Here is a 72,089-nt window from a genome sequence, read left to right on the forward strand (position 1 = left end):
TTCAGGCCCCACGACTGGACCCCCCCCCCCAAAAGAGCTAAGAATACAAACAACAGGCTGGGAAGGTGGCTCAGCGGTAGAGTGCTTGCCTTGCATGCATGAGGCCCTGAGTTCAATTCCTCAGTACCACATAAGCAGAAAAAGTTGGAAGTGGAGTTGTGGCTAAAGTGGTAGAGTGCTAGCATTGAGCTGAAGAGCTGAGGGACAGTGCCCAGGCCCAGAGCTCAGGCCCCACAACCAACAAAAAAGAAAAGAAAAAAGAAAAAAAAGAATATAAATAACAACAAATTCCATCAAGGATGTAGGGAAAAAGGAAACTATTTTTTTTGCTGTTGTTGGTCATGGGGCTTGAACTCTGGGCCTGGCCGCTGTCCCTCAGCTCTTTAGCTCAAGGCGAGCGCTCTACCACTTGAGCTACAGCGCCACTCCCGGTTTTCTGGTGGTTTATTGGAGATAGGAGTCTCACGGTCTCTCCTGCCCGGGCTGGCTTTGAACTGCGATCCTCAGATCTCAGCCTCCTGAGTAGCTAGGATTACAGGTGTGAGCCACCAGCACCCAGCTGAAAAAGGAAACTATTACACCATTGATGTGAATGTATACTAGTGAAACCACCATGGAAATTAGTATGGAGAACCTTCCCCCCCAAACTAGAGTTATATATAACATGGATATATATATATATATACATATACATATATATATATATATATATATATGTATATATAATGTCCAATGATCCCATTCTTGGGCATTATATGAAAGACTGAATGTCTGGATACAATAAAGTCACCTGCATATCCATTGAAGCACAATAACCAAGTTATAGAAACAGTTCAAAAGCCCACAATGGATGAAGAGATCAAAAAATGTGATACACACACATACACACAAACACACACACACAGGTGGAATTTTGTGCAGCCACCAGGAAGAATGAAATCATGTCATTTGTAGGTGAATAGATGTATCTGGGAAATCTCACACTGAGAGAAAGCAAGCCAGGCTCAGAAAGAAAAGGATGAATGCTTTCTCTCATATGCAGAACTGAGACCTAAAATACAACTTCCTATATAATTTACACAGGGGCATGTGCTTATATACATGATTTAGTTGACTGACATGTCGTATGTACCGGAGTGAATCTCCATGAAGTCTACCTTTTGAACAACTAACCCACAGTTTAACAAAATGAGTATTAGGAAGCTGAAACAAGATTGTAAGGTGTGGGCTAATGAGGGGAGTAGATTCATGACAAAAGGAAGAGGGAACGATACAGCAAGAATACTCAATGTGCACAGGGGATGGAGTGGGAACTTTGAAATGGGTCTGAGAGAAGGATGGAGGGGTGACTCTTAACAGAGAGCACTGGACACTTAGGTGGACACATGATAACTCCTTACTACCACCTTTTGAGGTTCAGAAAAAATAAAATATCAATAAGACCATAACATGACAAAGGAGGTCATCTGCCTCTTGTGAGTAGAATATGAGAAAGAGTGTCATTGTCATGCCAATTTGTAGAAACATGAAATGAAACAGCCTTTGGGAATGGCAATGTAACATTGGAACAATATTTATGAGCTCTTTAATATTGTGTCCATGTGGCTATCATCTAGTAAATGCCAAGCCTTTTTTCCCCCCCCAGTGCTGGGTTTGAGCTCAGAGTCTTGACCTTGCTAGATAGACATTCTACACCTTTCTTCTTTAATTATTTTTCTGTACTGGCCTGAACTAGAATCCTCCTATTTCAACTTCCTGCGTAGCTGAGATGACAGTCACACCACCATACCCAGTTATTAGTTGAGATAGGATCTCTAGAACTTTTCCCCAGGCTGACCACCTCTAACTGAGTCCCCTGATCTCTGCTTCCCAAGTAACTAGGATTAGAAGTATGATTCACTGCACCTGGATCCATACACATTTTGCTAAACAAATAAGGCTGTTTTGAAAAATGAAATACATATACTTGTTGACTCAAAAATTCCACTCTGAGGAACCAGTAATCTTGTAAATGCTGGGGCTACAGAAGAGAACACTAGCTAACCAACTTCATGAAGCTTACTTTCTTCTTGCCCTCTTTAGTGGTACAAATGGGAAGTATATTTCCTTTTATCCCAAAAGTCCAGGCAAGTTCCTTACCTCTGACATACTTACTAAGTATTTATCTAACAACAGTGTACTTTTCACGTTCTGTCCAGTTGCTGGATGGTTTTGGATATGTCTGACCTTTCCTTTTGGCTATCAACTCTTTGAGGGGCAGAGGTTATCTTAAACACTGTAGGAACAACAGGCGTTTGTTAGCTGACAGGTGTGATGCACGCGTTAACACAGACAATGGGATTGGAATGGAGGTGAAGCTGAGTGGACAGTTGTGCATGTGTCTGTGAAGGAATCCATGGTGGATCTAGCTGGTGATTCTCAGAAGCCAGAGGCAAATGAGAAGAGCATGGGTTCAGAAGGAAACCACGAGATTGAATGCAAGGAAACATAAAAGCCAAGTGGGTTTTGTAGAACAGTGAAGAGGTGTAGAAATTTTATGAGGACATTCCTAAAATGTCTGGACGGAACTATCCAGAAGTTAAGGTTATCAAAACACCTGCAAAGGTCATGGTAACTCCTAGGTAGGGCATCTGAGAACTTCCTGTTGAGGTGATGACATTGGGTCAATGAGTCCCTGGGAAGAAGACAGTGAAACCCCTAGGATTGGAGTTGGAGGCCAGTGGCATTCCAACAGATTTGATGACTGAGTTAGACAACTGAAGGGACTTTGGGTCCTCACATTCTTGAAGAGCCGATAATACCCTGCCTCCTCTCCTCTGTCCCTGCCCCATCAGCATAACATCATGCATGTGGAAGCAGTATGTAAATCAGCAAATGCCATGCAAATAAAGGCTTATGAAGAATAGAGATGCCTGAAGTTTGGACATAGGGTTATGGCCTGGTATCTTTAGCTCATCCACACATGTCTACTTGTCCCTCAGATCTCAGCCCAGCAGTCCTGCTGACCTCTCCATGGCCTAAAGCCTTCTGCAATGCCTTTGGTAGGGAGGGCCATAGTTGCAAGTTAACAGTTGCTTGATTTGATTCCCATCTGTCTCTCTGCTCTCAGGTGTGCACCAAAGGAGTGGGCTCCATGTCTCCTCTGTGGCCTTTCGGGAACTCAGTGCTAGCACACTGCAATCAGCTCAGCAGGATTCATGAAAAGAATTAGGGAGAAAAAAGCTAGTAAGCACAGGCTACATAGAGTGGAGTCAGCCAAGAGGAAGGAAACAAAACCATAGCTGTAGACAAAGCTGTAGAAAACTTCTCTAAAAAGGTCACCAACATTGATGTTTTAAGAAGTGAAAGTGCATATAGAATCTGAAGACACCCCAGATTAACTAGACTTAGATCTAAGGGCACCGCCTAAATCAATGGTTTAAATGAGGCAAAGCTTTTGGGTGCCAGTAGTCTCTGGGTCTTTTTATGAATTGAAATTGAAATCTATCCTCTTTCCCAGATCCATCCTATCAGGGCATTGAACACCTACGTAACCTTGTTCCATGAAGCAAGAAGAAAACAGTCTATGGATTTAGTAGAGAAAATGGACCAGAGCTTTAAAACTCCAGCATGGAAAGCCAGGGGTGTGTACACTCATTGCTAGACAGGTTTCTAATTCCTAGGTGTTTGTTCACAGACCAGGCACTACAATGCATCTCAATTCAATTTGGTTTGCCTCTAGAAAAAAAAAGTCCATGTCAACTGAGGATCTAGATCTTTTGTGCCAACATTCAATAATTCAATAACTTCCACACACTATTTCATGGCTGTTTTCTAAATTCAACCTCCATTTTGCTAGAGGAAACAATTGGAAGATATTTTTGTTCCTGCTTGATCCGATTGACTGGTGCTTATTTCCATAAGAATTCTAGAGAATTCTAGAACTGATAAGAATATTGTGAACTTTCTATATAATCTGTGGGAAAAAAGTAATATCTTTGTTCCATGGTGGCTTCATCTTCTTTCTTCAGTGTATGGTAGAAACTTCAATGATTAAAAACTACTGGAGCTGTGTACACAGTAATGTAAAAATGTACCATTTGCACATTCTGGTTTTCTGTTTTTGTTGGGGTTTGAACTCAGGGCTTCCTGTTCTTGCTTCAGATCTTAGCCTCTTGAGTAGCGAGGATTACAAGCATGAACCATCAGTGCCTGGTTCACTAGAACATTTTTAAGAGTAGTGGTTTGTATCAGTTATATGGCTGTCCACCAATATTCCTATTTGTTTTTTTTCAAAAGCAGAACTCTAGATCTGTTAATCAACAGTTGCTATTTCCTTTTCCTCCCAGCCCCTCACACCCACATCAGTGGCTACCTGTTTTTTGGACAGGGTGTCAAAGCTCCACCTGGGTTGGTCACCTTCACATATTTCTGGGAGGAAAGAATAAGGGGTCACTAAGTCACTATGGCCATGAGGGTGGCCCTGTGGCTAACCCACAGGATCAGTGATTTGATACCATTTTAAGTGAAAAGGAAAGAAAATTTTATAAATCTCAAGAGAGGGGCAGAGTGTAGGTAAAGACATGAGTTAATTTTCTGCGGAAAGGAGTAAACAGTTCAAAAAGCTACAGGAAAGGTCAAGTAATCATTATTTTTGAAATATGTTGAATACACCTGATCCTATCCTCGTTAGGATTTCACACTCAAGGAAAATAAATCAGGATTCCTGGCTGCCAGGTTCTTGTTCTTAAGTAGTGGTAAATGGAGCAAGTAATGATTATGTGTTTATCCATTGCCATACCAGTCTCCTGCATGCCTATGAAGATCTTTTTTCTTCAAATAAACTGACTTTGGATGACAAAGATAAAGATGGCTGTCTGATGCTTCATTTTTTAACACCCGGTTCTTTTATAGCATTAATACTAACTTGCTCACTATGGAAATGAATTTGGCTTATGTGTGCTACATGTTTAAGAAGCACCTTTAGTCTAGCATCATGTCTATTTGCAAATGCCTCAGTGGAGAACACTATTATCATCTGCATCTTGTAGATAAGGAAATAAAAGCTTAGAACAGCTGAGGGATCTTCCATTCACAAAGATAGAGGCAGAGTCAGAATGAGACTCAAATACTCTGGGCAAATTTGGCAATGTCTTTAACTTCCTTGTATGTTAATCACAGCTGGAAAATTGCCTATTGGGCTGGGTGTTGGTGGCTTATGTTTGTAAGCCATTAAGTAGGGTGAGATTCAGACTGTGATGGTTTGAAGCTGTCTGGGTCAGAAAAGTCTGCGAGACTCTATTTCCAAAATAACCAGCTAAAATGTCAGCCCAGAGGCATGGTTCAAGTGGTAAAACAAGCAGACCAATCTAGTACAAGGCACTGAGTTCAACCCAACTGGCAAACACACACACACACACACACACACACACACAAAGACAAAAAAAAGTAAGGAATAGGGCACTGGTGGCTCACACCTGTATTCCTAGCTACTTAGGAGGCTGAGATCTGAGGATCATGGTTTGAAGCCAGCCCAGGCAGGAAGTCCATGAAACTCTTATCACCAGTTAACCACTAGAAACGAAACAACAGTGGCTCTGTAGATAGAGTAGTAGAGCACTAGCCTTGAGCAAAAGAAGTCAAAGACAGCACCAAGGCCCCAAGTTCTAGCCCCACGATTGACAAAAAAGAAAGAAAGAAAGAAACGAAGAAAGAAAGAGAAAAAGAGAAGTAAGAAAGTTGCCAATCAGTCATTAATATACACATGTATTCGGTACTTACTATACAAGGCATTTGGGGTGCTATTGTGAGACCCAAAAGAATTGGTCCTTAAATGCTGGAATGAGTAACAATGACCACAACTAAACAAACAACTACAAATTTTCTATGTATTACAAAGAGATGTTTTAGGAGATTAAAACATAGGAACCTCACCTAGGTTGACATTCGAGTTGGGAGGGTTGGGTGTTGGTATTCACATTCAAGTTTGTATTGTTCAGTGTGAAAGTACAGTTACTGTTCAGGTGGGTTCAATTAAATAGTGGGTGGGCAGTCTTCTCCCCACCCAGACGAGCTAGAACTAGCTTTGGTATTTGCACAGGTCCGAGAAATAGACTGTACACAGGTTTTGTTTAAATACACGATATTTGAAACAAAAGTTTGCTTCAACACCTGGATGAGGTAATACACTCTCATGTAGGCTAGTGATAGCACTTAAACAAAGGGGAAGATAACAGGAAGGAACTTGGTTCTATTAAAAGAAACAAAGGAAACATGTTTCTTCAGTTATGTGTGGTTATGATATGCCTGGTTCTTTAGTGTTAATATAGAATTACATGTACATTAACTATTGTCATTGGATACTGTCACACCCAGAATCTACCACATGCTCAGTGGATGAGTAGCCTGGCCACATAGTATGAAAGTATAATAACAAAGATTTCTTGCTGCTTCTCTGTAGATTATAGATTTAGACTACAAGAATTGTGTTTTCTGGGCTTTTCTGGCCAAAACAACTCTTTGGATACATGGGGTCATCTTGCCTCAGTCATTTTATCTTCTTCTAATATAATTTGCATATTATATATGCATAATATGAATGAGAATATAATGCTTATAGCCATCACAATTGCAAAAGACATTTAATGAAGCCAGAGATGTAAGAATCAGCATTATACCAAAAGAATATTGGTTATTATTAGGTTAACTTAACTTGCTTGCTTTACTCATGGGGAGATTACACCATCATTTTTCTCTCTCTCTCTTTGTCTCTCTCTCTCTCTCTAATTTCCCAGATCAGATAAACAACTAACTTATTTTTGATGCGATGGAGAACATGAATGACTCATTTTTGGTTTGGTCTCTTAGATCCTAGCACAAGAGCTCAGTCCAGGTCAAATGCTTTCCATAGATGTCACTTACCATCTATCTGTGTTGATTTTGCAAATGTAGACAAATTATAGCCCCCAAGGAAAACCCACTTTTGCTGTTTTGAAACCAGTTGTTCTCATGTATTCATGTTCCTTAGATGACTGCTTTTGAACTGCCCTGGCAGAGATGAATAGTTGTGACAGACTATTGGTTCACAAAGCCAAGGATATTTATTATTTGCACTTTTAAAACTCAGCTTGCTCTTAAATATCCTTCTGCTTCTTCCTCTGTTGGGTGAGATCTTGCCCTAAATTTGAATATTTTCTGCTTATACCTTACAGTCTCTATGTCTCTGTGCTCTCACCTTGTTGATATCTATATCTACTGGACAGTGTTAGAAATCTCTGTAGCCTGGGAGCACTTTGGCAGGCTTGTCTCTAGAACATGTCTTCACCTGTGGCTGAGGTGCTTAAGGCTCTGATCTGGGAGTATTAGTGCCATAAATCAAAGCTTTGTTTGGACAGAAGTTGCTTAGACTAGACTCAAGACTTGATTGACATGCTCCTAAAAACACTTGGCCTCTATCTGGTTCCAATGACCCTTCTACCAACTATGGACATCTCACAGTCTGGGCCTAGATATTTAAACTGGTTTTTTGTTGGTACTAGGGATTGAATTTAGTGCCTCACACTTGCTATGCAGGTACTCTACCACTTAAACCATGTCCATAGCCACTTTCTGCTTTGGATATTTTTGAGGATCTTGCTTTCTCCCTGGGCCAGCCTGGCTGCAATCCTCCTACTTATGTTCTCCCCTTCCCTTGCCCCCATGCTTGGATAACAGGCATGGAGCACTGTGCCCAGCCATTGAGAGTCTTGAAAACGTTCTTCCCTGGCAGGCCTCAAATCACGATCCCCTTTTATTTGTCAGCTTCCCAGGTAGCTAGGATTGCAGGCTTGCTCCTCTATGGTTGCTTTTGTTTATTTATTTTAATCAAACATTCAGGATGCACTTTCCATACCCGTGCTTGAATACTGACTCAGAAAGTGTCAGTGACTGAGTGTGATGGTACATGTCTGTAAATCCTACCACTTGGGAGGCTGAAGCAGGAGGATTATAAGCTTGAGGTTGTATTGGGCTACAATAAAGAGACCATGTAACCAAAAACGAAAGGGAGAAAAGGAGAAAGGGGGAGGGAAGAAACGGGGGGGGGGGGAGGGAGCTCTCAGCTCTGAGCATAATTACCTGAGGGACATAGAAAAAAAAAAAGACAAAGAGTTGGATGTGTGGCTCAAATGGTAGAGTGGCAGCCAATAAGTGAAAGCAAGCATCAGGTAGCAAGTTCAAGTTCTGGTCTCCTACAAAAAGAAAAAGAAAAGAAAAGAAAGAAAGAAAGAAAGAAGGAAGGAAGGAAGGAAGGAAGGAAAGAAGGAAAAAAAGAAAGAAAGAGAAAGAAAGAAAGACAGACAGACCTCTTATTTAACCTTTCTCCTTTGCAAGCTTGTCATGTAATTAAGTTGGTCTGGGGAAGTAAGCACTGAAAACAACAAAATAGTCTTATATTTCCTGCTGGTTGTCAGGGCTGCAGAGTGCTTTACTATGAATTGGGGTTTGTGATAGAGTAAGAAAGGCTTCAGTGAGAAAGCTTTGTCTCAGTTAGACTTTCAAAGAATATGTTGAACTTGGATAAGAATATTTTGGACTAAGTAATTAATTATGTGTATGCAATCAAAGTCCAGAAGTCTTCCTCTTTCCATCTGCCTCTCCCACTTCCTCTCTTGTCAGTTCCTACTTATACTAGAGACACCACTAGCACTAGAATAAAACCAGTACCCATAACAAAAAGAATGGTAAGAAACCTAAGCTAACCCACTGCTATATCCTGCCAAGTGAGGCCCTGTAGCCCATTGTGATGCAGCAAGAGGTTAATGTTGACATCACCTGGATATTGGCCTCCCAACTTCACAACCATGTACAAACAAACCTGTTTTTGATAAACCACTCAGCTTGTGGTATGCAGTCATAGCAATGGAACATGGATGAAGATGATTTTTTTTTTTTGAGTGTATAGGTCTTAGAGCTTGAACTTGGTCTGGTCTTTTTGTCCCTGAGCTTTTGTGTCCAAGGCTAGTGCTCTGCCACTTGAGCCACAGCTTTACTTCTGGCTTTTTGATAGTTAATTGGACATAAGAGTCTCATGGATTTTCCTGACTGATATGGCTTTGAACTATGATCCTCAGATCTCAGCCTCCTAAGTGGCAGCTAAGATTACAGGCGTGAGCCACCAGTAACCATCATGCCTGGCTTCTTTTTTAAAGCTGTTTATCCTTTCTTTTTTTTTCATTATTTAGAGAATACTTTATTAGTTTCTGTAATCAAACCCACGTAGATAAGACCTTACATATTCAATACAGTTCGTTTACCCTGGTACAAATGGAAAAAAATTAAGTTTAACATTTCTAGACCACAGGGCTGGGAAGGTGGCTCAGTGGTAGAGTGCTTGCCTTGCATGCATGAGGCCCTGGGTTCGATTCCTCAGCATCACATAAGCAAAAAGAAAAAAAGCCAGAAGTGGCACTGTGACTCAAGTGGTAGAGAGCTAGCCTTGAGCTGAAGAGCTGAGGGACAGCACCCAGGCCCAGAGTTCAGGCCCCACAACTGGACCCCCCCCCCAAAAAAAACAAAAAAAAAACATTTCTATACCAATATGGCTATTAATTTCTGTACAATGCCAACTCAACACGGTAAACTGGGATACTTTTTCCAAAGTGTTTATCCTTTCTGTTACATTATTTTTAGTAAAATTGTTCATCTTGAGATACTTGTAGACTTATATACTATGATAAGAAATACCAAGAGATTCTAGGTGTTCTTTCCCTGAAGAGTATAATTTTAACTTCAGATCCTTTATATAAAATCTGCTGGTATGGATCTGAAAAAGCACTCCTCAAAATTGAAAATGAAGTTGTAAGGGACAGGGCAGGGTATGGAGAAACAAAAGTTTCAGTTTCCCCTTTCTGGGAAATGAAAACTTAAGTGCTCAGGTGGCCATGGGAGGGGCCAAGTTGGGGACTGTGGTGACAGGTGCTCCTCCCCCTAGTGTATCCCCTGCTCACGTGCTGAGGCATCCAGGCTGGGGGAGACCACAGGGGGAGGATCATTCTCTGCTGAGGTTCAACTGGCAGCCTCCATTTATGTCCAGTCTCCATGTCAGAATGTTGCAAGAGTGCTGCTCTGCCCATTTCAACTTCTGCCTTCCTGGTTTCCGTTCTCACAGGAGCAAACAAATGTGGGCAGCAATGGGGCCAGCCTCTCTCAGGTTTCTAGTGACCTTAGAATTGCCACCTAATTTCTCAAGAGCACAGAGCTTTGTGAAGCATTTCACAGATCCACATCTAACAAGATGACTATAGACTTTCCCACCTATTCGTGTGTGTGCATGTGCGTATGTCTGCGCATGCGTGTGCGTGCGCACAGGCGCCAGTACTAGGGCTTGAATTCAAGGGCCTGGGCACTGTCCCTGAGCTTCTTTTGCTCAAGGCTAGTCACACTTGAGCCACAGCACTGCTTCTGACTTTTTCTGAGTAGTTTGTTGGGGATGAGAGTCTCGTGGTCTTTCCCGCCTGGACTGGCTTTGAACCACAATCCTCAGATCTTGACTTCCTGAGTAGTTAGGGTTAAACGTGTGAACCACAAGCACCCAACCCACTTATGACTTTTAACTGCACTGCCAAGAAGGAACACCTAGTCAAAAACAGGTGGCAGGAAAGGGGTTTATCCTTCTCCAATTCATTTTATTTTCTAGTATTTACCTATGAGCTGCACAGCAGGTGTCCTGCTGAGTGAAAATGCAAAGCAGCAGGCTTAAGAGTCTGTGAGAAGGTTAATGGGGTATATGTTCCTTTGCTACGGATAATTTTGACTTCCTCTTCGGTTGGAATGCTAATGTCATTCCTATTGCTACGTTATGACTTGGTGTTTTGGTGCTGCTGGTATACTTGTTATCTTGGTGGGATAGTAGGATCCAACATGTTGGGCTTCATTGTGTACGTGACTTAAGACACTGAAGACATTCAGCAGGAAAGAAACATTATACTCCAACCACTAATAACACCCAATTCCAGGGCTCTGTAATTATAGGAAATAGAAAACCATGCATACATGTGAGATCCAGGCACATGGTTTTCTACATTGATACTAACCACCACTCGTTAATATACTCCGAACAGAATGTTAATGTTTTACAACAACAATCTTGTCTAATCCTTCCATGTTTTTCTTTTATCTAATCCTTCCCAAAGGTGAAGTTACTGCCAAAGTCCACATGGCTGGCAGGCGAAGCAAGGTGTAGAGCAAAATCTGTCTGGCTTTGCAGACGCTCTAATTGTGTGTGTTATGTATAGTTGATGAAGCCTTTCGACTCCTTAAATAATGTTTGAGTTTTTCTCTCCCCGCCTCCCACCACACCCTTTCTGTGATACTGGGGATCCTTTGCACATGCAAAACATGTGTTCTATCACTGAACTACATCCCAGCTGCAGAATGTTTTTTTTTAAAATATTTTATTTTATTGTAAAGATGCTGTACAGAGGGGTCAGAATGTTTTTTGTTATTGTTGTTTGTGCCAAAACAGGAGCTTGAGCTAAGGGGCTGAGCACTGCCCTTAGCTTTTTTGTTCAAGGATGGTGTTCTATCACTTAAGCCACAGCCCCACTTAGGGCTTTTCTGGTGGTAAATTAATTAAGATAAAAACCGGAGAGTAGAGAAAAAGAGAGAGAATGGGAAACAGTTGCACCTAGATAGCAGCTGTGGTGGGCCGTTTTGAAGACATCCCCAGGATTTTGTCATCCTTTGGCATTGCCTGGCTTGCTTAATTTGAAAAGTAAACTCAAGTGAAACTTAAGCTACTTCTTATAAATGCCTACATTGAAGTAAAACAAAACTTAAAATTGGTCACGCAGAAACCATTAGTGACCCTTTAGTTGCATAACTAGGGGAATTGTTAGTAGACTAAGTAAAGCACTGCACATCTATCACTAGTTGAACATTTCTTTTGATTCTCTTTCATGTTAGCTCTATAAAAGCCTTCCCTTTCATTTTCTTTTTTTCTTTCTTTTTTGTCGGTCGTGGGGCTTGAACTCTGGGGCTGGGCACTGTCCCTCAGCTCTTCAGCTCAAGGCTAGCGCTCTACCACTTGAGCCACGGCTCCACTTCCAGTTTTCTGAGTGGTTTATTGGAGATAAGAGTCTCACGGACTTTTCTGCCGGAGCTGCCTTTGAACTGTGATCTTCAGATCTCAGCCTTCTGAGTAGCTGGGATTATAGGCGTGAGCCACTTACATCCAGCTTCTCTTTCATTTTCTCTGGGAGCCCTTTGGTAATTCTTGATTATTGAATTGCTCTGTGGTCAAATAGACTCTTTAAATTTTTATTGGCCTCAGTTTGCCTTTTTTGGTGCTGATCCTGGGGCTTGAAGTAAGGTCTTGGGCACTGTCCCTGAAGTTTTGTGCTCAAGGCTAGCACTACCTCATGAGCCATAGCTCCATTTCTGGTTTTTCAGTGGTTAATTGGAAATAAGAGTTTCACAGACTATCTTGCCCAGGCTGGCTTCAAACTGTGATTCTCAAATCTCAGCTTCCTGAGTAGCTAGAATTACAGGTGTGAGCCACTGACACCCAGTTCAGTGTAACACTGGTGAAAATTCCTACTTTGCTGACTATTGAGTAATCTGACAATGGTCATTGAAGTAGATGATGGAAGCCCAGTCAAATCCCCTGCCCCAAGGTACAGGTGGTGTCTGTGATGGCAGCTGGCTGGTCTCTGTGCTCACCCTTGGTGTGGGATCCTGAGGGATGCCAGGCTAGGCTAGGGAAGGCTGGGCCTTGCCCAGCACATATCAGAGCAAGTATATTTTCTGATCCAACAAGGACAGCAGTCTACCTTTAGAATAATGACCAAAAAGCCAGAACTGGAGTGGTGGCTCAAGTGGTAAGAGTACTAGCCTTAAGACTAGTGGGTATCCGAGAGGGAAATTTGGTAGGGACCAATAAGTGGTACTCCATCAAACACTGAACAATTGTATTGGAGAAGGCAAAAAAATGCAAAAAATAAAAAATAAAAATAAGGCCTGTAGAAGGAAGTCCATGTCAGAGCATCTGACTCAAGCCCAGGATAGGTTGACCAGTGTGTCCCTTAAGTGTGTGTGGTTGCCCGAAGACCAATGGAATAGAATAGAAGAACCAGAAATAAATCCACAGGCCTATAGTCAGCTGATATTTGACAGAGGAGCCAAAGACATACAATGGAAGAAGCACAGCCTCTTCAACCACTGATGCTGGGAAAACTGGGCGGCCACATGCAGAAGACTAAAAGTGGACCCCAGCCTATGACCATGCACCAACATCAACTCAAAATGGATTAAAGACCTTAACATTAAACCTGAATCTCTGAAACTACTGCAGGACAGAGTAGGAGAGACACTTGAACTTATAGGCACAGGAAGGAACTTCCTGAATAGAGTCCCAGAGAGAGACTCGACAAATGGGACTATCTTAAAATAAAAAGCTTCTGCACAGCTAAAGCTATAGCAACCAAGCTAGAAAGACAACCAACTAATTGGGAAAAAATATTTACCAGCAATATATCAGACAAGGGGTTAATATCCAGCATATACAGGGAACTCAAAAAACTAATCCCTCCCAAACCTAACAAACCAATTACTAAATGGGCAAGGGAACTAAAGAGAGACTTCTCAGATGAAGAGATAAAAATGGCAAAGAAACACATGAGGAAATGTTCACCGTCCCTGGTAGTGAAGGAAATGCAAATAAAGACAACCCTGAGATATCACCTTACCCCAGTCAGAATGGCCCACATCCTCAAGTCAGCCAACCACAAATGCTGGAGGGGATGCAGAGAAAGAGGAACCCTATTACACTACTGGTGGGAATGTACACTTATACAACCACTTTAGAAAGCAGTCTGGAGGGTCCTCAGAAAGCTAAATATTGACCTCCCTTATGACCCAGTCATACCACTTCTAGGCATCTATCCTGAACAACAGGAACCAGTATACAAGGACACGTGCACCTCCATGTTTATTGCAGCACTGTTCACAATAGCCAGGATATGGAAACAACCCAGATATCCCACCACAGATGAATGGATCCAAAAATTGTGGTATCTATACACAATGGAATATTATGCAGCCATTAGAAATGACAAAATAATGGCATTTGCAGGGAAATGGATGGAGCTGGAAGAAATCATGTTGAGCGAGGTAAGCCAAGAGCAAAGATACAAACGGTACACGGTCTCCCTGATAAGTGGATGTTAAATCCAAAATATTAGGTGATACGACAAAATTAACAGGACTTAAAAACAAAGAACTTCCACTCATCTGGTCGAATCACTACTAAATAACCCCATGCTGCTGATCACATGTATGGTATATGTGTGTACACCGGAGGGAAACCAGGAGGACGACACAGAACTTAAGGGAATCAGGGAAAAACATACAACAGCGTCACCCATCAGCTGCACTGGACATTGACCAAAGTGAACTAAGCAACACAATGGCAGTGATGGGAGGGAGGGAACAAGTGGGAAAGAGGGAACAGCTGATGCTTTGCAAAAAAAAAAAAAAAAAAGAAATGTACATATCACCACATGGGGAAGAAATAACTGTATCGCAAAGCTCATAGAACTCATAAATGTTATAGACCGTGATAGACAATTTGCTCTAGGAAAGTTAGAATGTGTTTGTGACTTTAACTGAGCAGCCATATCCCACAATACTGTGAAATTTGGGAAATTATGTAACCACTTAATCACAATAAAAAATTTGAAAAAAAAGTGTGTGGTTGCAACAGAATTGTGGTAACTTGCATGAGCTCAAGGTGATTCAAATCTTTAGATCAGGCATATGGACAAATGCTGTCAAGCCATTTCCTGAATGTTCCACCAACATACTCTGAGAACAGAGGAGGGGGAAGCCCCTGAGGGGAAAGCTGGGGGGAAAAAGGTATCAAATTCATCTATTTCGAACTCCCACATTCAAAATTTCTGTGTCACATGCTTAGTTTTTAAAATGTGTGGATCACTGGGCACCAGTGTCTCACACTGTAAACCTTGCTCCTGAGGAGGCTGAGATCTGAAGCCAGCCCAGAGAGGAAAGTCTCTGAAACTCTTATCTCCAATTCACCACCCCTCCACCAAAAAAAGAAGGAAACAAACAACTGGAAGTGGAGTGCAGTGCTAGTCTTGACCATGAAAGCCAGCACCTAAGCCCCGAGTTCAAGTCCTAGGACTGGCACAAAAAGAAAGGAAAAAGGTGTGGATTTTCCATTTTACTCCACTAATATATCCACACTTTTCTCAGCATTAAAGTGTGTGATGTTAGCACTATCATGGAGAGTCATTCCTGTTTGATCTGGCCTGTTTGGTATACTTAGTCTACTTCAGTCTCTCATTGCCTATCTCTGGGGATATATTTACTGCAACTTGAGAAGCAGGAATTTGTATAAAAAGTACATTATGATTTATGTATAGAAATGATGTTGTATAGAAACTCTCAATACAGCATGTTTTTTCTCTTCATAAAGAAAATTAAAGAACTTCTCTAGGATCTGATGTCCATCCATCTTATTCAGTTTAGACTGTTATAAAGAAAAAGTACTTAGATTGGGTGACTTCAAAATCTTTACCAATGAGCTACATCCCTAACTCCCAATAATTTTATGATGACCTAGAAAGACAAGTTCAAGTTTAAATTTCTTATACTTCATGGGATTCTAAATAAATTCTGGAGAGAGAGCTGGTTCTTTGGCTACCCATCCCTGGTCTATGTGGGCAGTTGCCTTTCTTTCTACCAGTGTCTCATTTCATTCTACAAAGGGCCTGGGTGCACATGTGTGGATTCTCTGAGCGGCTTAATCTCAGCTCTAGCTATTCCTCTCTCTCAAACACATGTCCTCTGGGTGTCTCTGAGGAGTAGGGATGTATTCTTTAGCTGAGAGTGTACTCTTGAAAGGACAAGGAAGAGCTTCATGAGCCCTATAAATGGGCTCAGGACTGCTTAGGCATGCATCTGTAGTTACAGTCACTCAGCGTGGTATAAATGACAGCTGTGTGGAACCCATGAAGGTGTGTCTCCTTGCCCTGTGTGTAGGAGTGTGGTAAAAGGACTGGTGAGTGAGCCTCGTAACCACAGAGACTAGAATTTGCTTAGGTCTAAATAGTATGGTGGGAAAAGAAAAATGCATGCTCTTCCCACCGCCACCAAATAGATCCTCCAACTTCTAAGAAAATTCTACAAACTTTGAAACACTTGAGTTACTACTTCTATGTCCCTAGAAACTGGAGAAAGGCTGAACTGTGAGTTCCTGTTGATGCAGAATGAATAGGAACAGAATATTGGGACACAAGGTTCAGTCCAAATCAGAGCCTGAGCATTCTGAAAGACACAAGCTGTTGGGCAGTGCCTCCTGGGCCCTTCACACGTGAGATCACAGGGTACCTCTGCTATTGCTAACTAATTCCATGCATCTCAAGCACCATATCAATGAAAAAGTATTACTTTTTCTTTATTGAGATTAAATGGTTACATAAATTTCACAGTATTGTGGGATACTGATACTTAAAGTCACAAATACATTTTAACCTTCACTAGCCACATCATTATCATACTCTATAAAGTTACGGACTCTACAAACTTTGACACTACAGCTATTTTTTCCAAATCAGGTGATATGTACATTTCTTTCTTTTTGATTTGTGTAAGCTGTTCCTTCTTTCTCTCTCATTCCCTTCCTCCCATTGCTGCCCTTGAGTTGTTTAGTTCACTTTTATCAAGGTCCAGGGCAGCTGATGGGCCCCTCTGCTGTATTTTTTCTCTGATTCTGTACCCTACTCCTAGCTGTGCACAAGTATATACCATATGTGTGGGCAAGACCATGGAGTATCCTAAAAATGATGTGACAAATTAAGAAGAGGTCCTTTGTTTCTTGAGTCCTGTTTACTTTTTCATATCTCCTTGCATTTTGAATTTAATATCTCCATATAGGGAGATCACGTGCCATTTGTCTCTCTGATCTTGGCTTGCCTCACTCAATATGGTTTGTTCTAGTTCCATCCATTTCCCTGCAAGTGCCATTATTTTGTCCTTTCTAATGGCTGCATAATATTCCATTGTTTAGGTACCACAATTTTTGGATCTATTCATCTGTAATGGGGCATCTGGCTTGTTTCCATATCTTGGCTATTGTGAACAGTGCAGTAATGAATGGAGGTGCATGTGTCCTTGTATCCTGTTTCACAGGAACCAGGGTAGATGCCTAGGGTAGCTCAGGGTAGATGCCTAGGAATGGTATGGCTGGGTTGTAGGGAAGTTCTATATTTAGTTTTTTGAGAAATCTCCAGACTGTTTTCCAGAGTGCTTATATTAGTGTACATTCCCACCAGCAGCGCAATAGAGTTCCTCTTTCTCCACATCTCAGCCAGCATTTGTCATTGGCTGTATTTAGGATATGGGCCATTCTGACTGGGGTAAGGTGGTATCTCAGGATTGTTTTTATTTGCATTTCCTTTATGGCCAGGGTGATGAACATTTCCTAATGTGTTTCTTTGCCATTTTGATCTCTTCTTCTGAGAAGTCTCTCTTTAGCTCCCTTGCCCATTTCATGATTGGTTTATTAGATTTGGGAGGGATTACTTTCTTGTATAATAATGGATATTGGGCCTTTGTCTGATATATTGCTAGTAAATATTTTTCCCCAATTAGTTGGTTGTCTTTCTAGTTTGGTTGCTATGTCATTAGCTGTGCAGAAACTTTATTATTTTAAGGTAGTCCCATATGTCAAGTCTCTCTCCAATTTGTTGTACCCCTGGGACTCTGTTCAGGAAATTCCTGCCTGTGCCTATAAGTTCTAGTGTCTCTTCTACTCTGTCCTGCAGTAGTTTCAGAGTTTCAGGTTTGATAATGAGATCTTTAATCCGTTTTGAGTTGATGTTGGTGCATGGTGACAGGCTGGGGTCCACTTTTAGTTTTCTGCATGTGGCTGCCCAGTTTTCCCAGCACCAATACTTGAAGAGGTGTTTTTTTCCACTATATGTTTTTGGCTCCTCTGTCAAATATCAGCTGACTCTAAGTATGTGATTTTATTTCTGGATCTTCCAATCTATTCCATTGGTCTTTGGGTCTATTTTTATGTCAATGCCAAGCTGTTTTGGTTATTATGGCTCCGTAGTAGAGCTTGAGATCTGGTATTGTGATCCCTCTTGCCTTGTTTCTTTTGCCAAGAATTGCTTTGGCTATTCTGGGTCTTCTGTTGTTCCATATGAATTTTGGATTGTTTAGTCTATTTCAGTAAGGAATGCCATTGAGATTTTGATGGGAATTGCATTGAATTTGTATATCATTTTTGGCAGTATGGCCGTTTTCATGATACTGATTCTACCTATCCATGAACATGGAAGGTATCCATTTCCTGGTATCCTCTTTGTTTTCTTTCTTTAGACTTCTATAGTTTTCACTAAATAGATCCTTTCAATGAGAAATTATTTAAGCATATTAACAACTAGCATACTGAAATAGCAGTAATTAAACCACTTGAAACTAAACCTCTGACATGTGGCGATCTAAGAAAAACACATTATACCCTGGAGAGTACGTACCTGATTAGGGAGCTTCAAATGCTAAAATGCTAACATACATACATATCGCATGGCATATAACACTAATGGATATTGTGCATGTATATATACACACATGCGCGCACGCATGCACAACACACACACACACACACACACACACACACACACACACACACACACACAGAGGAAATACAGATCTGAAGCACCAGCCCAGAGATGATTATTATCAGGTAGGACCCATTCTGTGCCATTATTGGCATATAAATATTCCCAGAGGGATTTCATAAATTTTGGATTTCATAAAAGATGCAAAAGTATAGAATGACTAAACCAATTATGTTCACACAGTTCTAGATCAAAATACCATTTTCTACTTCCTGCCCACAAAGGAGCTATCAGTAGGGTTAACCTTTGTGGCCTGGGTTGTGTTTCCATGAAAGCTTGGATCCTGTTTGCAGGGTCATACTGTTCTCATCTCCACTCTTGAAGATGGCCTCTTCCTGCACTTGGGTCTTTTTTTTTTTTTTTTTTTTTGCTTTGGCCCTGGTTCAAAATGTAGTCCTCACCACTGAGTCTTCATCAACTCCCTTACATCAGGTCAGCTATATTGCCTGTGAAAGGTGAAAGTCAAAGACTTGCAGTTTCTTCACCTGCAAGAGGAGTTGATTTAAGAGCAACACCTGCCCAGAGTAACATGACATGGTTGTTATGATATACTTGTTCCCCTAAAAGGATGATTGTAGGACTTTGAACCCCCTCAATTTTGTTTTGCTGAGAAAAGTAAACCACTATTAAGTGTTGTCACACTTCAATGACATTCTCGACGCAGTTTGTGCCCTGCATAATATTGGGCACCTGCTGGGCAGGCTCAGATTGTCCTGAGATTGTCCTGACACTCAACATGAGTAACTCTGTGATCTCAGGATATAAAAAAATTACTCTTCTTTTATCCTTTATCTGTTGTCTGCTTTTTAAGACACTTTAGCTACGAGGCTTCTTCTTGAGAGGGTAAAGGCATGAAAAAAGAGAACTGAATTTTATTTTTAAACAAAAAAAATAAAAAGCTCAGGGCAGCTGTTGAAAGTCTAAGAATTTCCCCTATTTCTTGCATTAAATTTATCTACATACTACCTGTTCCTCTTAATCACTGGAGAGTTTTGCTGATACTAAAACCTTCAGAAAATTCTAAGAAAATCATTTAATTATTATCACTTTTATTTTTGGTGCTGGTCCTGGGGTTTAAACTCAGGCCTGGGCATTGTCCCTGAGCTTTTTTGCTCAAGGTTAGCATTCCACCTCTTGAGCCACAGCTCTATTTCTGGCTTTTTGTGATTAATTGGAGATAAGAGTTCCACAGACTTTGCTACCTGGACTGGTTTGAACCATGATTCTTGGATCAGCCTCCTGAGCAGTTAGGATTACAGGCATATGCCATGGGTGCCTGGCTAGAGCTTTTCTGCAGATACCAAACTGGACTCAGAAAGACCTCACAGTACATTTCTTATTGTCACCATTGTTTGCTCTAAGAACTCAGTGCAGCAGCTACTTGGGCCCCTGAGACACGTTTTGTTGGCATTTCATTGCAATTAGCTGCAGGGGATAGCTTGTGATACCCCTGTATGGCATCGATTAATAGCTTTCCATTTCCCACTGGCAAGGAGCTCAGTACTATGTCCCAATCAAAGGACTCAACCTGTAATTCCTATCTGTAGCTATATCTTCTTCCCAACACCATTTCTGTACAGTCAGACTTGGTAATAGATCAGAGTCCAAACATAATCTGGACAGTAAAGTAATATGAGTTATTATCAGGAGCCAGGCACCCATGACTCATGCTTGTAATCGTAGTTATGTAGGGATAGGGGACTGAGACTGGGAGGATCCTGGTGCCAGACCAGCCTAGGCAGAAAAGTCCAAGAGACTTGGTCTCCACAGGGTAAAGCTGGATATGGTGGCCCATATCTACAATCCAGCAATGATAGACAGACTAAAGGAAGCAGAGTCTCAGCTCAGGTGGATGCTTGGTTGGGAAGCGAGACCCTATCCTAACAAGAACCAGTGGAAAACAGGGTTGGAGGCATGGTTCAACAATATTGCAAGTATTGCAAGTGTCCAGCCCTAAGTTCAAACCCTATTTTGGTCTCCCCACCCCCAAATTTGTTAACTAAGGAAATTATTATAAAAGGTAAGAGGAACTCATAAGAATACTTTAGGACTGATAAAAGTATCCAAGGAAGGAAAACTTGAAAGGAGTACCTCTTAGACTGGAACTCAAGACTTGTTAGAGAAGAGGCTGTTGCAGCCCACTGGACAAATTTGCCAGGCTGAGCCAGACAGGACTTGTCTATAGTCACTGGAGAAGCAGGAGACACCTTCTAGTAGCTTGAGAAATGTGAATGACAAGGAAATCACGGCCAGAACTGGGCAGTATGGAACATGTACCAAGCATGGCACCCCCACCACAGGGCAGAGGAAGAACAAGGCTGGTGAATAGTCTGTGTGGAAGTTTAGGATAGTAAGAGTCCATTTACCATCTTGGTACCATGAGGCCTGCTGTTAGGTGGGTTTGAAATGGGGCTTGGTTGCCAGGCTGGGTTGGAGAACTTGCCAAGGACTCTATGTTCTGTGTGTGCAGCTGCCGTATTTGATTCTAAGATTGACATAACAATAAACCATAGTCTGGTACTTAACAGAAATTTATTTCCTCATAGTTTGGAGGCTAGAAGTCCCATCAAATGTTGGCAAGGAAGGATCTCTTTCCTTGGCTCGTACTTGTTCTTCTGCTCTAAGGTTGAGTGAGCAACTACTGATCTCAACCTTAATCATATCCTTCAAAACTCTATCTTCATATTAGGCTGAGGTAGAAGAGGAGGAAGAGAAAAGAGGAAAAAGTGAAAAGAAAGCCACATTCTGAGGTACTAGGGGATAGGAATTCAACACATCAGTTTGGCAAGGACAAAATTCAGCCATCACATCTGGGGTGGATTGTTATGGCTGCTGACAAAAAGCAAGAGGCAGACTTGAACCAAGAAAAGGAGCCCCTTCTCTCTGAAGTGTCTCTCTAATATCTTGTACCTCTAGTTTAAGATCATGCAAACTAAGCAGACAGATAAACTAACAGGGCTCAGCTCTAGTAGGGCAGAGTAGGCACTGAAGGATGGATGTAGAGCTGAGGAGCAAAAAAGTTTCCCCCTTCCTTCTTTTCTCCCTCTTTCAGTGGTAAGAGTGAGAACTGTGTAGCTCAGGCTCACTTCTAACTTGAGACATAAATGGAGGCTAAAAAGGTAGGTATAGTTTGCTTTAAGTCATTTAATTAACAACTGCATAGACTTAAATGTTCATTCTATTAATTCTCCCATGGCAACAACCTTTTCTGGATAGGATAAATTATATCTGTAAGCTAAGTTCTCTGAAAGTAAAGTTAGGGGATGAGTGATTTTCACTATGGTGTGACTTTTTAGGAAAAGGGAGGCTGAGAAGTGCCTTTAATCTGCACTTTTATGCTGGGACTTATATATAGTATTTGAAAAGTTAGGCCTGGTGGTGTCCCAGAGGCATGGCATGAGGGAGCTGAATGTGATCTGTGATCAGTGAGACCACAGATCCTCTAAGTAGGCTGAGCTAGAAAACAGGGTGTGGGATGATTGTGAAGACTTTTTTCTTCTAATTTACTGCTATTTTAAAGGTGATGTATGGAGGGATTGCAATTATATGAGTGAGGTAATGAGTACATTTCCTTTCAGTTTCTTCCCTTGCCTCCCAATGGTGAAGACATTTTATCATTAGCAGGGAAACCCAGAAAAAGAGGGAGACAGCACTTGTGATACATGTTTTAGAGCTAGTTCCCACCCCACTGTCCACAGTCTAAAAGTCCAATTACATGCTTCAACCTCACAAACCCAGAGTGGCTGAGGCATAAGGGCCTTGGGATAGATGTCCACTCAGTCCTTATGTGTTCCTGGCAGCATCCTGCTGCTGTCTTGGGTACAGCGACCTGTCTCATATATGGATGGCTAATATGCCTCTCTCCAATCCAAACTGCTTTGAGCTCTTGATTGTAGTGGCAAATCACCCATTTTACCTTTTCTACCTACCCTCTTACCCACCTGTATTACTTCAGCCTTTCTACAGTCAGGAGAAATGGAAAAGAACTAAAATAATTCTATTAAGTTTAAGCTTCGTTTTTTTTTTTTTTTTTGTGAGTGTGTGTTAGGCGTTGTCCCCGAGCTTATTATAGAGGTGATGTACAGAGGGGTACATTTACATATGTCAGGGAGTAAGTACATTTCCTTTTGTAGTGTCATCTGTTTTCTCATTCTCTCTCACTTCTTCCCTCCCATCTCCACTCAGGAAATCTCAGCCTCTTGAGCAGCCAGGAATACAGGTACCCAGCTTTAAGCAACAGCATGTGTAAATTAACCTATTCTCCTGTTCCCACTAATCATGAATATTTCTAAGGTTTTTATTGAGTCTAAGATTAGTTTGATTTTTAGCTTCCATCAACTAACTAGAAAATGAAATAAAACTGAAAGACATTGCAATGATCTCCCTCTAACTGGAGCCAGGGTTAATATAAAAAAGATTCTTTTCTTTGTCAGTCATGGGGCCTGAACTCAGGGCTTAGATGCTATTCCTAAGTTTTTTTCCTTGCTCAAGGCTGGCATTCATTACTCTGAGCCACAGCTCCACTCCCAGTTTTTAGGTGGTTAATTGGAGATAAAGATCTCAGCCTCCTAGGTAGTTAGGACTACAGGCATGAGCCTCCAGTCCCCTGCAGAAAGTTGTTTTTAAGAAGCCAGAAATCGGGCTGGGAAGGTAGCTCAGTGGTAGAGCGCTTGCCTTGCATGCTCGAGGCCCTGGGTTCGATTCCTCAGCACCACATAAGCAAAAAGAAAAAAAAGCCGGAAGTGGCACTGTGGCTCAAGTGGTAGAGCGCTAGCCTTGAGCTGAAGAGCTGAGGGACAGTGCCCAGGCCCAGAGTTCAGGCCCCACGACCGGACCCAAAAAAAAAAAAAAAAGAAAAGAAAACAGAAATCAATATAGCTTTAAATAGTGTATATCTTGATAGAGTGAAAATTAGACAAAAATATAGGCAACATGTTTCCTTAATAGAGAACAGAACTCCCAGTCTTCCCTTTCACTCCGTGCTGCAGGTGACAGCTGTGGCTACCATCCCCAGTCTAAACACTTCCAGTGGCTCAGTGTTTGCCGAATAAACAGCTAAATAGGTTTTCCTATGCTTATTTCTGGCGTACATAAGGGCTTATGTTTGCTGCCTACTGCTGTCATCGTTATTAGGCAAGTTAACACTTACTGCTGCCCACCACCCATACAGACATCACTTCACTGCCCTTGAAAGCCAGGTAAATCAAGCAAAATATATTCGGGCTACAATTACAAATGTCAAAGCAGGGTGGGGTAGGGAGGGAAACAATGAAGAGCAGAGACAGGAAACAAGAGTGGTATTTGGTGGCAAGTTTTGACAGAGTAGCTAAAAAGAGCCTCTCTGAGGGCAATATTTAAGAGATCTGAAGTGCAGAAACAGGACATAATTTTCACTAAAGAAAAAGTGAACAGCATATGCAAAATCCATGGGGGTAGCACGCTGGCCAGTCTGACTCAGATGTTGAAGTAAACAGCCTGGTGTACAAAACATATGCAGAAATGAGGCCAGATCATGGAGGCCCAGCAGATAACAGTGCTGAGCGTGAAGTGAGAGGCCTGGGGAGATTCTGGAAGGTTCTGGGTGGAGGGATGAACTGACTTTACTTATGCTTTTAAAGAATTACTCCAGTGGCTGTGTTGGAAACAATGAAGTGGGTAGGAAGGAAATAGTTATTTAAATAATCTGTCAATGTTTTACAAATTGTTTTGATGGGATAAAGAAATAGAGATTAAAACCACCCCAGGTGACTGCTTATAGTGGTCACTGTGATTGCCCATGGACGGAATCTCTCAAAGACAAGTCAGGTTTGGTAACAACATGGCTATAATATGTAAAAATTTTATTTGCTGTTTAAATTATTATAAAACACAATGTAATATTTTCCTAAATTACAGCTTTTAGTTGAGGGTGATGGTTACAAAAAATAACAATATTCTCCAACTTTCCATTAGAACTTTTTTCCCCTAAAAAAAGTTCATTTTTCTACAGATCAAGAAGACATTTATTTAGATAAGACACATATCAGGTTTTCTCTAAAGTGCTAAAACTCATCCAATTCCTACAACTTTTATAAAAGGCAAAAGAATGTATCAACTTAATCCCAAAGAGCCCCTAATTTTTGAGACTAGAGACAATTTTGCTAGGAAACAGTTGAATTACTTGAATCAAGGAAAATATGCTCTAAATCTTCATCTGGTTCTTCTTTAACATATTGTAACTGGCTAGTCATTCAAATCTAATAATGTGGTTATAAGAACTGAGAATGTTTTCTTAAAAAATATTTTCATAATTCCTAGATAAACTATTTGCTAATTTTCGTTTTTAGGTGCTGAGGATATTCAGAGCCTGGCACATTCTGGGTATGTGCTCTGCTACTGAACTTCATCCCCATCCTATGGTTTTTAAGGAGAATTGTCTTATGATGTAGCTTGTAGCCCAGGCTGGTCTTGAACTCTTGATCCTCCTGTTTCTACTTCCTGAATGCTGGCATTAAAGCTGTGTTACTTCTCCTAGTTCATTGGGCAATTTCCTATTCTACTATCTTTGTTTGTTTATTTGATCTGTCTTCTTTTCTTTCCATAAATTTCCAAGGATGATCCCTAAAAAAAGGATCATTCCTACTGTTCGGTTGGAGACAAATTTATGCCAACAATCTGCAGGACTGTGGATGTCTAGAGTGTAAATCTGTAAGAGAATAACACAATGCTTCATTAGAATCTAGCCTGGACTTTGGGGCAATCACAAATAAACAGATGAATACAGAGAAGGAAATAGTATTTAGTGATAGAATTTTAAATAATGAGAAACCCTTCTTATGTCCCAAATTATCTTCCAATATAGAAAAACCTATCATAATTTTCACTGGGAAATATCTAAGCTGTTTAAATTTATTAAAAAACTTCTGGCTGATAAGCTTAAAAAGCCAAATATAGCATGTTTTTGCTTATATGTGGAATTAAGACCTGTTGTTGTAACAATAATAATAAAGGGGGGCAGTATGGACAGGGGATCAGAGGTACTGGTAATGAACATGATCAAGGTACATTACATAATACACACATCTACATACATGTATATGTTTACATACACATATATGTATACATATATATGTATATATGAAGGTATAATAACACCTGCTAAATACTAAATACTGTTGGACGAAAAGGGAGGCATAAAGGGGCTAAGGAATATAATAGTGAGGGTGAATTGTATCAAAGTACATTGTACGTACTTGGAAATATCACAATGAAATTCCTTGGTATAACTAATGTACACTCATAAAAAAGAAAAGAAACAAAAAAGACCCTTTCTGGCTGAGAAGCATGAAAATGCTTTGAGAGGCAGGAGGTTACTTTAAAGGACGTTGGTGGCTCATGTCTATAATCCCAGCTACTCTGAAGGCTGAGATCTGAAGATCACAGAAGCCATCCTGGGCGCAAAAAACTGGATAGTTAATCATCAAAAAGCTGGAAGTGGTGCTGTGGCTCAAATGGTAAGAGAGCTAGCCTTGAACACAAAAGCTGAAGGACAGCACCTTGGCCCTGAGTTCAGCCTTAGGGTCAGAACAAAAAAGAAATCTGATTTGCTCCAATGTCTAATACTGACATCAAAGTTGATAGGACACCACATGTGGAAAATCCCCCACCCGTGACTGCATAAGAAAGGCCGGTGCGCTAAAAATATCAGTAACAAGTTTGACAAGAAATGTACTATCTTACTTATGAAACTGTAACTGCTATGTACATCACCTTGACAATAAAATTAAAATTTAAATTAAAAAAAGAGCAATTGAGCCCTCAAGTTACTTATGTTCAATAACACTGTAAACAAATCAAATGGTTTACAAAGAGTGTAACATTTTATAGTATGATTAAGAATTAAATCTAGTAAAACATACAAATTTATAAAAGATGCACACAAAAAAGTTACCTTCAGGCTACAGGAATAACTAATATATAAAATACAAATGTTTTGTGCTTAGACTAAGGTTTCATTCCCCCAAACTGGGAAAAAAAAACAACACCCAAAACAACTGTAAGGAAAAGCCCACTTTGCAGGCCTAATCTCTGCCCTCCAAGGCAGCACTGCAGTAGGTGAGGCACCTCCCACTTCCAGCCTCTGATAAAAAGGGGCCTCCAAAGAGTCAGATGGCGCTATTTTTTCCCTTTCCTCTTTAGAACAGGGCCTTGTCAGCTCTGCTGGCAATAAATCTTTTCTTCTACTTGACTTCTGTCTGTGTGGTCTTTTGGGTTACTTTGTTTGGGTTACTTCCTACCCAGGTTACATTTTCTCCTTCATTTGTGGCCCATAGGGGGATAGGCTCCCCGGTGGATTCGCTCCCTCCCCCCAATGACTGCCAGCAACCCCGGGACCTAACCCCCGATTCTAGGCAGACCCAAAAGACTGCTGAGCTGGTTTCCTAGTAGTCCTACCCCTAGGTAAGTGAAGAGTCTAGAGGCTTAGATTTCACTGTGCAGGCTCTGTTTCTCTCTCAGGGAGCTTCAGGGCCCACCCCCGAAAAACTTGGCCAAGTATCTAAGCTACATTTCTGAGGGCCTCCCTGGAGAAACGTGACAACATTTCCCACCGGTTGTTTCCCACTTTCTGAGCCAAATTGCACTGTGTAGGATGCTTCGCAGCAGCTTCTGGTTCCAGATCACTTACCATGGTCAGGACACAATCTAATATTCCTGACATTCCTCAGGACTCCCCCTTGGGTTTTCTCCTAAACAATCTACAAATGCTTAACCTTGAGTCTGACATTGATTCACAGAAGCGAATACATTTCTGTACTGAGATCTGGCCCAAGTACCCACTAGACAATCGTCCACGTGGCCCATTCATGGGACACTGGATCCTGATATCATGCAGAATCTATCCAACTTCTGCAGGCGGTTGGGCAAGTTAAAGGAAGCTAGCTACCTAGATGCCTTCTCTTTCTTTTTCTCCTTCCTCCTTCCTCCGAAACTTCTTCCCGAGTCCTTGCATTCTCCTGCCCAACTCCTTCTGGCCACAAGGCCACGGGCTTATAACCCAGACTCTCTAAGTTGTCACCATTTCGAACATGTGGGGCAACAGCCCCTCCCACTGCGCCCAAGGAGGTGGGACCTCTGCCAAAGGGGGTGGGACTTCCTCCAGAGGAGGTGGAACTTCCGCCAGAGGTGGCAGCCCCCAGCCCGCCCGTCACCTGTCCCCGCACTCTCCGCTCCGCGCCATCCAAGGCCACGCCGGCCCCCTTCCATCGGCACCCCTTCCTCTCCCACAGGACAAAAGCGCACCTGGCCTGGCCACTGCCCACCAGCTGTCTCGGCTGAAAGATGCCCTGGAGGCTGTTGCGTGCCTGACGGAAGCATTGAGTAGCACCCTTACCCAGGCCCAGAGCCTGCTCCAGACCAGAGTTCTGCCTCAGCCCAGTTCTCCCGTTACGTGAGGTGGCAGGGGCCGGTGGGATAGTCACAGTGCGCACGCCGTTCTCATTAAATGGCCTAGCACAGATGGAGATGCGCCTGGGACCTTCCTCCGCCAATCCCACTGCCTCCATCAAGGAGCTGCGCATGTGCTCCTAGGGCGTGATGTAGACATCATCTTGAGTGATACCCTTCTACCAGGGGAACAGCGGGATGCTTGGGAAAAGGCCCGCTGCTAAGCAGATGAGACCCACAGGACTATCCCCCTCACCCAACAGGGACTGAGGCAGTGCCAGACCTGGAACCTCACTGGGATTACAATTCCCCGGGAGGTCACCAAAGGCAAAACCAATTTATTGCCTGCATAATGGAGGGTCTCAAACAGGCAGGCCCCAAAACCATGACTATGACAAAATGGCCACGGTCATACAAAACAAAAATGAAAACCCATCTGTCTTTCGGGCTCAGTATATTAACCTAGACCCCAAGTCTGTGGATGGAAAACGCTGTTTAATGACTCATTTTATTAATCGCTCCAGACATCCAGGATAAGTTAAAAAAAAAACAAACAAACTAGACAGGGGGCCCTTAACACCCACTAGTGAGGCTATGGAGGCAGCCTTTAAGGTGTATCACAGCAGGGAGGAAAAGGCCAAACAGCTCAAGTACCAGATGCTAGCCCAAATCTACCAACCCCTTCCCGACAGGGTCCATCTGAGACCTGCTATATCTGTGGTTGAAAGGGGCACTGGATGGAAACCTCCCCCTCCCTCCCCCACAAGAAGCTCTGCTACTGATGTGGCCAGCCAGGCCTTAGGGCCTCAGCCTGCCCACAGCCACGTGAGCCAAACTGACCATGCCCCAACTGCAAAGTTTGAGGGCATTGGACTGTGGACTGTTCATCATCCTCTCTGGGATGGCGGCCATCTACTAAGGCCCCATTGCCCCCTCCTGGCACACTGGGACTGGCAGCCAGAGAAGACTGAGGCAGCCCTGGACTCCTGGCCCCGACCACTCCTATCACTGAGCAGGAGCCCAGCGTGACAATCATCGTTGCAGGTAGGATGACCTTGCTTTTGGTGGATACAGGTACTATGTAATTGGTACACACTGAGTTCCACGGCCATCTACCTAGCTGATACCTTCATAGTTGGGGTGGAGGGAAAACCTTACAACCTCTTCCCCCCACCCCTCTGCCCTGTCATTTGTCATTTTTCAGGAGTGACCGTCACTCCTTCCTTATTATTCCCCACTGCCCAGTTCCAATGCTGGGCAGAGACCTTTTGGCCAAATTTGGAGCCTCTATTACCCTACTACCTTCCCAACTGGCACAACAGGATATTGATTTGGCCTGCTCCGCAATCTCTTTGTTGATGGCTTTAATAGGCTCACCTAGCAACAGCTCAGAATTCCCTTTTCCACCCTCTGAGGTGGACCCCAAGGTGTGGGATACCCACAAGCCCTCTTGCTAAACACCACCCTCCTATTCATATCTCTGAGGGACCCCCAATGCTTCCCTTAACAACCCCAGTACCCTGTCCCTGGCTGCAGTCTTCTGGGACTGCAACCAATCAGAAAAGACTTACTAAGAAAAGGGCTGTTATGCCCTCACTGACTCTCCCTATAATACTCCGATTTTAGCAGTAGCCAAAACTAACGGTTCATTCCGCCTGGTACTGGACCTTCGCCTTATAAATGCTGCTGTTATCCCCCTACACCCTGTTGTGCCCAACCCCTATACATTGCTTTCCACAATTCCAGTGATTGGATTTAAAAGATGCCTTTTTTTACTATCCCTTTAGCCCCCTCCTCCCAGGACCTTTTTGCCTTTATGTGGACTGACCCGGTCACCTAAACCTCGACTCAGCTCACCTGGACTGTGCTGCCGCAGGGTTCCGGGATAGTCCCCATCTGCTTGGCCAAGCTTTAGCAAGGGACTTAAGAGACCTAAATATAGAACCATCCACCCTTACCCAATATGTGGATGATATTCTCCTCTGCAGTCCCACCAAGCAATTGTGTTACAACCATACGGTAATACTTCTTAACTTTCTGGCCTCCTGGTGATATCGAGTCTTACCCAATAAGATACAGGTCTTTCAAAAATCTGTGACTTATCTGGGTGTTCAACTCACTCCCACACACAAGGCCATCACTATCCCCAGGAAACAGTGATTACTAAATACCCTACCCCCTCTAATAAGTCGGAGCTTCTCTCCTTCCTTGGTCCAGCTGGCTATCTCAGGTCTTGGATTCCTAACTACTCCCTTCTAACATGCCCCTTATATGATGCAGCTAAAGGGCCACCAGAAGAAACCCTTTTATCTCCATGCTCTCTTATTTCTCCCTTCAGAAGACTCCAACGGGCCTTATTACAGGTCCGGGCTCTTAGGCTGCCAGATCTTTCACACCCATTCTTTCTGTATGTAACTGAAAACCAGGGTTTTGCATTGGGAATTTTAGGTCAACAGATTGGACCTTCATTTGTCAAAATGCCTAGACCCCCACCACTAGGGGCTGGGCTCCTTGCCTTCACATTCTAGCCGCCTTCTGTCCTGAAACAGGAGTCGAAAAAACTAACCTTTGGTGCAAACCTTACCATCTTCTCTCCCACCATCATCTTTCTGAGCTACTAACCTATAAGGGTTGCAAACTATGTCTCCCTCCCGTATTCTCTCCCTTCAGGTGTCGCTGGTAGAGGACCCACGCTAACCTTCCAGTCCTGCCCTCCATTAAATCCCTCTACCCTATTACCCACTCCAGATACAGAGACCTTGTCAGCACACTCCTGTGTGCAGACTCTGGAGGACCTGTTACCTCACCCAGACCTTATTAGTGAGGGGCCATTAAAGGACTCACAGTTCACCCGGCTCATTGATGATAGCTCCTTTCTTTGGGAAGGCTCACAGGTAGCTGGATATGTTGTTGTGTCAGTCTCTCGTGTCGTGGAGTCTGGCCCTCTGCCTCTCCACACTACCAATCAACAGGCCAAATTAGTAGCCCTAACAGGGGCCTTACAATTGGCCTCGGGACATTCCCTGATGGTGTATACAGACTCTAAATATGCTTTCTATACCATCCTTTCTCATGCAGCTATTTGGAAGGAACGAGGCCTACTAACAACGAAGGGAACCTCAGTAATAAGTAGGTTCTATATTACTGACCTCTTAAAGGCCCCTTTCCTCCCCTCAGCCTTCGGCATAGTTCATTGCAGGAGCCACAGGTCAGATGACTCAGTAATAACCAGGGGAAACAACCTGGCCGATGAAACTGCCAAGCAAGCTGCTATATCATCAAAACAATGGGCAGTAACACTGCCAATAATAGAGGATCCTGCTCCTCCCTCTAGGCAGGACATCTTTAAATACCTTCACCATCTTTTCCACCCCCAGATAGGGGCCTTAAAGGAGTTCCTATAAATGGGACCAAAACACAATTCCTCACGCAGCTGACACAAACCTGTGAAGTATGCCAAATACCAATGTGCGGCCATCTCCCTTCCCAACCCATTAGGCTCGAGGTAACCTCCCAGGAGTAGATTGGTAAATCGACTTCATCCATATGCCAACCGACCACAGGTACTTGCTGGTGCTGGCAGATATCCTTATGGGATGGACAGAGGCATTTCCCACCACCAAGAAGGCCTCCTCTGTGTCTCAGCAATTCTTATAGGAAATAGTTCTGCTTTGGTCTGCCTGTTTCCATCCAGATGGACAATGGACTGGAATTTGTCTCCTCCGTGACCAGCTACTGGCCAGGTCTCTAAATACCTCCTGGTCTTTCCATATTCCCTATTGCTCCCAGTCCTTGGGAAAGGTGGAACGTGCTAACTGCTCCCTTAAGCAAACTCTGAACAAACTGTCCCTTGAACTACATCTAGATTAGCTAAAGCTTTTTACCTTTAGCTCTTTTCTGCTTAAGAGTCTTGCCAAAAAACCCCCCAACATTAAGTCCTTTTGAAGTTATGTATGGCTGCCCACCTTTGCCTTCCCTATTTCAGACCTTGGACTCCCCTTGGCTCCCCTCCCCTCCCCTCTAATGTTTTCCCCTCTCCTTCAGCACCTGCGCACTTTTCTCTGTTAGTATGTGGACCAATATGAACCTAAGCCCTCCACACTGCTCTCCGAGCCTTCCATCAAGGCTGGGGACCTAGTGTACATTTCAAGAAATTACCTGCCACGGGCACTTAGTTCCACCAAGCTCTCTGCTAAGTGGGAGAGACCCTACTCAGTAACTCTCTACTCCCACAGCTGTGCAGGTTCAGGGCTGTCCACCTTGGATTCACATCCGGCATGTTAAATGTCATGTGCCTGATGGACCCTCATATACATCTGAGCCAACCGGACCCCTATCTCTACAGATAAAAAAGGCTGGACCCGGTCTTCCTCCAGTCATCGAGGAACCAGAGGACCCTGCTGTGGACAAGTAACACCTTCATAACCATCATGACCTTGGCCAACTTCATGTACAGTACCTGGCACCCCTTCTCCCTTACAGTGTCCCCCCGCCCTCAGCAATAAGTAGCTCCATTTGCCCATATTCCCTGCCCAGTACTGTACATATTAAACCCAAAAGGGGGGAAATGTAAGGAAATGCCCACTTTGCAGGCCTAATCTCTGCCCTCAATGGCAGCACTGCGCAGTAGGTGAGGCATCTCCCACTTCCGACCTCTGATATAAAAGGGGCCTCCAAAGAGCTAGACAGCTGCCATTTTTCTCCCTTTCCTCTTTAGAACAGGGCCTTGACAGCTCTGCTGGCAATAAATCTTTCCTTCTACGTGACTCCTTCTGTGTGGTCTTTTGGGTTACTTTCTTTTCTTTTCTTTTTTTTGGTCCGGTTGTGGGGCCTGAACTCTGGGCCTGGGCGCTGTCCCTCAGCTCTTCAGCTCAAGGCTAGCACTCTACCACTTCAGCCACAGCGCCACTTCAGGCTTTTTTTCTTTTTGCTTATGTGGTGCTGAGGAATTGAACCCAGGGCTTCATGCATGCAAGGCAAGCGCTCTACCACTGAGCCACCTTCCCAGCCCTTTTGGGTTACTTCCTACCCAGGTACACATTTTCTCCTTCAACAATAACCCCCCCCCACCCCCCAACCCCCCCAGAATTTCAGACAAGGAATACTAAACTTATATCTAGAAAGTTCTTTCTTACACAGACAATCTGAAGTCTGCTATCTTGGAACACCTACTTGCTGGGTCTAGCTTTATCTTTGGAGCAGTCTCTCCACTGATAAAAAGCTGCATTTGGGCAGGACAACTCCTTTTACTAGGTGAGTTTTATAATAACCAAAAATGTAGTAGCCATACATTTACAATCTCCCTCATATATCATGAGGGCATCCAGAGACCCAGAACTGAAGCTAGTGACCAGAACATACACTTTCCCTTTTACCAGAGTAACCTTGCAAATATACCAAGAACTAACATTTTTTTTGTTTGTTTGTTTTTGGGTGCTAATCCTGGGCTTCAACTCTGCCTGGGCACTGTCCCTGAACTTTTTTTTTTTTTTTTGGTCGGTTGTGGGGCTTGAACTCTGGGCCTGGGTGCTGTCCCTCAGCTCTTCAGCTCAAGGCGAGTGCTCTACCACTTGAGCTACAGTGCCACTTCCAGTTTTCTGGTGGTTTATTGGAGATAGGAGTCTGTCTTTCCTGCCCGGGCTGGCTTTGAACCAAGATCCTCAGATCTCAGCCTCCTGAGTAGCTAGTATTACAGGGGTGAGCCACCAGCGCCCGGCTTTCCCTGAGCTTTTTTTGCTCAAGGGTAGCAGTCTACCACTTGAGCCACAATTCCACTTTGGTAGTTTATTGGAGATAATAGTCTAATAGGCTTTCCTACTCAGCTGGCTTTGAACCATGATCCTTTCAGATTTCAGCCTCTTGAATAGGTAGGATTATAGGTGTAAGCCACTGGTGTGCCTGGCCATTCATTCATTTTTGAAAGGGAGTCACCCCAGGCTAGCATCCTGCTCCAGATTCTCTTACTCTTTGCCTACTGAGTGCTGGGATTATAGGCATGTGCCAAGAAGCTTGGCTTGAACTGGCTATTTTTTATTATGGGGTCTGTGGACTAAAAATTAACATGACATTTTTTTCTTCAAGTGATTTCCACATATTTTTTTATATATCTGGTTATTCTCATATTGTTTGCCTCGCTCTGCCATCTAAATATTCAAGTATTTAAATATTAGGGATAGCCACTATCCAGACCAGACAATCTACTGATGATAACAATCCTTGGGAAGTTGAGTTATGGCCAGAAAGGGAAGCTGAGAAACTCAGAGGAAAATGGTGAAATCCTGGGCATCACCAACTCATAATTTAGAATTCTGGAAGTGGTGCTGTGGTTCAGAATTCATAGTGAGGAAAAAAAAAGCAGGGAACACTGTATATAAGGTTTTGGTTTACTCATACTATGTTTCACAAGTCTTGCCTACATTGACAAGTAATCTGCCCTAATCTGCAAATCAGAGATCGGCTAATTATAGCTCACAAATATCTGTTTTTTGGTACGTTCTTTTTATTGTAAAAATGCTGTACAAAGGTCACAAATATCTTATAGTCTCTTAAAACAAACAACACCCAGCACTGCTGATATAGATGTAATCTATTCATTAGTAATTGATTTATCTAAATTAAGGTTTTATTTACCTATTTAGTAAGTCAACAATGTAGACTCCCAATGTAAGCTTCTGAGAAGGGATGTAGTGCTGGTTACTGTCCAGCACTGAGCTTCCTGCTATTGAGGCAGAGCCTAGAAAGTTTAGCATTTCATGTTTCATGTGTCATTGGTTTCTATGCCAGTGGAATCCAAACTTCTGAATTAGTTTGCCAATATGACTAGGAACCCAGAAGGAAGAAGCTAGGTGCCTGTTCATATCTATAATCCTAGTCACTCAGGAAGCTGAGATCACACTTCAAAGCCAGCCTTGGCAAGGAAGTCTGTGAGACTTTTTATCTCTAATTAACAAGCAAAAAGCTAGAAGTGGAACTATGGCTCAAATGGTAGAGCACTAGCCTTGGCACAAAAACTCACGGACAGTGCTTAGGCCTTGAGTTCAAGCCTGAGATCTGACACACACAAAAAAGTAGTTCTTCAGATTGCTTCTGGGGTCAAATAATAATTCAACTCAAATCATAAGCTTCAAACAATTTCCCAGACACATCAGTTGTAGTTCCAGAAATTCAACAAGGCAAGTCCAGGGTCAGATTTTCATCATTTTCTCTAAAAATAATATAGCTAACTTTTTAAAAATATAACTTGGGTCAGAGAGGGAACAATTTAAGGCAAGCCAAGCCAAATACTTGTTTCAAAAGTTCTTTGCCTTGAAAACACACACAGCATTTTAAGTAATTGCTATAATTTATACTGGTAAAAACTGAGGGAAAAGTAGGAAAAAAGATCAAACCTGGTGAGCCAGGTGGGCTCCGACAGCGGCCAGAGCGGTATAGTAGGGTGCAGTCTGACTGCTGTTCACACCCACCAGGCTCAGTGCTCCCAGCATGGCAACACTGAAGCCACTGAGCCACTGCTTAGTGTTTTCTCTGAACAGCAGTGCTGTGGACTTCAGACCAATCAGAACATCGTCTTTCTTGTCCTAATATGGAAAATAATAAAGTTACTGAGAGTCACATATCATGAAATCCACATTTATTCTTTTTTTTTTTTTGGGGGGGGGGTCCGGTTGTGGGGCCTGAACTCTGGGCCTGGGCGCTGTCCCTCAGCTCTTCAGCTCAAGGCTAGTGCTCTACCACTTGAGCCACAGCACCACTTCTGGCTTTTTTTCTTTTTGCTTATGTGGTGCTGAGGAATGGAACCCAGGGCCTCATGCATGCAAGGCAAGTGCTCTACTACTGAGCCACCTTCCCAGCCCTCCACATTTATTCTTTAGCAGTATATTTTAGTAGTTTAACAGTCACAAAGTTGTATAGCCATCACCCCTATGTATAGAGGAAATATCTAGAAGAACAAACATGCAGATATATTACAATTAATATATATCAGATATATTCCTGAAATAACAAATTGATTAGAAGCAAACATGGAGGCCACATCCAAGTTAAATACTACTGCTAAAATCAGTATCCAGTTCCAAGTCTGCATGCCATTCTGTTTCCTATACTCCTATGACTTTAACTACACTTTAAATATATTAGGATTAAACTCAACTCTTAATACACATAGCTTCTTCCTACCTTAAGAGTTCTCAAGTCTCAATATTATCTTGTACATTTAGTTTCAATCTTGCTAAAATCATGTATGTATAAAAATGCTCATTAGCCGGGTGCTGGTGGCTCATGCCTATAATCTTAGCTACTTAGGAGGCTGAGATTTGAAGATCATGGTTCAAAGCCAGCCTGGGCAAGAAAGTCCATGATACTGTTATCTCCAATAAACTACCAGAAAAACTGGAAGTGGCACTGTGGATCAAGTGGTAGAGTGCTAGCCTTGAGCTGAAGGATAGCACCCAGGCCCAACACAAGAACAACAAGCTCATTATACAACCATGTCCATCACACATTCCACTTGTGTTTTTGTTGGTCCTGGGGCTGAACTCTAGGCCTGGGTGCTGTCCCTCAGCTCTTCAGCTCAAGGCTAGTGCTCTACCACTTCAGCCACAGCACCACTTCTGGCTTTTTTTCTTTTTGCTTATGTGGTGCTGAGGAATCAAACCCAGGGCCTCATGCATGCAAGGGAAGCACTCTACCACTGAGCCACCTTCCCAGCCCCAAAGTATAACTTTTCTAATCACTGGCTCCAGACTTTATGGTATCTCTCCTAAACTACTGCCAAGCTTCACTTTGGAACTGAGGCTGATTTCAGATCTCTTTCTTCATATATTACATATAGGCAATGAAGTGATGAAAACAGGATGGAGAAGAAAACAGGATAAAATCCACATTGAAATTCAAGAAAAAGAAATTCATTACATCATGGAACATTTTTTTCTGGAGATGGTCTTGCTATAAAGCTCAGACTGGCCTTAACTTACTCTGTAGCCCAGGTTGGTCTTGAACTCATGATTCTCCTGCCTCAGCCTCATAAATTCTGGGGTTTTAGGCACATACCACCATGCCTGGCTTTTTGACACATCCTTTAAGTAAATAATTGAGAACAGACTGCCCTATTTTAAAAAAGTACTGATAAAAATATTTTTTAAAGCTCATGAATCTATGCATACCTCCTTAAAAGGTAACTAATTGCAATGATGCATGTGTCAATTAATTTAATTTTGGCAATCACTTTATAATGAAATATCAAATCATGGGAGCATGGCTAAAGTAGTAGAGCACTTGCTTAGCATACCAGAGGATTGGGTTCAATCTTCAATACTGCAAAAACAAAAATAAAAACAAAAGCACATTACTGGGTTAGAGGCATATCAAGGAAGCTAGAAGTACAAGGCCCACCAAAAAACAACAGCAACAAAAGAAATCCCCCCAAACAAAAAAATATCTAATTGTCACACTACATAAACTTGAATATAAACAATTTGGCAAGTGCCAACTGTACCTCAATAAAGTTGGAAAAAAAAAGTATAAATGGAAAAGTAACTAGTGGGTTTCAGAGCTCAGGTTCAAACCTACTGTCTCTAGATTGTTACCTTAATCAATACATTGTCTTGTTTCTCTGTGTGCACCTCTAATCATTGTCTTGGGCAGATCTTTTTTTTTCTTGATTAGAAACATTTCCCCACAATTTGACCCATTCTTTGTCACAGTCATGCTAAAATGGCATGAAAATGTTTTAACTCTGTGTCTGTTTTGGTCTTATAAATCATTCCTGAGTTTCACAGTTGTAAATAATAATATTCTAATCATTAACACTTCACGAATATGAGTTTTCAGGTGAAAAGTTATGTCAATCAAAGCATACAAAGGCACTCCTAAAATTAAACTTATGACAAAATAGTACCAAGAGCTACAAAATGTTTATATCTTTCACTCAGTAGTACTATTCTTTAAAAAATTCTCCACATTTTCCATCAGTAAAATGAAGATTATTAGCCCTTTCTGTGTAGGCTACTATGAGATTAAATTTATATTGCTAAAATATTTGAAACAGTGCTTGCCATAAAGTAAAAAGCATTTAAATACCTATAAATAAAACAAAATAAAACTGTAAAAAAGCATAAGTGTAAGTCATAAGCCAATTTTGGCTTTTTGGTAAACACATATAAAACATAAAACAAATATTGTTCTTCTTAAGATTAAGAAAAAATTTCCAGGGCTAGGAATGTGGCTTAGTGGTACAGTGCTTTCCTAGCATGCATGAAGTTCGATTCCTCAGTACCACATAAACAGAAAAGGTTGGAAGTGGCTCTGTGGCTCAAGTGGTAGAGTGCTAGCCTTGAACAAAAGAAGCTCAGGTATAGTGTCCAGATCCTGACTTCAAGCCCAGACTGGCAAAAAAAACCCCAAAAAACCCCAAAACAAAAAACCAGTAACACAAAAAAACCCACACACACCAAAAAAACCCAACTGCCCTTAATTTGGTACTTATTTTAAGTGTTTAGAAAACAATACCTAAAACTGAAAGAAGGTGAAGGAGGGGGTAATACTGTCCAAAAAGAAACGTCCTCATTACCTGACTTATGAGATGGAAACCCCTTTGTACATAACCTTTATAATAACAATAAAAAAATTAATTAAAAAAGAAAAACACAACTTCTTTACCTGATGGGCATAGATGGTATCATATATCAGTGTCCACATAACTCCAGAAAAGTAAAGAGGCAAGCACACAGATGGATCACAGGAACCCTTGATAGCAGACCATCCAAGCAATGCTCCCCAATTAAAAGTTAACCCTACAATTGACAAAACAAAAAGAGGGGTAAGGTCAAAATGTACTTCAGGGGCTGGGAAGGTGGCTCAGTGGTAGAGCGTTTGCCTTGCATGCATGAGGCCCTGGGTTCGATTCCTCAGCACCACATAAGCAAAAAGAAAAAAGTCAGAAGTGGCACTGTGGCTCAAGTGGTAGAGCGCTAGCCTTGAGCTGAAGGAGCTGAGTGACAGCACCCAGGCCCAGAGTTCAGGCCCCACGACTGGACCCCCTTCTCCCCCCCCCCAAAAAAAATGTACTTCAGTATTCCACAGGGAAGGAGAGGGAAGTCAGCATGTATTAAGTACTTGCTGTATAGTAGGCTCGGTATGATATTGTCCATGTTCCTTCACTTTACAAAAAAGAAAACAGGATAACAGAGTTTAATTAGTAATTAATTAGCTGATAGTTCTCAGGGTCCCACTCTCTGGGTTGGCTTGTGCCATACCTCCACTTCTGGCTTTTTGCTGGTTAATTGGAGATAAGAGTCTCTTAGATTTGTGTACCTAGGACAGCTTTAATTCTCAATCTCAGTCTCCTGAGTAGCTAGGATTACTTGTGTGAGCCATCAGTGCCTGGCTCTTTCCCCTCGTACATTGCCTATTTCTAATAAGAATACCCTTCTTCCACACCTACTGTATTCCTTAATACCACACTGTACTCAATGACCTGCTTATCTGCTGTCTCTTCTGGCTCTTTAAAATGAGACTGGGTTTTAGTCATCTTTAATTTTCAAGTACCTTCTGTAACTCATCAATAAATGTCTAAAGTAAAGGTGCCAGCCTTCAAAATACTGTTAAAGCGAGGAATTGCTTATGCTCCCTCTATTAAAGATTCCTAGGTTCATCCGTGAATGTACTTCTAAAACTTTATTTTAATAATGAAAAGTGCAGAGACAGAAAAGAAATAGGAACTTAGAAAAAGATAAATATATATATTTCATCAGAGCTTTCCCATTAAGTTAGGCTCTCAACAATTTTTTTAGAACATCTTTTGGGTCTTTTATTTACTGGAAAAATGATTCAAAGAACTAGGACTACTCTAGGAACAGAATAGAGTATTCTAGATATAGGACACAAAAATCTGGGCTTTTTTTGTTTTTGCAGTAGTTTGATTTACCCACCTACTTGCCCCTCTTAACCAACAAATAACATCAAAAAGCTGCATATGTTAAGATACTAGGTCAAAGATAAAGAATTACTTTTTATTTACAATTTATTTTTATTTACAATTTATTAAGAGGAGGAAATGGTGGCTGTCACTATTTGTTGAATTAATGTTACTGAAATGGGTAAGAATGTAAGCACTGGAGCGCTGTGGAAACTCAAAGACTCATGTCTTCCAGACAAGTTGAAGAATGACTTTATAGATGAGGGACTAAACTATCACATACACTTTTAACCCTTGCTTTTCTCCTGCCCAAATTCTTTACAATACCTAGATCAACCATCTCTTTATGACATGTCTAGTGTTTTAAAAAGCATTTCAGAAAATAGTAATAATGATGACAATAATCAATAAATACGTAAGATTTCTTTTTTTTTTTTGCGGGGTCCGGTCGTGGGACCTGAACTCTGGGCCTGGGCGCTGTCCCTCAGCTCTTCAGCTCAAGGCTAGCGCTCTACCACTTGAGCCACAGTGCCACTTCCGGCTTTTTTCTTTTTTGCTCATGTGGTGCTGAGGAATCGAACCCAGGGCCTCAGGCATGCAAGGCAAGCGCTCTACCACTGAGCCACCTTCCCAGCCCACATAAGATTTCTTTACTAATAACAGTAACTAACTGCCCTCCTTAAAAATATGTCAATTTATTCCTGGCTCAGGAAATTTCCGACTGACCTGCGATTGCATTTCTATCTATATACATATAATATATAGGAGGAATAGGGTTAGAGAGTATCAAAAGAAACACTTAGCTATTTGCAGCTTACCCAAGGCTAACTGAGGCCAGTATGTGATTCTTTTCATTAGTGGGTAAGTGATGACGAGAAGTAAGGATGCTGCTCCCAGAGCTATACTGAAAACAGAGAAACACTGCATCAACCTTACCATCATGCAGAAAATCACTATTTGAACATGAGTATGCTAACTGGAGGATATTTTCCTTTTAAGTAGTATTTTGTTATATAAAATTCTCTTCCTAGACTTTGACTTTTCCTATTAAAAAGAATGATTAGAAAAACGTTTTAAGTTAACTGACAAATGAAATAATAGCTAACATATACTGCACTTTCATATTAGGAAATATTTTTTGCTTTTTAAATAGGATCTCACTATGTAGCCCAAGTTAGTGTTGACATCACTAAGTAACCCAGGCTGTCCATGAACTCATGAGCTTCCTGCTCTACCTTCCAAGGACTAGCAGTATAGGCATAAGCCCCCATGTCTGACTTACCAGGTTCAATTGGGAATATTTTACATTGTCAACTTGTTCCAATGTAAATAATGATCCTAGAAGGGATCATTCTGTACATGAGGAAAATGAAGCATAAAAAGAGTCTTTTGTGTATGCTTGGTCCTGGGGCTTGAAACAAGGGCCCTAACCTTTTCAACTCCAGGTAAGCACTCTACTACTTGGGCAATAGCTCCACTTCTGGCTTTTTGGTGGTTAATTAGAGATAAGAGTATCAAGGACTTTCCTGCCTGGGCTGGCTGTGAACCTCTATCCTCAGATCTCAGCCTTCTGAATAATTAGAATTTTAATTGAGAATGCTAAGCAAACACTCTTACACTGAGCTACATCCCCAGTTCTCAAAGTAATCAGAGCACAGCCTATTATCCAAAATATATTAATACCTCTAAACTGTTTTTGAACCATATGGTGTCTAATAAACTGTAAAATCCTAATAGAGAATTCATTAGTTCCTCCTTATATTTAGAAGGAGGTGTTACTTTTCACGGAAAGGAAAGTAACTATGTAAACATAAGATATTGTTAGGTATCTAAAACCAAATTCATCTAACTCCACTCCCTCCAAGAATAATCTTCCAAGGGGGTTTTCTTGTAATTGATGCTATCAAGGCAAGGCATGCATACAATAAAGCCTACTCTCTACAAAATCATGCCTATCTGCTGGCACCCTCCCCTCCTTTTAAAAATTTTACTCCCTCTCTGAAACACTTTGTAAGCTGCCATCTAATGCACAAAAATATAACTGTGTGTCTGTCTACAAAATACTAGAGCAAGCCTCTCACTTTTTCCTTGTCATTTGGATTAGTGGTATGGTCCTAGAAAAGACAGTTCTGCTTCTGCAAAATGAGTATAGTCACTTCTACTTTCATATACTTCAGACAGAACTTTCAGTATATATAAAATCACAGAAAGACAGGGGGGTGTATGAAAGTACCTTGTGTCCTATAGGGAATATACAATACAAATACTGAAGGTAATTCATAATAAATTAATGCTGATTTCTTAACTCCTTTTGCTGAAAGTATTCTTGAAGAAGATTTTACTATGTTAGTAAACATAAAAACAGTAATTCATCACCAATTGTAAAATCTTTTTTTATGTTTACGAACGTAAAAATGCTTCCATAAACACTGGCTCAGCATAAATATTTCTACTTTATTCTATTTCTCTATTTTAAAGGAGCAATTTTTACATACAATTGTGAAGAACACATTGAATAAACCTGTAGTAATTCCAAAGATACCTGTAGTAATTCAGACACAGAAGAACACCCAGTGCCAAGCTCAGCTGTCCTCCAAGAAAAACAAAGGACTGGAAAGTTGAAATGTCTCCAGCAGCTATAGGACGATTTGCTGTTCTTGTAACCTTCACACAGGAAAAGAATACCTTAGTCTCACATAATGACTAATCCGTTATTTAAACACTTAAGTTAAAGAGACTGGACCATGGTAGGAACTAAGGCACAAATGTGAACAGAGTAAAATCAACATTTGAAATACTTCCAAGAAAAAAATCATATGAAGTGAAGTAAGCCAAGCCCAAAGAAACAGGTCCCATGGTTTCCCTTATTTGCAATATCTAGTATATGTCAGAGTCAAGGAGAAAAGGTCAGATAAGGTGAAGTTAGGAAAATTAACCCTAAGATATGTATTTAAATGTTTTTTTCTTTCATGCATTTGTTTCTAATGCATTTATAAGATTATTTCTTTGTTGCTTTGTATGTCCCTCCCCCACAGTATAACCCTTGCTTTCACTGTATTTGATGTCAGTATAATTTGTGGGGGAAGGGGAAAAACAAGTAATTTAAATAAGGATACAGGTGGACCCGTTGCAACAATGAGAAGTACAAGTTGTCATGTCGAAAATGAACTTTACAACTTTAGTGATGGGGGGGGGGATTGGGTGGGGGAGTGGGGTGAGGCTGGGAAGGGATGGGAAAGGTAAACAAAGGAGGAGGCTACAATGCTTGATAAGAAATGTACTCAATATCTTGTCCATGTAATTGTAACTCCTCTGTACAGTATTTTCACAATAAAGAAAAAGAAATACTTCCAAGAAATCAAATTGCATATTTAAAATAGTTTTAGAAAGTGCTAACTATTCCCACTACTCATTCTCTTTTGACTGCTCATTCCTACCTTAAAACAAAACAGATTCTAGGTTAGAAATAATTATGTTCAAGTAGGCTTACACCTGTAATCCTAGCTACTCAGGAGGCTGAGATCTGAGGATTGTAGTTTGAAGCTAGCTCAGGCAGAAAATCCTTGAGACTTTTTTTTTTAAAATCTATAACAAAATTCCAAAAAGTGAGCTGTGGCTCAAGTGGTTGAAGGCTAGCTGTGAGAAAAAAAAGCTAAGGGACAGCACTCAGGCCCTGAGTTGAAGCCCTGGCAAAAAAAATTTCCATGGAGAAACGAGGTATAATAACAGTGAGAATTCTTAGGAGAGAAAAAGATTTTGGATAAAGCAAATATCACATAAATGTTTTAGCATGGGAAGTGGAAGCATTAAACTAGAAAGCAGACCTGAAGAAAGAAGACAGACAGACCTGGGTTTTCAGTTGGAGGGCTTTTGTAAATTTACTTAAGAATGGATCTATGCTAACCAGGTAAATTCATGTAAGAATGTGGACAGAGCAAGTGATCTGTCTAGATCATATGCACTAGCTGCAGTTTTCCTTCATGAAAAGTGATTATCCTAAATTCAACCACAAATAAAGAACACAACCCATATTTTGAACATAATTCAGGATTTGCAGCATTTGATCCAATTCCATCATTTCCTGGATAGATAAATTTTGGTAAATTATTGAACCTCTCCTAGTCTTAGGTTATTTTCCTGTTAGAGAAAAAACTGAAGAAAAAGGAATAAGAAGACCTATTTTATAGGGCAAATATACTGCCTGAGGCATAAAAAATATGCAGTAATTGTTATATATCACTAAGATAACATGTTTTTATATGATTGATATAAAAAGTTACAAATATAGCCTGTGGAACAAACCTAGCCTTCTGCCCATTTCTTGGTATAGCTGATGAGTTAAGAGTGGTTTTAAGACACTTTTTAAATGATATTTTCTTTGAAAAGAATAACATAAGAAAATAATATGAAATTCAACTTTTGGTGTCCATAAATAGGTTTATCAAGGAACATAGCCATGTTCATATTTTTCCATACTGTCTATACCTGTTGTGACACTCAAAGAATTTATTAATTGTAACAAAGATGATATAGATTACAAAGCCTAAAATATTTGTCAGCTGATCATTTATAGAAAGTGTTTGCTGAGGGACTGGGAATGTGGCTTAGTGGTAGAGTGCTTGCCTAGCATGCATGAAGCCCTGGGTTCCATTCCTTAGAACCACATAAACAGAAGTGGCGCTGTGGCTCAAGTGATAGGGTGTTAGCCTTGAGCAAAAGAAAAGAAGCTCAGGGACAGTACCCAGATCCCCTGAGTTCAAGTCCCAGGACTGGGAGAAAAAAGAGACAAAGGACAAGGGGGGAACCAATGCAACAGCGATATACACAAGACAATATGTTAGAAATGATCTGCACAACTTGGGGATAGCGGGGAGGAAAAGTCGGAGAAAAATGAGGGAAGTAAAAACAAGTTTGACAAGAAATGTACTTATTACCTTACTTATGTAACTGTAACCCCTCTGAATATCATCTTGACAATGGAAAAAAGTGAAAGAAAAAAAAGGAAAAATACATACACACACACAAAAAAAACTATGAGCAATGACTGATCCTACTGAGAGTAACAGTACTCGATTTTTACCTGACTTAGTTCCTGAAACTTCAAATTGGAAATAGAACTTACATTATATTTGTTTCCAGGTAATACCATTATTCTAGTAGTTACAATTGAGAAATTTTCCTGAAACCTCAACTGCCATGCCAACTCCTGTGGAGTATGCGTGAGAGATTGCGTTAGATAAAGAGCTTCAAGGAAGCATGCCTGAAGGAAGGGGGTGTTGGTTTAAGGCTTTCCATACACTTGGCTACACCTTTATAGCCTCTACCTTTATTCTTACTATATTTTTCTTGGCTGTACATGTTTCCTTTATTTTCGTTTGGCTATTTTTCTATTGATCCGTGAACAGAGCATGTTGTTTTTTTCCAGTCCAATAGAGACAGCTTCTCTGAATAATAAAGACTAGGACTATAGATTAAATGTGGGCAATGCCCCAATCAATCTATCATCTGATGTGACGCTGTCTCCAGAAACTCCTACAACTTTACAAACGGTTTTGTAAATACAGAAACTTAAAATTTCCAGATATGTTACAACAGGCAGAATTAATGAATTAAACTAAGCTAGAAGGAGTTATCCCAAAAGCTCAGAGTTCTAGAAAAAGGGACCCCTGATAATAAAAGTAAAAGAAAGATTCCCTAACAGTTAAGTTTAGTCCTGCTTATGTTATAGGGAATAAATGGTGGTTTCCCACAAAATATAAAGTTAGTGACATCACATTTCCTGAACCGACCGATGAACCATTGCCTTATACAGGAGCTTATAAAGATAAAAATAGATAAATTAATATAAAAGGAAAAAGGGTATTTTGGAACTCATTAGATTTTATGCAAAGATTAGGTAGATCTAGATCATTATGGTGTTTATTATCAAAACAACAATAAGATAGTTTAAAATAACAATTAAAAAATTTATGTGAACAAATATTGGGATTAAAATTACAGAAAATGGAGAATGCCTGACTCAACCTGGAAGTGGTTTTTAGGATGGTTTCAAAGGGACTTGAAAATATACGGAAAAAATAAAAAGAGTACATTATAAGTACAGCCCTGTCTTAGGTTTGTTAATTATTAAACATAAAAAGACTGAATAGATGATGCATTCTATTAAACTATATGCTAGACTTGTTTCGCACCACTTAGCTTAAACAGTTGGTAGGATAGTCATCAATTTTCATGTAATCCATCAATGCTTTGCTTTTCTTAAAAATTGATTACGTGCTTAAATAAACAAAGGATCTATGTCACAATTGCACACTGTATAAAAATGTTAATTCTTCTCAATAAAGATACACTCAGGTGCAACTCTTTTGAGTCTGTGTCTGTCACTTCGCCAACTCCTTGCCCATCTATCCCGAGATCCCTGTCCCATCGGTCCCAGTGCTCCGGCCGAGCTGGTCCGTCGCACTCAACCGTTTACAAGTTCTTATAATTTCTACTGAAACCACAGCAGTCTTGGTAAGTGTCCACAGATGTTTTGAGGAAGCAAAGCCAGGCCAGTCTTACTAGATTACATTGCCTCATCAATACAGAATTATCTAGTAAATTGGAAAGCTGCAGATTAACAAGTACTCCAAGAAGAATAAAAATGAAGTAACATGAGGATCAAAATATATCCTATGAAACCAGAGCAATCATAGTTTATGAGAGTATATCATTAATACCTGACTTCACATTATTTCAAAGTTCTTAATTTAAAAATAATCATTAGTATGTGGTTGTACAAAGGAGTTACAATTCCATAAGTCAGGTTATTTCAAAGTTTCTAACCTGTTTGTCATATAATCACCTGACTGGTAAATTATTAATACAACATTGACAAATGCACTTAACTTATGTGCCCTAATAGCAAATGACTATATTAACAATTGACTCAAATGCAGTATGCTGCATAAAATCCTGGGATATAAACATGTCTTTCATAATAAATTTATTGCCTAACAAAATCAAGTAAGCATTATAACTAGGCCAAACCTAACTCATCCTTTAAAAGAAATAAGATATGAAAGAATTCAAATTAGCAACCCCCCTCAATAGGTAGGAGAGTGTATTTTTGTAGCATAACAACACATAATCTGGACTGTTTTAGTCTGAGAAAAGTGGTATTAGGGTGGATCTAAATCCTAAATCCTCTCCCTTTTGGTTCTTTACAGAAAAGTCAAGCATGGGAAACATATTTTATGTGTTGTTTGTAATTTGTGTATATTCTTTATCATTATCCATATTCTAGTAAGATTTATTTCTTTAGTTTTAAGGGTTCTTTATTTTCTCCTAGTGTATAGTTTGTCTTTTAATCCTCTTAAGAGTCTTTCCAGCTCCAGTTTGTTTTGATGAAGTCTAATTTAGCAACATTTCTTTATGGGTTATGCTTTTAGTATTTCTGTCCTGCTGCTTGTGTTTGACATTTTTCTTTAGTTTTCAGAAGTTTATGATATATCAAGATATATGATTTCTTTATCATGTTTGGAGGTTTTTTTCCTTCTTGAATGCTGGGTACCAGTGGCTCACACCTGTAATCCTACACTCAGAAGGCTAATTTTTTTTTTTTTTTTGGGGTCCAGTTGTGGGGCCGGAACTCTGGGCCTGGGCGCTGTCCCTCAGCTCTTCAGCTCAAGGCTAGCACTCTACCACTTGAGCTACAGTGCCACTTCCGGCTTTTATTTTCTGCTTATGTGGTGCTGAGGAATCGAACCCACGGCCTCTGCATGCAAGGCTAGTGCTCTACCACTGACCCACCTTCCCACCCCTCAGAAGGCTAAATTTTAAAGACTGGTTTGAAGCCAGCCCAGACAGGAAAGTCCATAAGACTCTTGGCTTCAACTGACTACCAACTGGAAGTGGTGCTGTGGCTCAAAGTGGTACAGCACTAGCCTTGAGTGAAAAAACCTCAGTGCTCAGGCTCTCAGTTCAGGCCCCACGACCAATAACAACAACAAAAAACCAACAAACTTGTGATCCTGCTCCCCACATACCCTGAGTAGCTGGGATTAGAGGTGTGCACCACTACATCATGTATTTCTTTTTTTCTATCTCCACTTTACTGCTTCTTCCTCTGACCACTTCATTCTGCTGTTGAGCCTACCCAGTGAGTTTTTATTGCACATTCTCTACTTTTCCATTCACGTTTTACTACTCACTGAAGCATACTTAAGATAATTGCTTGTTGTTTTTTTTTTCATGGTACTAGTTTGAACTTAGGACTTCACATTTGCTTGGCTTGCTTTCTTGGCTGGTGTTCTACTATTTGAGCCAGGCCTCTAGCTCAGTTTTTGCCAGTTCTTTTGGAGATGGAGTACTACAGACTTTTCTGCCAGGCCTGAATTTTTAACAGCAATCATCTGGACCTCTGTCTCCTGAGTAGCTAGAATTATGGGATGTGCCAGCAATGCTGAGTTGTGATTATTGGTTTTAAAATCTTTGTCAGATAACACCTCTGCCATCTTGACCATTCCTTTAGTGACTTTTCTAGTTCTTGGTATGATACATGACTTTTAATCAAAGCTTAGAAATTTTGGGTATTACAAGACTATGGATCTCATTTAAACCTGTTTTAGCTGGCTCCTGGCAGAGGAAGAGGCTGGGGATATTGCAGAATAATTACCAGGTAAAATTATAATAGTCATTTGTTGGGGCTATCTTTTGGTTTGTACCCATTGAGGTTACCACGGTGCTGTTCTTTAGTTCTAAGACTAGCTCACACAAGGAAAAAATCTAGAAACTTCACCACCAAGTTGTTGGGGTACTTAAGTTCCTAGACAATTATCTTTTCTCTGGTCTTTGTAATATATACATACATATATAGGTATATATATATATATATATATATATATATATATATATGAACTTTAATTGTACTTAGTGGAAAGAATAGGGAAAAATATGTCTATTCTATCTTACAGCAGACAGAAGTCAAAATCTAAATAACTAGGAGATAATATAGTCTGAAGAACACAATAACATAATTCTGAAGTTACAATTTTGCATTTCATCTTAAAATCCCCCATAACCAAGGTCATATAAGTCTTAGCTTTTCTTTTTTCTGTTTTTTTTTTTTGGGTCCGGTCGTGGGGCCTGAACTCTGGGCCTGGGCGCTGTCCCTCGGCTCTTCAGCTCAAGGCTAGCACTCTACCACTTGAGCCACAGCGCCACTTCCGGCCTTTTTTTTTTTGCTTATGTGGTGCTGAGGAATGGAACCCAGGGCCTCATGCATGCAAGGCAAGCACTCTACCACTGAGCCACCTTCCCAGCCCCAAGTCTTAGCTTTTCTAGGTTCCTGAGAACAAACTGCTTTTTGAAAAAATATTCCCACTTGTCTACACGGATCATTTTCTCGCAATTAATACTAATTTATAGAAAATATTTTTCATTTTCTAGCCTATATTGAGCTAGCATTTTTTTTTAAAAAAGGGATTGATAAACTACTCTAAACATGTTCAAGAATTATTCTGAATTCTCCTTCACATGATATACAGAATGAAAAGCTGACCTTCAAATGAAGAAAGTGTACATTTGCTGGCACAAATAGAGGCATCCCAACTATGTTGGTATGGTATAGAGATGCTTTACTGTCTGGCTCAGGCCACTTTTTCGCTACGTCCTACCCTCTAGCCATACATGCAGTTGCAGTTAGCTAACACAATATCTCAGTCACACCTCCGTACCTGCTGTTCCTCTGTCTAAAGTAACCTTTACTCCCTTAACCTTCTCTATTTGGCCAGTTTGCTTTGATGGAGTTCAAAGCTCATTCTCTCCCAAGCTTGAAAGTCCTCTCCCTTAGGTTCCCTGGTGTATACTATTCTCATGACACTGCCACTTTATTTTAACACTAAAGCCTAGGATCAGGCATGTTCACTGTATTGTAACACTAATGCCTTTGATCAGGCATGCTCTTCATGTAACTCTAGAATCTTAGTTTTCCATACAGCAAGTACTCAAGAAATAAGCTATATTAATGTGACATTTTTGATAAATAAACATCGTAAGTAAGCCTTAAGGAAAATTCAGATTTTATGAAAGGTAACTAGGGGTGCTCACTTTTCTGATATGTTTATGTATTTACTATGGATTTCTTTTCAACTAAAAGTTTACCTGATTATTTTCTCAGGCACTGAATGGTCATGTAATCAGGGCATACCTGCTAGGATAAAATAACTGGGCCCTTCCCTTGAGAAAATATGGTCTGTTGAAGAGGAAATAACTAAACAAAGGTACTAAAATATGCATAGCAAATAATCTAGAGGCATACAATGCCACAAATTGTTAGCTGCAGTTTTCTCTGGAAGCTTGGGGAGGAGGGAAGACTTGCACTTTCTATCCTTTGCATTTCCGTGCAGTGCTTAAAATAAGCATCTATTACTTTTCTAACAATAATCACAGTAGTTCCTCTTTACCATGAAGGATACATTCTAAGAATCCCAATGGATGCCTGAAAACACAAGGAGTACTGAGCTCCAAGTAAACTATCATTTTTCCTATACATATGTGGTAATATTTAATTTATTAATGTCTAATTTATATTAGGCCCAGTAAAAATTAACTAAAAGTCAATAATATAATTATCATAATTTTTTTTAAATAAAAGAGGTTTCATATTCTCAGAAAGTTGCTTAAAATTTATATTGGTTTATTCCTGTAACTTTCCATTTGGATTGTGGGTAATGAAAAGTTTAAAAGAAACAGGCTCAAGGAGGGATTCCTATATAGCCAATACTAAAAGGTTTATTTAAATTAAGATTAATCAATTAAGAATTGATTTACATAGGAATAGTTGGGGCTCAAAAATACATCTCATAGGAAGGGATGGTATTATCTTTTGGACACTTAAATGGAGCTATAGCTCAAGTGGTATGGAGTGTTAGCCTTGAGCAAAAAAGCTCAGGGACAGCACCTGGGTCCTTAGTTCAAGCCCCACGACTGACTGACTGACACACACACACACACACACACACACACACACACACACACACACACACACACACACACACACACACACACACACACACACACACACACACACACACACACACAGTGAAAGCCAGATGTTCCTGGCTCTCACCTATAATCCTAGGTACTTAGGAGACTGAAATACAAGAATTATGGTTCAAAGCTAGCCTGAGCCGAAAATTCTTCCAGAGTCTTATTTCCAATTAACTAGCAAAAACTAATAGAACTTGAGATGTAGCTCAAGTGGTAGAGGCACCAGCTGTAAGCCAAAAAGCCGTGTGAGAACATGAGGCCCTAAGTTCAAGCCCCAGAAAAACTTTTCACTAAAAACATTCAGTGAGAGTTAACTTTCACTCTAAGCTTTTACAACTCCTTTATCCTTAGCTCTCAATTTCTTAATTTACTTTGTAAAAATAAAGTACACACCTTGCCCTATGGCCCTTCTTGGATGGAGAAAGGAAGTAAACTGTGCTATACATCTGATTCTAGACCATATATTGCATTCTAGGTAAGATAACCAAAGGACCTGCTTGGTTGCTTTACGAGGCATTTGAAAGTAATGCCATCAAGTTACCCTGTAAAACTAAAAGGAGCTTCTCTGTACCTTTCCAGGAGGAAACTACCTTTTTATCGTAGTCACGGTCCCACATGTCATTAATAGTACAGCCTGCTCCACGCATCAGGATAGCTCCAGTGCCAAAGAGGGATAACATGTACCAGTCTGGAAAACAACCTGGCTCAGCTGCCAAACCAATGCTCCAGGTACATGGCAAATACAGTAGCCAGGTCCCTAAACAAAAGTAAAAAGACAAAAAGGTACAAATTCAAGTCAGTTTTAAATAATCTTCATTGTTTAATTACATGCTCCAAAGAAAAAGACTGTAAGTAAAAACAAACAAACAAACAAAAAAACACCCAACAAACCTGGGAAAATAAATTTGCAACTTGTATTAGTTTTCCCTAACATGCAAAGAAACCAGAAACAAAGAAAAGAACAGTAGTCCAATAAAAAAAATGGACAAAAGACACAATAAAAGTTCATAGAAAAAGACATACAAGTAAATGGCTCATACATACAAAGTGATATTCAGCTTTGAAAAATACTCATTAAAAGAATATTCTCATAAGAACATCTTTCACTTAGTAGACTGGCAAAACTCAAAGTCCCTGGGAAATTAGATAGTCTCATGTATTTTTAGATGACGCTATAAAATAGCCTTCTGCTTTATAGAAGACAACTTAAAAATTATGCTGCATATGCATATACATGTAACAAATATGTATTATTTGAATGTTAGTATGTTCATACACTGACACATTTCAGAAAAGTCATATTGTAACTGATAATAGCTGCTTCTGAGAAGGGAATGTGGGAGAACACACTACTCCAGCACTCTCTGAATTTTCTGTTGTATGTACACATTTAAGTTAGTAAAAACCTTTTCTGTTGTTAATATGCTTGAGATGGCTTTGAGAAAGAGTGAATGTCATAGTGAATAGTTTATAGCTACATACACAAATAAATTAGTTCTTAATTTGTGTGTGGGCTTTGAGCCATACTTTCTAAGCAGCACTTACCATTTAAGCCTTGCTGCCTAGCCGTTTGTGCTTTAGTTATTTCTCAAATAGACTCTGCCCTGAGCCATAATTGTTCTATCTCATCTGCCCCACACAACTGGGATTGTAGATACTACTATGCCCTGTTTATTGCTAATAGGGTTTTATTAACTTTTCTACTCTAGGCTGGCCTCGAATTTTGATCTTTCTGATATCTATCTATTAAGTGTTTAGGATTATAAGCAGGAGGCACCATACTCTGCCTAGTTCTTAATTCTTAACCCATAAACTATCTCATGAAGCTAAAAGCAAATATAAATGAAAGATTTTACATCCTACCAATCCTACCAAAAAGCAAGTGTTTCAAAGTTTATTGGTGAAGAGTATTAGATAAGTTGTTTTACTTCCTTACTTAGGGATAGAGAAAAGGGATTTGCATATAAAGATCAAATTCTGCATAAAAATGTTAAAATGGCTAAAGTCTATAATCAAGTTTAAGCTTGATTTATGTTCAAATATTTATGAAGTACATAATCTGTGCCAGTACTGTGCTAGGCACTGGAAATATAATGGCAACTGAGAGCTGGTTTTTGCTTTCTTGCAGCTTATAAATAAAAAGTAAGGAATAGTTAAGCAATAATAAAAGGTCAATCCAACAGGACAAAAACAAGGTGCTATCAAAGACATAAGACCTAACCATGCCAAGTTATTTGGAAAGGAGATAAAGAAGAATGAGGGAGTACTCTTTACCTGACTTATGTAGCTGTAATCCCTCTGTACATTACCTTTATGATAACAATAAAAATTTTTTTAAAAAAGAAGAATTAGAGGTTTTTCCAATTAGAGCTTAAATTCACACAGCAGAAAAGGTTAGAGAAGCCCCAAGAAAAATCCTTGAGAAATCACCAGTCCAGTACTTGAAATCAGCTATTCCTGAACAGATTCATCTTCAATATGCCCATTTAAAACAAGACTAGCTAACATTTATTAAATGTTCATGAGATATCATGCAGTATTTTAAATACTTTATAATGTACAAACTTGTCTAATCCTCAACACTATCTTTAGGAAAAAAGTACTATGAAGATCTCCAACTCAGAGGTGAGAAAGAGATAATCGGAGAGGTTACATTAAATAATACTATTGACCATTTCCTTTATGCTGGAGCTACCAGTAGAGTTCCTCAGGGACAGAGGAGTACCTGATACTGTTCTGAGCTAGCGAGGAAAGAATGACACTTTAGGTATATAATTGCTTGGTGGAACTAGAAATAAAGGGTTGATAAAAAAGAAAAAAAATTTTAGAGCAGGGTATGTAACCACCTATAGCAAATTGTCCCAGAAGCAAAATGTTTTTGGCTACAAACATAAATATCTATATCTCTCTCTCTATACACACACGTATATAATATATAAATATATTAAAATATGTAATATTCACATATAAAATATATCTTAAAAATTGTTATTACAAAGGTGATATATAGAGGTGTTACAATTACATAAATCAGGTAAAGAGTTCATTTCTTTTTGGACAATGTCACTCATACCTTCCCTCATTCTCTCCCAGTTTTTCCCTCCTGTCCTCACCCAGAAGTTGTACAGTTGATTTTCAACATAGTGTCTAGTGAATACCACTGCTGCATTTGTTCACCCACCCTTTGTCCATCTATTTCTATCACAAGCCTATATTTTAAGTATTATGTACACTTACTGATATGAATTTGTAGGAAGATTTCTACAGAAAAGGGGAAAGTCACACAGACTTCCTAATTCTATGTCTGCCACTTATAAGCTGAGTGATACTAGACACTAAAGTATCTCAAGATGTAAATCTTGGTTTCATCTGTAAATGAAGGAAAAAGAACATTTGCCTCAAAGGGTTGTAATAAGATGACCATATTAACAATAATGGTTATAAGAGTAACAGATAGAGACCAGCTACTATGGGCACAGGATCTTTACAGAACATGTTTGATTCTTACAACAAATCTCTAAGGCAGCAGCTATTCTCATCAGACCAACTTCATAAATATAACAGCTGAGCACAGAGGAATTCATCTGAGGCCACATAGATAACCGGTGACCAAGGAGGAATTCCGACTGAAGTAACCTGGTGGTAGTCCATAACTTAAGTCCAAAGTTATCTCTGCCACTTCCAGTTTTTTTTCTTTTTGCTTATGTGGTGCTGACGAATCGAACCCAGGGCCTCATGCATGCAAGGCAAGTGATCTACCACTGAGCCACCTTCCCAGCCCATAAAGTTATCATTTTTTATACCCAAATCTCTATATACAGTTAGGTTCTACTTTTTGCCCCCTACTGATTTCCAGCAACACATTTTCTTTCTTTCTTTTTTTTTTTTGGGGGGGGGGGTCCGGTCGTGGGGCCTGAACTCTGGGCCTGGGTGCTGTCCCTCAGCTCTTTAGCTCAAGGCTAGCACTCTACCAACCTGAGCCACAGCTCCACTTCTGGCTTTTTTTTTCTGCTTATGTGGTCCTGAGGAATCGAACCCAGGGCCTCATGCATGCAAGGCAAGTGCTCTACCACCGAGCCACCTTCCCAGCCCCACATTTTCTTTCTTGTGATATTTTCATTCCTCATGCTCTTTTATATGTTGCTACAGAATGAGACAAATACATAGCAGAAACAAATATTTACCATAAAAAAGTAAAAACTATCTAGAGATGTAATAATTATGAAATATGATGAGCAGAAAACAGTGTTTGTGTAAACTGAGTCTAAGACTAATGGCAGAATTTCTTTAAGACAACATAATCACCAGTAACTACAAAACTATACTCCCAGTTTAATGGATAGAGTGCCCCCTGGTGAAACTTCTTGAAATAGTATAGGTTGACTAACCCATTTCAAAGAAGTTATAACACCTTTTTAGGAATAGCAAAGCCTACTATCAATCTATGAAAGTAACAAGATATAACTCAATGAAGTAAAATAATAAACATAAAATGGCATGAAAAGAATTTAAAGAAATATAAATCCAGAAATTCCACGAATGTTCAAAACAAATTCACTTGTTAAACCAATTCTACATTTTCTGAAAAACTCTGCAATCATCTTTAGAGATAAATTACATAGACTTTATATAACCATAAATGCAACTTTCTAATCCTTACTTCTCAAGTAAAAATGACAATTTTAAGTCCTTTTTGTATGTCAGACTGTTCAAATAATGTTAATGAATCTTTATTATAACGAATAAAGTCAGTATTTAGTATCTGCATTTTACAGATTAAAACAATGAAAAGGAAGGTTAAGTTATTTAGCCACAATCATTCAAATGAGTGAAAACTCAAATCCAAGAGGTCTAGTTCCAGAACTTCACTCATAATCCCTTTCATCCTGTTGCATGGCAAAATGTACAGACACCAAAAGAGACACCAGAGGTTTAACTATGCAAATGGAAAATAGTGGCAGCTGTTATCTCTTGGATGTCTGTAAGCTATCTGTGTGTTTCTGGATGCAGTAACCAAGAATAGAATTATAGCCAACTTTTAAATTTAGGCTTGTTGATCTGAATCTGACCCCAATATATAGGGGGTCAAACACAGCATCCCAATAATAGATATATATATGTATATATACATATATATATATATACATATATATATATCACATTCAATAGGATTTTATACTTTAATTTCCAATTGTTATGATTTGCAGTGCTCTAATCCTAAATACACAATGTATAAACTTAGAATGTATTAAAAACAAAGCCTTTCAGTGCCTGACAGCACACATTGGTAATCTGAGCATTTAGAAGGTAGAGCCAAGAAAATATACTTAACAGGTTTTACTTCCTCCTTTTGTAGCCCTCCACTTTCATTTCCTGGTCAAGCAAGTTTTGGAGTATCAGGTTATTCTGCCATCTGTAAGTAATAACGGTTTCAATTTCCTGACTGCCTGCTTTTCTATTAAATCCTACCATTTTGAAGTACAATTTCCTCTTAACACTTTTTCCTGTAATAAAGATCCACAATTTCACTTTTTCCTGCAGCCCTATCTGGCCCACTCATTTGATTTCATACTTTCAGTGGCCTCCAACTATCTCCCCACCCCAACCAGACAGAAGTATGTGTACTCCTTCCTAGCCCTAAGGTTGGGCAATGTGGTAGGGATTTAATTCATTTAGCACTACTCCTAGGCAGTGTTCTAGGTATCTGATGTATAAGTAGATTATATTGTGCTGCAGATGGCATTAAAATAAGCACTTAAGATCGGGTGCTGGTGGTTCACACCTGTATTGACTAAGGAGGCTGAGATTTGAGGATCTCGATTTGGAAAGTGAGACTTTTTTTTTTGCTAGGAAGAGGGCTTTTTATATTAATATATATTTTTATTGCAGAGATACTGATAGAGGGGTTACAGTTACATGAGTAAGGTAATCAGTCCATTTCCTAACCAGCACTATTACACCCTTCTTCTGTTTTTCCTCTACCATCCCTTTGCTCCCCACCTCCCCACTTCCTCCCTTCCCACCCCAAGCTGTAAAGTTTGTTTTCAACATAGTGCCCTTGTACAGCTCATTGCTACAATGGGTCAACCTATATCCTTATTTCAGCATTTTGTTATTTCCCTTCCCCTCCCCAAATTAGAAAAATGTATATACAAGATGCAGGGCACCGGAATCAAATATAGTGAAAAAAGGGGTTATACAATGGGGGTAGAACATACAAAAGAAACATGAAAAATCACATAGTAAAAGTACATTAAAAACAACAGCAAGAAAAACCTCTTGTGTCCCTATTTGGGATTTATTTCGCTTAGCATCATCTTATATGGTCATATGTACATAGCTTTTGAACTTTTCTGCATGTCCTAGACATATACTACCTATTGCAAATAAGGGTAACCATGGGACCTATGTTTCTTTGGGCCTGGCTTACTTCGCTTAATATAATTTTTTCCCAAGTCTTTCCATTTCCTAACATATGGGGTGGTGTCATTTTTTCTGATAGAGGTATAGAATGTGTGTGTGTAGTGTGTGTGTGTGTGTGTGTGTGTGTGTGTGTGTGTGTGTGTGTGTGTGTGTGTGTGTGTGTGTGTGTGTGTGTGTGTGTGTGTATGTATATATGTTGACCCATTCATCTGCTGAAAGGCTTCTGGGTTGGTTCCATAGCTTAGCCAAGGTGAGCAAGGCTGAGATAAACCCGGGAGACTCATCTCCAATTAACCATCAGAACACCAGAAGTGATGCTGGGCTCAAAGTGATAGGCCATTAGCATTAAACAAAAGAGCTCAGGGACAGTGCCCAGGTCCTGAGTTCAAGTCCCACGACCAACATAAATAAATAAATGCGTAGGAAATTAAAAGCGCATAATGTTAGTGGTGACAACTCTGAAGGAAAACAAAATAAAGACCTAGAGGGATGTGTTCATTTAAACAGGAAGATCGGGGGAATCCTCCCTCAAGTGGCGATTGTGAGGTGTCAGGGGAGCCCAGCATAGTAATACCTGCTGCGATCAAATGTACTAATCATTGTGCTACGACTGATGCGGGAAAAGAGCTCGGCACTGAAACACTTGGTTCTTCTGGTCTGGCTGTGACAAGGAGAATGTTTCTTCAGCATTTTAATTGACTTCACTATGTTCCAACAACTACCACGAATACAGACGTGCTTTATGACAGTAGTTCTGCAAGTGCTGGTCCAGGAGTAAACATTGCTCTGCTTAGACTGACTGTTTTGAAGACTATGGAATGAGTAATTTCCGACCCGGCTCTGGGCAACACCCCCGACTCACAGGGCAGGAAGACTGGCAGGGTTCTTCAGGTTATCACCTCGATACAGTCCACAGCTGACTCCTCACAGGGTTCCGGCCAGACCCGGCCTCCGGGCTCTCATTCCCAGTGCTCCCCGCAGACCACCCTCCACGTCCCGGGGCCCTGGCCGCGCACGCGCGCGGGCTCCCCGCACTCACCTATGGGCTTGTCCAGCCTCATGAGGCGCAGGTAGGGCTGCAGAGGACGGGGCGCCGAGCTTACCACGGCCGCGGCCGACAGGCTGAGAGGGCGCCCGCGAGCTTCCGGCGGGGCAGAAGCCGTCCGCTCCCCAACCTGGGGCGCTCCCGCTGCGCGCGTCAGAACCGGGAAACAGCGGGCACGGCCCCACGCTGAGGCCCGCAGGCCCAGCGTTAGCCGGCCTCCCAGCAAGCCCAGCATGGCGCTCGCGCGGCGTGGCGCCGCTGGGTGACGTCATCCCGGCGACGCGTTCCCGGCGGGCAGGCGCAGTGACGTCGGAGTGCAGCGGCGCTGGCTGGGAGGAATGGACTGGTATCCTTGTGGCGCTTTCACCCTGTGGGATTTGTGTGTGGACACCTTCCTAGTACTCGCCTTCTCCGTATAATAGGGAGTGATGCTTTTATTCATGGGCAACAGTTGTACCAGGAAAAAAAAAAAGGAGGGGGTGGGTTGGGAAGGTGGCTCAGTGGTAGAGCGCTTGCCTTGCATGCCTGAGGCCCTGGGTTCGATTCCTCAGCACCACATAAGCAAAGAGAAAAAAGCCGGAAGTGGCGCTGTGCCTCAAGTGGTAGAGCGCTAGCCTTGAGCTGAAGAGCTGAGGGACAGCACCCAGGCCCAGAGTTCAGGCCCCACGACTGACAAAAACAAAACAAAACAAAAAACACGTGAAAAACCTACCAAACCCAAAATATTAATTTAATTTAGTATTAACATCCAGGTGTTAAAAAGACAACAAGTGTCCAAATCCAAAAAAAGTAAACTAACATTGTTTATAGGGTTTAGGGACATTTGTTACACAAATGGAAACCTCAAATTGAACAGCCATCCAAAGTTCTTTAGTTGGAGAGGTAGCTAGGGAGAGTGACCCTAAAGAACCTGCCAGGCGTTTCCCATTTAACCTGCTCTGAGTGAGTCTAGGTAAGTCACTTGTCTGGATTTTAGTATTCCGGGTAGTTGGATTCCTCTTTAGGTCCATTTCCTTAAAACTTATATATTGAACTCTTGAGATATCTCAGTTACAATAGGTTGGCTGCCTGGGCTTTAAGTGGGATGAGGCAAAGGGCACTACTACTGCCTGCACTTTGGAAATTTCTCTAAGTCTTTTAGACTGGAGATGATTTAGGCCTTAAAAAAATGTAATAGTAGCCAGGTGCTAGTGGCTCACACCTGTAATCCTAGCTACTCAGGGGGTTGAGATCTAAGGATTGCTATTCGAAGCCAGCTTGGGCAGGACAATCCCTGAGACTCTTACCTCCAACTAACCACCAGAAAACCATAAGTGGTGCTGTGGCTCAAGTGGTAGAGCACTCATCTTGAGCTGAAGAGCTGAGGGACAGCACCCAGGCCCAAAGTTCAACCCTCACGACTGATTAAAAAAAAAAGTATTAATCATTTGTTGCAGCCTCAGCTTTCCTGATAAGATTCAAATGCCTCAACTTGACTTTTGAGGCCTTCTAAAGGTTGCCCCCTCCCTGAGTATTTTTCCAGGTTACAGAGGTGCTTGCTATATATCTCATATACTTACACACCTGCATACTCTTTTTCATCACCTGGAGTTCGCACCACTTCTTATTTAAAATTGATTAAAACTTTGATTAAAATTCAAGAAACATTGTGAATATGTTCCACTGGAGGAGGAGAGAAGATGATAAAGTAATTTCATTTTTCATAACAATTGAAGTAAAATATACCCATATATTAATAAATCCTCATGGAGAATTTTAAGGTCTACTTTTAGAATTAATAGTGATTACAGTTTTTTATTTATTTATAAAAACAGAAATACTCAATGCAACTGAAAGCCTGGAAAAGGCTGATATGTGAAAGGAAACATCAACTTTTTTTCTGACTTTTGTTCCAATCCTACAGGCTTACTCAATACAGTTATCTTTCCATATAGCTGGTAGTGGTCCCCAAGCCCACTGTCAAGTTCAGTGATTCACTAAGAAGACTCATAGGATTCAGCATGTAGTTGTGCTCATGCCAAAAGATGCAAAGTAAAGTTGTATGCTGATGTTGCTTAGATGTATAATAAGAATGGACAGGAAAAACAGTGTAGTAGATGCAGTTGCAGGCATCCGTTGGGGGCTAGGAGGGGTGTCTTACAAAACAATGTTTTCCCAAGCATAAGGTCTGGTTACTCTAAATACATAGTGAAAGCACCATCCCATAGAACCATGCAGACACACAGTCTGCAAAGAAAGGAGTTTTTAATGTCAGCAAGGGTCTGACAGGCTAGCTCTCTCGGGAGAGAAAGAGTAGCTGCCTACTCTTGGGAAGGAGATATATTTTATGGTCTAGGAGTTAGAGGTGGAGGCTTCTACTTAGGCAGGGGAGTGCTCTGCTGGACACCAGAGATAGCCAATAACCATGGAGGGTCAGCAGCTGTGGTCCAACCTGGGTGAACAGCATTATGTGGATGCATCTGGAGGGTGGAGATATCTTAGTTCAGGAATGAGGTGGGGGCTAACAATTATAGCCAGGCCTGATTTCAGGGAAAGAGCAGAAGATCTAAGAGGGAGGCAGTCAAACCAAAATGAGGGAGGATATGCTAACATGTAATAGAAAGACTAAATTAAAATGACTGCCCACACCACATGGTGTTGAGAATCTGGATCAAGGAGAACTCATCCACTAAAATGACCTAGGAGTTGAGAAAATCCACGGAGGCATGGTCAAAGGTGACAAAGGAGTTTTGTTAGCCAGCCAGCAGCTGCCTTGCCCTGGGCTACATGTAATGCCTCATTGAGACACAAGACTATGTTAGGGCTATTACCTATTTAACTGTTTCAGGGCTGAGCCCTATGGCCACCTGAACACCTGAGTGGCTAGCCAGTTGCTGGTCATCAAGGATGATTAATACCAGGCAGACAGAACTGGAAGTGGGGATCAGCAAGAAAACTGGCTTATCACATTCCCCACTGGTTTTCACCTCCAATCAAATCATTGCTTTTTACCTCTTTTTTTTTTTTTTTTTCCAAATCCTAATCACCTCCCCTACTCTATTGGACAGGCTTAGAATGCATCAGGTCCAGCAGATAATAACAGGTGTGGTCAGAAAAGTTCTCCCCATGGGAAGTCTTAGTAATGCATGAAAAGCAAGGAGGGGCAACCATAGCAAAGAACTGTGACCCTGGTAAACCCATTAATTAACATTCGGTAAGTCTTATCTTTAGGGGATCCTCTGAGAGTTGCTGAATGGCCCATCTTGCAGCTGTCTCTGGATATTGTCTCACTGCCTGTTTCACTTGAGAGTGATGGATCTAATGATGTTTTTCTGCAACATTAACAACTGATGGTGTAGTTGGCACTGCTGAGTAAGATCCTTGTCACTTGGGTTCCAATTCAGGAGTGTGATGCCTTTTTACCCATACCAGCAACAGAGTGGGTGGAGTTTTTCTCAGCCACTAAAGGATAGGCGTGTAAAAGAACATGTTGCAAAGCCTGCAGTGACTGTACAAGATTGTGGTTAAACATTTCTATTAATATAGCTTCCCCAAGTTTAGGAACCAAAGGGGGTGGTCTGCCATAAATTATTTCAAAGGGAGTGAATTCTCTAACACAAAGGGTGCATCTTGCTTGGAGGAAAGCAAAGGGGAGAAAAGCAAAGGCCAGTCTCTGTAATTAATTCAGTTAAGATTTCCTTTAAGGTCCTGTTAATTCTTTCTACCTGCCCTCAATCTGAGGTCTATAAATACAATGTAACTCTAATTTATTCCTATGGCCTTAGCTAATAATTAACCTTGTCTGTGAAATCTGGGCCATTGTTGGATCACTGCTAAGGGTAAGCTAAATGGAGGAATTGTGTCATGGAGTAATTTTTAAACTGTTACCTGAGTGTTTTTGGTTTTTGTTGGGTGTGCCTCAGCCCAGCCTGAAAAAGTGTCCACTAGTACTAACAGATACCGATACCCATACCTTCCAGGCTTTACCTCCATGAAGTTCACTTCCCCAAATTCACCAGGTGAGGTTCCTCGTATAAGCACCCTCTCCACATGTTCCATCTTTCCAGCATTTACCTGTTGGCAACTTACACATCAGGATACCACATCAGAGACTAGGTCTTTTTTTTTGGGTCCAGTCGTGGGGCCTGAACTCTGGGCCTGAGCGCTATCCTTCAGCTCTTCAGCTCAAGGCTAGCGCTCTACCTCTTGAGCCACAGTGCCACATCTGGCTTTTTTCTTTATGCTTATGTGGTGCTGAGGAATCGAATCCAGGGCCTCATGCATGCAAGGCAAGCGCTCTACCACTGAGCCCGAGACTAGGTCTTTTAAGTGGGGAATGAAGAAATGTTTTTGCAATAACTGACTCAAGTGAGTTTCCCCTAAATGAATGAGTGTTCTGATGTGTCAGTGTAACCAAGGTCTGCCCCAGGGCCTGAGGGATGAATATCCATGCATCTCCAGCTTTCTCTATCCAGAGGGGAGTGTCTCAGTAGGGAAGCTCCTTTCTAATTCTAAATCTTTTGAATAATGAGGTCTTTCCAGTAGCTCTGGTAGGGGTGTAATAACTAGTAGCTCTAGAGTCCCCACTGGTTTTAGGGTGACCTCCTGAGCTGCCTGATCAGCTCAGTTGTTTCCTTTAGCCTCAGGGGTCTCTTCTTTTTGATGACCCTTACAATGAATAATGGCCACCTTTCGGGGAAGCCAAATGGTGTTCAGGAGAGCCAATATCTGGTCAACATTTTTTTTATTTGTTTTCCTTCAGAAGTTAAGTCCTCTTTCCTTGTATAAGGCCCCATGAACATGGACTGTAGTAAAAGCATAATGGCTGTCAGTGTAAATAGTAATAGTTTTTCCTTTTGTCTACCTCAAGGCTTGAGAGAGTGATTATTTCAGCTCTCTGGGCTGAGATCTATGATTTAGGGCTTGTGCCCAAATTACTTTATCTGCTGGCATCACAGCTGCCCCTGCATACTGAACTCCATCCTTGACAAAACTACTTCTGTTTGTGTAAAATACCTCATCAGGAGTGGCCTTGGGAATGTCAGTCGGGTCTCTGCCAATGTTCTGCAGAGTCATGGATGGGCCCACTGGGATTGTCCTCAGGGATAAGAGTAGCTGGGTTGAGGGCATTTATCTTTATGAAGATGATTCTTGGTTGATCCAGTAACTGGGCCTGGTATTGCATAACTCAGGCATTTGTTAGCTACCTTGCAGGCATGGCTCTTAATAAAGCTTCCACTGAGTGTAGCACAGCTACCTTCAAGACTTGTCCCAGAGTTACTTTATCAGCCTCTTTTAGCAGGGTAGCTGTTACTGTTATTGCTCTCAAACAAGATGGCCAGCTGGTTGCCACCAATCATTTGGAGAGGTAGGCTACTGGCCTTTTCCAAGACCCCAAGGTCTGGATCAGAACCCCTTGGCAATACCTCTGGTTTCTGCCAAAAAGAGCTGGAAGGCTTACAGAGATCCAGCAAGGCCAAGTCTAGGGCTGAAGTTAAAGCCTGTTTTAACATCTGGGGGAAGCAACATGTATTCTTCATCAAGTGGACAAGTTTCAGCAGACTAGCTGGAGGATCTTCCTCTAATGATAATTTCACATCTTCCTCTTGAAAAGAAATTTTGGCTTTTAGTTTTTTCAATAAGTCTCAACCCAGGAGTGGATAAGGATAGTCTGAAATGATGAGAAAAGATTAGTTATTAGTTATTCTAGCCAGGGACCATGGATAGGATTCACTTTTTCCAGTGGACTCTTGGACATTTAGTCTTTGTTTAGTTATTGGTCCTTCTGGATTTTTCAATATTAAAAAAGCAGCTCCAGTATCTATGAGGAAATTTATCTTTTTGCCCCCTATTTGCAATGTTACTATGGTCTCTGTGGGTTTGAGAACAGAGCCCCAGGCCCATCATTCTGCATCCTATCCCAGGTTTAGAATCTGAGCCTCCTTTCTTCTCCTCCTTGGACATAGGGCATGGGGCATGCTGCCAGAGGGGTGGGGCATGCTGCCGAAAGGGGGTGGGGTGTGCTGCTGGAGGGGGTGGGGCCTGAGCTCCATATGGCAAGCTGTCAAGAAGTGATTGGACAGTGGGCAGCTTGGGGGAGGGGCATGAATGGCAGTTGGAAACCATTAGGCAGGTGAAACCATTAGTTCTGTTGGAGTGGGGGAGAGGCGCAGCCTATATGTAGGCTGCATGTTCTGAGTCCCGGGGGAGTGGGGAGAGATGGCAGGAGGGGAAAGCCCGCTGGAGAGCAGGGCAGGCCTGGGGAGGGCAGGGCAGGCCTCCTCAAGAGGACATTTGGAGCTTCTTCGAGAAGCCATTTGGGACCTCCTCTGGAGGGACCCAGACCTTCTTCTAGAGAGGCCTGTGGAAAGGCACCTTCAGGAGCAGAGCATGGCAGGCCTGTGGAGAGTGGAGAGGCCTGCAGAGAAGGAGGAAGGGAAGAAAAGGAAAAGCCTTCCCCTTTGAAGGTTTGGAGCTTTAGAGTTTTGGAGGTCTGAGGTTTGGAGGTTTGCAGACCAACTGATAGGTGGTTTGCAGACCAACTAATAAAGGTCAGGGCTGTCTATTGGAGGCTTAGAGGTTTGGTGGTCAAGGCTGTTCTTGGTTCTGGGTATCCAGCCCAGGACAAGGTAGTCATAGGCCCCCTTTCTGGTGTAAATAGTGTAAATAATTTTTTTGTCACCTTTAACCGTGCCTCGATGGATTGTTTCGCTCTTTAGAGGTCATAATTTTAGGATTATTAACTCTTTAACTGGTTCAGAGTCCAAGGAGCCAACTGTCAGATGATTCTGATTGGCTGAGCCCTGTGGCCACCTGAAGACCAGAGTAGCCAGCCAGGTGCTAGTCATCAAGGATGGTTAAGACCAGGTGGACAGAACTCAAAAGTGTGGGATAACAAGAAAACTGGGTTCTCACACACTACTGGCACAGTTTCAAATGGCTCTAATCTCTAATTTCTAATCAATAAAATTGTTCTATTTTTAGGTATGCACACAAGAGAAATGAAAGCATAACAGAAATGAAAGCACACAAAGACTGAAACATAAATGTTTTTAGTAGCTTTTATTTGAGTGGAATTCAATTAAAAAAAAAAAAACAATCAATCAGAAAGTGAGGAAGGCCCATACTTCCTATGGTGGTTGCCCAGCCAAGGACAAGCCACTGAAGCTAAGGGCAGAATTGGCAGAAGCGACATTAAGTCCCCCCGCTTTTGCTGATGACAGAATTTGAACTCAGAACTTCAAACTTGCTCAGCTTGCTTCCTAGGCTGGCATTCTAGTACTAAAGCCACATCTCCAATTCTGCTCTTTGCTGGTCATTTTGAAAATGAACTGTTCTGCTCAGGTTGGATTCAAATTGTGATCCTCACATGTTAGGCCCCTAAACAGTCAAGATTATATGTGTGAGCCACTGGTGCCTCTTCCATAATCCAATTTTTGAAAATGATTACTACTACAAAATTGGTCTCTCCATTTCTGAGCAGTTATCACATTTTCATTACATGGTTCTTATTATTAGTAGTATATTAAAATATCTGATAATATGAATTTCACTCATAAATTTTGATATAAAATTTGAATATTGAATCAATTTTTGTAGGATAGCCAGCTTTTTATTTTTGTGTAATAATTCTTTATTCATGCTTTCAAGTATCATATCAGACATTACAAATATGTCAGAAAGCTTCCATTTAGACATAGTACAAATTAAATTGGCATCATTAAAATATTTGGTTATGTAATGATCGCTGGTGGCTCACACCTGTAATCCTTAGCTACTTGGGAAGCTGAGAATGAAAAGATTTCAGTTCAAGGCTAGCCTGGGTGTCAAAGTTACAGAGATTCCTTTTTATCTCATAGCTGGGTGAAATGATATGTGCTTGTAATCCAATTCTATGTGGGAGGCTAAAATTGGGAGACTCTAAGTACATGGCTAGCACAGGCAGGAAAGTCTATGAAGTAAACTGTGTGTTGGCATGTGCTGGTGATCACAGCAATTATAGAAAGCTTAAAAGTAAGCAACTGGAAGCTCAGACATACATCGGAGTGGGAACTGAGAACTAACCCTAAAAACAGGGTGAGAGGCATAGCTCAGTGGTATCTTCCTAGTTTAGCAAAGGAAAAGCCCCCTGAATGGCTAGGATTACAGAAGTATGACTGGCCAATAGATACAATAAGAAACAGGCAACCCTAGAAATACTTATGCTTTTCTTTGTGTGGCATGACTGACATACCTACTCAAATATAGGCTGTCTCTACTAAAACTGGAAAAAAGAAATGACCAAGAAAGTTGGCTATGAAGAAAACATAAATGAAAACAACTCTATGATTCTATCTCATTCTACTCAGAACAAAATCATCAGAAATACTGATATTATCTCTATTTAAAAGAGGAGGAAATGAAAGCCATGAACAGGCAAAGCTGTGTTACAAGACACAGAGGTAAGGAGGGTAAAGACTCTGAAGCATGTTAGTCTAGCTCCAGAGTTTGCAGCCATGCTTCCTGAAATGCATACCAGTTTGAATATGGCTGCTATCAATGAGAAAGAATGGCAGTGTGTACTTTTTCTCTTCACTTCCTGAATGAAATAAAGTGAGCTGCTCTTCTGCCACAGAGTCTCTATAGAGACAGACAGAAACTATGAGTCCAAATGAGACTTTTCTTGCCTTAAATGATTTATGTAATAAGTTGGCACAGCCATGAGAGAATCAAAGCAAACACTTTCCTTAGAAGAGGTTAAAAGAGCCTTCCCTACACTCCCTGGCTACTTTGGATGCATATGTACAAGTTTCATATCTTTCACTAAAAAGTTAACTTGAAGAACATGAAGAGTTTGTCAAATTCTAGTACTTAGACTATGATTAGGAGCAGAAGAAATATGTCTTCTTTGCACAGAAAACATATGTGCTTCCAATGGAATCTCCTTGACAGTTCTTCAAATGCACTGACCTTCGCCAAAAGGGTAGTTGAATGGTTCAGACAACTTGATCAGGTGTGTCAAACATGCACTTAGGGTGCAGAACACAGCCTTAATTGATCCAGGCTGGGTCTAGAAGCATTTAAGGGATAGATGAGTTCATGGCAAGACCCTCAGAGGACAACTCCCCAAAGATAGTCTTTTAATTTGTTCTGCCTTGTTGTTGTTTTTTTATTTTTGTCCTGTCATCCTGCCTAAGACAACTTCTATTTAGCTGCAGTAGCTGTCTTGTAAGGGGAGACAGGTGTTTCCCCAGATTCTGCCATTCCCAACAGCAACAGAAGTGTGGGGTACACGGTTCATCCCCAATCAGGGCCACTACATTTCCTGTTGCCCTGCCCATAGTAGCATAGAGACTGCTTGAATAGAGAGCCTTCCCCTGACTCATCCATCTCCCCCATTCCAGGCCTTTGTTCACAGAATTCTCTGAGATCCTGAGCTGAGATCCTAGGAGAGAGTGCAGGCTCGTGCCAGAGCTCTGATAGCTGGGGTTTTGTGGCTGTATTTGTGAGAGTGTTTGAGATAGAAACCGCCTACTATCGCCAAGACCGAGGTTCAGGAAGAGCCAGTCCCTGGTTCCCCAGGGGCGGGCCAGGGCAATGTGGCCTGAAGGGCAGGGCAGGGGCACGTCCAGCACCACCAAGAGAGTGAGTGAGGCCAGTGCCCGCAGAGGTGAAGGCTGGGCCACCAGGCCTCCTCCTGCTGGGCCTCCCTCCACACCTAAGGAGGTGACCTCGCGCCCGGCCTCCTCCAGCCTTGCCACCCACAGGATGCACGTCTCCATCTGCTCCCCAGTAGTGGACGGCAGGACCACCAGATCGCCATCTTCTGGTGGGTCCTCCACCACCCAGGAGGAGGCCCGAGTGCGCAGGCCCTCCCCAGCCAGTGCCCAGAGTCCTAGGGCTGTGGAGGGTGGGGGCCTCCGACTGACCCTTCGTGGGGTCTCCTGTGCTGCCAGGGAGGCGAAACAGCCCAGGGCCTCCAGTTTGATGCACAGTGCATATCGCACCTCCTCTGCCAAGCGGGAGGAGCGGGGAGGCCTGCAAACATCACCGTCCACTCGCAAGGACGAGGAGGTCGACTTGGGCCGCATCTCCTCCAATGCCAAGACTGAGCCTTCCCGAACCATCTGCCTGCAGGCAGCCCCATCCTCCAGGCCCGCGTCCCCCACCGAGGAGGGCCCGGGAGTGCACAGGGCCCTCCCAGCCATGACCCAGACGGTGCAGCTCCCCGCGATCCCCCCAAAGGGAGAGACCCTCTGCCGACCACCCACCCGGGGCACCTGCAGACTGGAGGAAGTCAACCAGACCGTCTCGTTGATGCCCCTGAGCTGGGGTCCCCTCACTTGTCATGGGGGAGGGGACAGTGCCACCCCTAAACTCCTGGCTGCCAGGGCCAATCTGGCAGCAAATGACCGGCAAGAACGCAGGGTCCCCAACAGGGCGTTTACCACACTGAACCCCCTGATTCTGGGGACTGGCATTGTTGGCCAGGGCCCCAGGGCCAAGGCCGAAGCCCTGCAGGTCCAACTTCCCAGAATTGCCTGTAGCTTGGAGAGCTCCCGCACCGTCCATCTGGTGGGAAGCCCTAGGGCTGCAGACCATCCAGATGGAGAGAATTCTGAGAGGGAAGATGGCAAAGTGGACAGGGCCGCCGTGAAGACATCCACCAGCTCGCAAGTCAGCGTGAGCGCGCACACCGTCCACGGACGGCCCATGAGGCAAACCACTGCCCTGGCCAAACTGGCAGCAGACAAGGCAAAACAACGCAGGGAGGACTTGGTCAAGGCCTGCGACATTACCATTATCGGGGTCAGCCGCACTGACATCAAGACAGAGACAGGGAAAGCCCACGATCTGCCCCAGCTTGAATTTGTTCAACATCTGCAACAACGCAGCGAGGATCTGGCCATGGCACAGGACGCGCATGACCGGAGAGTTGGCCAGGTCGATCCCAATGACATCCTGGGAGCCACAGGGAAAGTGCAACATCTTCCCCAACTTGCTTTCCCTCGACATCAGACCCCTGACATGTGCCATCCCTCGAGGGTAGTCATCTGCACTAAACTGCGCACATCGACAGATGAACACTCCTGCGCTGGCAACAGCCTCAGCAACTCCCCACCCCCATCACCAGATTCTGCTATTGAATGTATATCATTGCAGCCAGAGAAGTTACTGAAACATGAGCCCGTTTTCAGGGCCACAGCGGTCATGGCGCTAAGGAAGTCAGGCCAGCTCAAGAGGAAAACCCAAATGCACAGTGTGGACAAAGACATGTTATTTGTAAGGGGCAAAAACAAACCCATGGAGGGATGTATCAATGAAAGAATTGAGGAAGAGAGCCAGGAGAATTGTGATGAGGAAGAGGGGAGAGAGCTGAAGGAGAAAGTATCAAGCCCCATCAACCCCCAACAAAGTGTGGACTATGAACACCAGCCACTGATAGCCAGGAAAGTTCAGTTACAGAAACCTAGGTTACCTCTACAGGAGAAACTATTCAGGCAACTGCAGATCACACAGGCCAAGAGGAGTATAGAACTTGCCAAAACAGCCAGGGAATGGAAGGCTCATAGTCAGTTTATACGGCAAAAATCATTTTTGGAAAGACAAATCCCTAAACTGGATGTTGTTAAAACAGGAAACAGCAAAGCAAGGGAGCTTGCAATGCAGATTCAACCTAGTGAGGACAGAATCAATGAGGCCCATATTGACCTGTGCCTTAGCACTAAAATGGAAGATCAGCATTTACGTGACCAGCTTGATAAGCTGACAAAACAGTATGAAAAGTTGGAGATAACAAAAAAGGAATTTCTAAGGAGAAAAGAGTATTTACAAAAGAAGTGGAACTTACAGATTTTATTCTCAGAGATACCCCATTAGTCTAACCACATTCGGAGGGCAAGACAAAGGATTCAAGCAGTCAGTGCATGCCAGAGATGCAAAGTCATCTTTAAACAGTTCATGTAGAATGAACTCAAGGAGACACAAGGATTTGTAAATATATGAGGAAGCTTTCTGTTTGTAGATAATTTGTGGAACATTTTTGTTTTGTGAAGACTAATATTCATGTTTTTCATCCCAATTTCTGGAATATTTAAGGTTAATTGTATTTCCTCTTAGAGGAGCAATGTTGAAGTGTGGCTTCTACTCCTACACTAGTTTGTCCATTGTAAAAAATGGAAAAATCTGGTAAACTGTTTTTGAATTTTTTTTTCATTACTTAAGATGTTTGGAATACACATTTAATTTTCTTTCCCATCTTGGAACATTGCTGAAATATTAGAACTTCCAGATGAGGGTTCCCACTGTCAAAATGACTGGCCATGTAGTCATGAATGTCAAAAATATTTCATTCATGACAGGTTGAGGTTAAAGCAGTCATGTGTGGGACCTAGAATCCCGGCTTAAAAATATATGTATGTATAAATAAAAATAACTTGAAACCTACCCGTGATTCTAATTTTATAGTGAAGATGTTGCCTGAGTGTGAGAGAGCATGAAGGGCTTGTGTGGGAGAATGTGCAGGAGGAATGGGATGCAGGGGAGAGGAGAGTCGGCCTAGTGGAGGAACAAGGAAGTATGAGAGTCTAGTGGGACTGGAGCGTCACCAAATGAAGCACAGTAAGGCTTGTTGGGGAACCAGATGTTTTAGAAAATGTGAGATGTGTCAGGGCTTTCACAAGCTAGAGAAAGGCATAGAAGTTGGGCTCAGCAGTTTGTGTGGTGGGATGTAGTATAGAATCTGTGCTATTCAGTATTTCGTTGTTATGACAAGTATCTGAGAAAGCCACTTGAGGGAGGTAAAGTTTGAGCTGGCCCACAGTTTGAGTCAATTATGGCAGAGGTGAGAAGCCACAGTAGAGAAGAGAGAAGATGGAGGAGGGGGAAAGAAGAGAGAAGAAAAAAAGGGAAAAATGTGAAAGAAGAGCAAAAACAGAGGAGAGAGGAAGGGAGGAGAGAAGTGAGCAAAAATACAGGAGACAGGGGAGAGGAGGTACAGGAAAAAAAGGAGTAGAGAGTAGAGAAGGAGGATGACAAGAACATTCTTCTTACTGGCTCTTCCCCTTTGATTTCATCTGGGCCGCAGTCTATGGGACGGCTTCACCCCATCTGGGATAGGTCTTCCCAGCTTAGTCATTCCTCATTGGAAATGTCTTCATGGACATATCCATATGTGTGCTTTCCTAGTCTAGCCACTTCTCAATCCAATCAACTTGACCAGATGACCCAGCACATTCCACCCCTATGCACCTTTCACCCATGCACCTGTCAGCTATGCACCTGAGCATGTCTCATTTAATCTTAGGAGCCATTTGGCCTCTCTGCTTCCACAAAGTCTCACATGGGTTTCAATGGAGAATGTATTCAGTTTATTTCAAGGGTCCGCATAGTTATACACTTCCAGTATTGAAGTTCTTCTGAAATTCAAGGCAAACTCTTAAGTTTTGAAGCTCTGTAGAAACAAACAGAAAGTTTTTTAGATAGTAAAAATGACCACTTAAAATTATCATTATTAAGGTGATGTACAGAGGAGTTACTGTTACATAAGTAAGGTAAAGTGTTTATCGCTTTTGGACAATGTCACACCTTCCCTCTCTTTCTAGTTTTTTCTCTTTTTGTCAGTCATGAT

At 41.6% G+C, this 72,089-nt stretch overlaps 1 protein-coding gene across 1 annotated transcript; it reads right to left on the reverse strand.

Annotated features, from left to right (window-relative positions):
- Positions 1 to 24,488: 24,488 nt before the first annotated feature.
- On the reverse strand, positions 24,489 to 58,750 carry Coq2 (coenzyme Q2, polyprenyltransferase). Its single transcript, XM_042668442.1, has 7 exons — positions 58,496 to 58,750; positions 51,624 to 51,790; positions 42,545 to 42,666; positions 40,821 to 40,906; positions 38,745 to 38,878; positions 35,477 to 35,665; positions 24,489 to 25,350 (listed from the first exon to the last, which is right to left on the reverse strand). Exons 1-7 carry the CDS (start codon positions 58,734 to 58,736, stop codon positions 25,204 to 25,206), a joined length of 1,086 nt encoding a protein of 361 aa, XP_042524376.1. The 5' UTR covers positions 58,737 to 58,750; the 3' UTR covers positions 24,489 to 25,203.
- Between the last annotated feature and the right edge of the window lie 13,339 nt (positions 58,751 to 72,089).

The sequence above is a fragment of the Dipodomys spectabilis genome, unplaced genomic scaffold (assembly GCF_019054845.1).
Source record: "Dipodomys spectabilis isolate Male_0828 unplaced genomic scaffold, ASM1905484v1 ptg000436l, whole genome shotgun sequence".
NCBI classification, from domain to species: domain Eukaryota; kingdom Metazoa; phylum Chordata; class Mammalia; order Rodentia; family Heteromyidae; genus Dipodomys; species Dipodomys spectabilis.

What these genes read in the sequence shown, in the direction of transcription:
- Coq2 (XM_042668442.1), bottom strand. Translation starts at nt 58,736, where the DNA reads ATGCTGGGCTTGCTGGGAGGCCGGCTAACGCTGGGCCTGCGGGCCTCA. An exon ending in GAGGCTGGACAAGCCCATAG is followed by an intron (nt 51,791 to 58,495) that starts GTGAGTGCGGGG and finishes ACTTTTGTTTAG; the next exon opens with GGACCTGGCTACTGTATTTG. An exon ending in ATACCATCTATGCCCATCAG is followed by an intron (nt 35,666 to 38,744) that starts GTAAAGAAGTTG and finishes TTTCCATATTAG; the next exon opens with GACAAGAAAGACGATGTTCT.